Source organism: Homarus americanus, unplaced genomic scaffold (assembly GCF_018991925.1).
Source record: "Homarus americanus isolate GMGI-L3 unplaced genomic scaffold, GMGI_Hamer_2.0 scaffold54302, whole genome shotgun sequence".
Taxonomy (NCBI): Eukaryota; Metazoa; Arthropoda; class Malacostraca; order Decapoda; family Nephropidae; genus Homarus; species Homarus americanus.
In genome coordinates, this window is record NW_024751286.1 from 463,134 (window position 1) to 535,222 (window position 72,089).

The 72,089-nt window shown below is 42.0% G+C and overlaps 3 protein-coding genes across 9 annotated transcripts in view; all 3 read left to right on the forward strand.

Annotated features, from left to right (window-relative positions):
- Positions 1-4,393: 4,393 nt before the first annotated feature.
- On the forward strand, positions 4,394-38,204 carry LOC121854574 (UNC93-like protein). Of its 6 annotated transcripts, XM_042349254.1 has the most exons (10): positions 4,394-4,512; positions 27,906-27,988; positions 29,022-29,217; positions 29,985-30,228; positions 30,677-30,772; positions 30,812-30,839; positions 31,188-31,407; positions 31,784-31,946; positions 32,588-32,855; positions 36,164-38,204. In XM_042349254.1, the coding sequence occupies exons 2-10, from the start codon at positions 27,919-27,921 to the stop codon at positions 36,439-36,441; spliced, it is 1,563 nt and encodes a 520-aa protein (XP_042205188.1). In that variant the 5' UTR covers positions 4,394-4,512; positions 27,906-27,918; the 3' UTR covers positions 36,442-38,204. The 6 variants fall into 6 exon arrangements, with proteins under 6 accessions (XP_042205188.1, XP_042205185.1, XP_042205187.1 ...); XM_042349251.1 differs by having other exon boundaries at positions 30,677-30,839; XM_042349253.1 differs by lacking the exon at positions 30,812-30,839 and having other exon boundaries at positions 30,677-30,800.
- A 6,638-nt stretch (positions 38,205-44,842) lies between these two features.
- On the forward strand, positions 44,843-66,058 carry LOC121854577 (UNC93-like protein). Its single transcript, XM_042349260.1, has 9 exons — positions 44,843-45,047; positions 47,804-47,877; positions 55,387-55,576; positions 56,208-56,451; positions 58,719-58,842; positions 59,559-59,772; positions 61,031-61,193; positions 63,435-63,702; positions 63,957-66,058. The coding sequence occupies exons 2-9, from the start codon at positions 47,820-47,822 to the stop codon at positions 64,220-64,222; spliced, it is 1,527 nt and encodes a 508-aa protein (XP_042205194.1). The 5' UTR covers positions 44,843-45,047; positions 47,804-47,819; the 3' UTR covers positions 64,223-66,058.
- Positions 66,059-69,592: 3,534 nt separating this feature from the next.
- Positions 69,593-72,089, forward strand: part of LOC121854576 (UNC93-like protein) — a 10,577-nt gene continuing 8,080 nt past the window's right edge. Inside the window, exons 1-2 of one of the 2 annotated variants that reach the window (XM_042349258.1) lie at positions 69,593-69,981; positions 72,065-72,089. The exon at positions 72,065-72,089 is cut by the window's right edge and continues 60 nt beyond it. In XM_042349258.1, the coding sequence (XP_042205192.1) occupies positions 72,083-72,089 (7 nt within the window). In that variant the 5' untranslated portion in view covers positions 69,593-69,981; positions 72,065-72,082. The remainder of the gene's footprint in view (positions 69,982-72,064) is intronic. The other variant, XM_042349257.1, reaches the window with a different exon arrangement.

A 72,089-nucleotide genomic window follows, 5' to 3' on the forward strand; every position in this document is an offset into this window, starting at 1 on the left:
CAACAAGCGTTTAACTTCTGACACCAAAATAAACCACGAATACGACACCTGATCCTCTGAAGTGAATCTCTCGGATCTGATTTGAAGCAGCGAACACTGAGTTAATTTCACCCTTGGGTACAGGAATAAGTGTGAAATAGTCAGTAATAATACTAGCTGGATGGGATCTCAAGGCACAGTGACGTCATTTTATGTAGTCCAGAATTAGGATGGCGCTGCAGTCGTACTTTTGTCACGTCACGTTGTCGTCTGCATGTTTTCAAAATCTTAGACTACAGCCAAGAATAGCCATTTTTTTATTCAGTGTAGCTTCCACTCCTCAATCTGTTGTATATACTATGATAGGCTGTTCTTCATTATGTGTGATTCTTTTATTTACTATTTTTGGTTCTGTTCATCTTAGTTTTTATTGATTATTACAAAGAGGAAACAGTGTTGAAGGTTTCTCTTAATACGGAAAACTTTGAGGGACACTGAACTTTAGAGTAAAAGTTTCACTTCAAACATTTCCTAGTTAAGTTGCCGACTTGGGCTGGGCTTAATTCCTTCTCCTTATCTATTTAACTTAAACCTAATACAAACAGTCCAGCTACGCGTGTGGACAAAAATAGTCGGAAATTGTAGGATGAAATCAGTAAACAGATGTCACTCAAAATAATATATGCACAGTTGTGAACAAAAATACTTCGACAGGAAGGGACTGTAAGCTGTGCCTGCCTCAACTATTTCTTTTTCTGTTGTGTAAATAAAATCGCAGACTTCTAATCACCACTTATATGAAACAGTGCAAAGTCGCCACCTATACCCCCTACCCTCCCATACACCACCTCCCTCTCCCTCCCTGCCTGTCGAGTTCTTTTTATCCACGATTGTACATAATTATGTCACATTACACTGTTAACATAAAGACCAGTAAGTCATCCTCATACAAGACTTACTTACATAACAAGCCAAATTCTAACTGTCTCTTATTTTATAATTTATCTCAAGTTTTAGCTTTATTAAACTCGCCTCTCGACCTGACCCACACTCTGCGCCCAGGTGGGTTTGAAGTGGGCTTCGCAAACTCTTTTTTTTTTCCTATTTAATTCATGAGTATTTTTTTGTTCATCCTGGGTCTATATATAGCCATGTATAAATGTGCCTCGGGTGATGCTGGCCTTTTGAATTTATTATAAGAATGTAATGTACATACTGATGCTTTTTCAGTATGGCAAGAAATGTTACAAGTCTCCACCTTGGTATTCCGGGTCATGATTCTCAGTGTTATCTCGCAAGAATAACAGTTACGCTAACGGCTCTTGATCAGTGCAGTAATGATCGTAATTAGACGCCTCAGTAACAAGTAATGTTATAGGTCAAACATAAGATATCATAACCCTTCTAGCAAGACTTTACATTTTCATCAAGCTGTTCACTCAAGTTATATCAGCCTTTGTCTAAGCTTTTACTCATCACAGTGTGTTTCTCCTATAAGTGACCTCATGATAACGTGTTAATGTCTCAGTAATGCTTTACTTTACTGGTGTTAAGGTGTGAAGGAAACATAGTCTAATGCTTCCTTCACAATGTAATGACTTTGCTGCAGCAGTTGATCCAAGATATAGACTGTACTGGAGACAAGGGAGGCGTCAACTCACACCGGATGCTGCCTTGTAGTGGTGACCTTGATCTCTCGACTCTAACAACAGAACATTCTTGGTCTTGCTGAATACATTAAATATAGGCCTACCAGGTATGATTTCTTTTAGTGCATTCAGGTTTTTAACTCCTTCACTACAGGGATACTACTTTTGATATTGTATTTGGTTAAAGCCAGACGATTTTCCAGCTCAGGTGGGAGCCCGTACACAAGGGATTCAATCTTCCTTGGCCATACATATACTGTAGAGACATCGTCAGCTTGAATATTAAACTACTTTAGGTAAAAATATATATTCTAGTTCATCCTAGGAAAAGGTGGAATCGTCTCTTACATAAACCATCCCTCTCTCTGTCTGTCTGTTGGTCTCTCTCACCTGGTCACTGGGTCCCTACCAAGGTGCAGCAGAACACCCAGTAGACGCTCGTATATTCTCAGGTGGCACTGGGAGCCATTGTGTGGTGATGAGGCCCACTTGTTGTGACCGCGCCCCAGAATATCAGGTACATTGTTTACATGTGTAAATACATTCCACACTGTGTTTATACTGCACATTGCCTTACACAGTGCGCGTTTATTTTATCGTTGTAATGCACTATACAATGTTTTCATATTTTATATATGTTTATATATTATGCTATATGTAATGTTTATATATGGAAAATTTACGAGGTCAGAACTAGGCTGGGTACACTGGGGCAAGAGTGATGCCAAGAGTCTCAAGGTAGGTGACCTCCTGTGTGTAGTAAAGGACCTGTTGGTGATAGGAGCCCGTAATGGTGTCAAAGGTCAACTCGGGTGACCCCCAATCTCTCAGCATCGATTATGTTTACAAGGTCATACAGGAGATACCAGGTCATGTTAGCAGTAAAGGGTCATACTAGGGTGGTAAAGATCACTCTCCAGGTAAGAATACACTACAGGTAAGATCACACTACAAGAAAGATCACATTACAGTTAAGATCACACTGCTAGTAAAATCACACTACAAGATCTCACTACAAGATCACAGTACAGGTTAGATCACACTGCAGTTAAGATCACACTACAGTTAAGATCACACTACAGGTAAGATCACACCACAGGTAAGATCTAACTTCAGTTAAGATAACACTACGGGTAAGATCTCACTACAGTTAAGATAACACTAGAGGTAAGATCACACTACAGGTAAGATCACACTACAAGATCACACTACAGTTAAGATAACACTACAGGTAAGATCACACTACAGGTAAGATCACACTACAAGATCACACTGCAGTTAAGATCACACCACAGGTAAGATCACACTACTAGATCACACACACTACAGGTCAATCCTACCCCCACCCCCCTATCTGTCCAACCTTATTATCGCCTACATAGTTACACGAGTCATAACACAGGTCACCAGGTCACTGTAGGTCACCAGGTTACCGTAGGTCACCAGTTCACCATAGGTCACCAGGACTGACCTATATCAATAATTGTAGGTGTTTGATGTGTTGTGGTAAATATTTTCTTATCAGCTGATCTTGTGTTTTGATTGGGTGAAGGTTTCCTCTCCTACCTCCTACTCCTACCTCCTGCTTCCTTCCTCCTACTCCTACCTCCTCTTCTACTTCTTACTTTCTTACCAGTTCCCCCTCTTTCATCCTCCTCTCCTTCTCGCCTCCCTTGTATAACCCCATCGTTAACCGTCCCTCCTCTTCTGTTTTCCTATTCCTCTTTGTTCTCCCTCCTTCTCTTCCTCCCGTTCTTTATCGCTTCTCTTTTTCTATGTGTTCATACTCTTCCTTCCTACTCTTCCTTTCCTTCTCATTCCTTCTCTTATCCTCGCTATTCCGTCCAGTTTCCTCTCCCTTCCCCCATTTCCCACACCTGTCTTTCCACCCCTCTCCTCTCTCTTCCTTTTCACCCTCCTCCTCCTCTTCCTTCTTCCGTGTCATATAACCTTCAGAGCAAGACCACGTTGTTGTTGTTGTTGTTGTTGTTGTTGTTGACGTCCTATGAATGTTGTTAAAACTCTTCAGTCTCTTCCATCTTTTTCATTCGTCTTCCACAATAAATTTTTTGGCAACTCAACGAAACAGTAAAACAATTGTTCAGGTAAGAATATTAAGCTTGTTTTTTTATTTCTCTCTCTCTCATTTCTCCTACTTCTTCTCCTTCCTCTTGCATCTCTATCGCCTTATCCATTCTTCTATTCGTTACTTACAGAACATTTTGACAATTATCAAACGTAAATTTTCTTCTTTTTATTCCGTTTTTCATTTTCTTTCTTTTCTTCATACTCCTAAATAAAGCAAAGACGACCTGTGGTATAATGGTCAGCATGCTCTCCTCGCAAGCGAGTGGACCCGGGTTCGATCCCCGGACAGGGAGAAACTATGGGCAAGTTTCTTTACGCCATTTGCCTCTGTCTACTCAGCAGTAATTGGGGACCTGGATGTTAATCGATTTGCGGATAATATTCCGGGGTAATGGTTAGCCAGAGCAGTTGGCGAGTTGTCCGGTCTTCTCGGACTATTCCTTGACACTGGCGATAGCTTCTACACCTTAAACAAATTAACGCCTAGGTGGCCCTAAGGCCGGCCATCCTCGTCACACGAGGGGCAAGCATTATTATTAAAGATAGTAGTGAACATTCTACAAGACTACAGTATTATCGTGACTGATAGAGCGCGTGAGTGAGTGAGTGAGGGAGTGGGTGGGTGTCTCCCTGGCTGCAGGTGAGAAAGTGAAAGGTGGTCGAGCGGTAGTGGAGACACCTGGGCATCACTAGTGGTCTGACTCTCGTGCTCTGTGGACGGTCGCTCGTTACTTTCGTCCAAGCTCACCAACTACCCCGGGATTCTCTTCTCCTGCCGCGGTCACACACGCACATAGTAAGAACAAAATGAAGATTATGTTTGGTGTTTTACTAAGTGTATTATGAGTGAGGATCGTGTTTCAGAGTTAATATTGCCGTTTATCAAGCATTTAATATCGTCTTGAAGAGACATTTATGTATACGTACAAAGTAAGGACAAAAAAAGGTGGGTAATCTTTGTGTTTGTTCGTATTTTACAGCTATCAGGATACAATAGTATAAGGGAGTGTGTATGGTCAACCCAAGAAAGCCCCTCCCCGCCCCCTGCCCCTTAGAAGCTTATTTCCATTTTGGTCGTTATGTGGGCCGGTGATTGCAATACACACATCGCTTTGTTGTTACTAATGTGGTAACCAATACATTCACAGTGACTAAGAGTAACAGAGGCTAGTGGATTTTTTCCTTCACAGTACAGGTTACTTTCAAAGATAATTAGTAGAAAAAATTAACTCCCTTCACTTGCTGTATTTGTCATGTAAGTAATGTCTCGTTCGCATTTTGTTAATTTGTTGATAATATTGGAAGGATTTACTGTTTTGGGGTAATTTATTCCACTCTTGTAGCTGTGAGAAAAGACGTTATGTTTTGTTAAGTGTGTACTACAGTAAGTTAGGAAAATAATACTCACTGTCCCAAGGTCTTGTGAAATTTGAAGCAAGATTTTCTGAATTCAAATGGCTACCAATTTTCAAGACATGAATTAAATTAATCTGTCCACTCCATCTGCCAAACTTGACATTCTCAACGTTTACATGATTTTGTGGACAATTATTTTCTCACGTCCATATCAAACATGAACAAACAACAAAAATATACACTGAATATTAAGAAGTTATTTACATATTAGAGAAAAAGCCTACAAGTTATCGACCGGGTGACGTTTCTGTGTAAAGATGGGTTATAAACCAATCAGAAGTGACTGTATCGAGAGTCAGTAGTTCTTCACATGATTCACCGTGTCAGAGATGTTTTGTATATCCGACTTTATCATCCTCGTGTCTGTATATATGTTGTGTTCACGAGAGTATACTGTATATCATCAATACACTATTAAAAGAGTCATACTGTATACAGGAGTTCGTACAGTCTAGGATAGTTTATACACCCAGGTATGTGTGGGTATAGTGTACATACGAATGTTTGTGTCTGTATCTTGGTGTGTGTATGTGTGTATGTGTGTGTAGTATGCATTTTATTGTTTGTATGTACGTATGTGTATTTTATATTAATGTTGTTGTATATAAATGAGCTTTTATATAATGTATGCCTGTCGTCGTGTACGTGTGTGTGTACCTATTACAGCCCCCCACCACCACAACAGGTTACAGTAGCGGTGGTAGAGGTAATATCAGGTCAAATAAGTTCACTTTTACAACTTTCACAGCCGGTCAACCTCCACAGAGCCCAGTTTTTGTTCCAGCTGTTCATTCCTGGGGATCCCCGTGTCCACCCTCCAGGAGGCACCTTACCTCAACGTTAACAAAACAAGAGTTACGCAAGAAAGCAATTATATGCGTCAGGAGTGTTATAAGTGGCGACAATAGGTAATCAGGTGCCATGAAGTTATCAAAGTTTTCCTGAGTGCCTAGCGTGTCAAAGAGTGTCATATACCTGTCAAGAGTGGCACAGCTGTCAAGAGTACCACAGCTGTCAAGAGTACCACAGGTGCTAGAATACCACAGCTGTCAAGAGTACCACAAGTGTCAGGTGTGGGTAGAGATCACAGGTGTGGGTAGGAATCACAGGTGAACATCTAAATATTAACATACCCTGAAGATGTTGTTTTGATGTATTCTTGAAGCGTCAACATTCTCAATTCAACATTCACTAAATGTTTAATACTACATCAGGCGACATCATTCAACATAAATGTCATATATACATTATACCTGTGAATGTGGTGGCTCCTCGGGTGACAATAACAATAAGTTGCTGTTTGTTTTCACTGTTGTCATTGTTGCATTGTGCTTAGTCATCAAAATTGGCGTGTTGTTGTTGTTGTTGTTACTATATGTAGAGCACAAACTAAAGAAAACTGAAAAATGTAATGTCAAATAGCAAGACGAGTACACTCTCCAGAATAAAACAGTATGACACGCACACACACACACACACCTCTGACAATAACAAGTGTGTGTGTGTGTGTGTGTGTGTGTGTGTGTGTGTGTGTGTGTGTGTGTATCAGGAAGCAGGAGTAACAGATGGTTGTAGTCCTCCGAGGCGACCTTAACACCGAAGGATAAACCTGGAAGGCAACCTGTAATTATCAATACCATTTCTAACACATTACTGTTATCTCTCTCTGGGCTTTTTACCACTACGGGAATACCTTGACGTCCTCTGTGATTTAATATTAATAAACTTAGACGTTCTTTGATAGGGTGTGTTGCTCGCTACCAGTTCTGAAACACGTAAACAACATCTGCTAGTGTTTTGTCCACAAATTCATGCCCATGACTTAACTCGTACCCTTGGTCTCTTCACCACAACAACACCTGACTCTGGTAGTCCTTTATCATTATATATATTTACTATTACTATTAAAACTATTACTACTACTACTACTACTATCACTACTACTATAATCGATTTTGTAGTGAAGGAAGCGTTTTGACAGTCACATGAATCTCGTAATATTTAGCCTAATTACATAATATAAACAGTGTATGTATGGCACATGACCGCATCGTTAGTGTTATAAGTTGTATCTTGTAAGAAAGGAATATCATATGAGCAGTTCTTAATAAATGGCACTTGGAGCAAAATAAAAACACCAATATTGTGTTTAAACTATTAATATCACTCATCATTATCAAATATCTGTTAATCTTACTTTTACTATTTCTGTGAGACCTTCTTCCATTGCCCGAGGATAAGAACTGAATTGGGCCTGAAATAATGTACTGGTTTTATGATACTATGAATGGAGAATTTTATTTACAATGTTTACTTATGAAAATTAGTCACTTTACCCACACTCTTACTTCCCACCTTGAGGAGTGATCGTACGTGTGAGTGTGAAGTGTTTTGTAAGGGCCTTCTCTCTCAAGGCTAATAACACAAGTGTGAATTGTTGGCTGTAAATAATTAGCACGTAAGGTATTCTGTCTCTTGTTATAGGTTAGGTTAAATTAGGTTATTGTTATGGTAATTGTCCGCAGAAATAATAAAACAGTCATCTATGTTGACATGTTTTACACGAAACACCAACAGGACTAGAGGTGCAAGAGGTGCTAATTATGGCGTTCGTCCCTGGGATTCATGGACACATAGTTAGCATCCGTGAGGTGACTGTCATTAGCTGTTTATATTGTCCTCAACCACAATAATACCAGCTCAGTCTTGGGTTTATTGGAGGGATAATGAACTAAGAGGATCCTTATATAGTGTATTGGTGTTGCAAGATGTAAACATTGGGGGAAATAAAGGCATTACCATTCACGATAGACGGAGGCGTAAAGAGGATTAAAACGCGCGCGTGTGTGTGTGTGTGAGACCCTCCTACTGTCAGTTCGTAAACAGGTGGGACAAACTACAGGCTATGTCTCTATGTCTTAGGCGGAATCTCGGTAACATCCTGTGTATCAACCAATCAGAACAGAGATCGTTAATCAGTGTGTTGTTTTGATTGGGAGATGTGAACCAATAGCATGAACGGCTCCTCAAGGGTATATTTTTGTATTCATCCTCTACTACAACTACTGTACTGTAACACCGAACTGTATCGCTTTATTTCCTTGTATCTGTAACTGTACTCATACTTGTATCTACACTTGTCAATACCTGTTCCTTTTTATAAGCCTGTATTTGCATCTGTTAACAATGTATCTGTACTTATATTTTCACTTGTAGTTATATATATTCTTATAGTTATACCTGTACCTGTGTGGATGTTCTTGATAAACAAAATACACTCATAAACATACAAGTCCTTCCTAGAGTGTCAATTTCCTGTTACCTTACTTCCTGCTAACACCCACACGGCCCCCAGCAACACTTTATGATCCTGGTTTGTGGTTGAGGTGGTGTTCCCCAAGGCACTGAGCAGCTCCCGCCCGTAATTCTTTTAGCCTGTGAACACTCCCTCTTAATGTTCTGTGGTTAAAATTTTTTCATGACTCTGTGTGAGATTGTGACACAGATACTGCATTTTACTTAACCTCTGTGGTTAACGGTGGATGTTGTTATTGACGTTTGTGAAAGGATTATGGTCAGTGGAATATTATCACATGAAATTTGGTCCAGTAAGAATTTGTCTGTTGGGATTTTGTCCATTGGGAAATTCTTTAACGACATTTCGTTTTGTGGGATATTATCTAGAGGATTTTTTTCCTGGATGAAATTGTCCAGTAGAATCATGTCCAAAGCAATTTTGTCTCGTGAAGTATTGTCCAATGTGAATTTGTCCGCTAGGAATTATCCTTTGTGTTCATGTGTGTTGGTTTTGTCCAGTAGTATGCCAAGCCGCAGCTCCTCTGACACAATTATCTACTGTTAAGGTGTGTAGAATCCAGGTTGTGTTTCCCCACCCCTCCCTCCAGGATTACCCCATTCTTGTCACAGCATCGGGGATTCTTACTTGCCCCTCCCATTTGCCCTCCCACCCATGTTTCTCTCCATTGCTCGTTCCTTCCCTCCTCCCCTTCCATACACCCATTATGTTTGATCTTTACCGTATCCCCCATTCACCCTCACGATGTAGGGTACTCTTGATTGTGGTCCATTATATTACCACCCATTAGGACTGGGGTCTATCAGGACTGGAACTCATTGGGACGGGGCCCTAATCCTGGCGATTATATTAGGTTGGGCTGGGGTCTAATAGCACTGAGACTTACCTGAGCAGTTATCTCTCGCGTGTCTGTCTCTCATTCCTGACGGGGCATTGAAGTCTCTCCTCACTCTCACGCTCTATCAACCTCACCCCTCCTTCCTCCCTGACTCCTACCCTTATAGGATATAGTGATCGAATTTTGGGTTGTCTGTTTGTCTTGGGCGTTAGTTAGTTAGTAGTAGTAGTAATGAAGTCATTATTGGTAGTGCAACAGTAGTAATAGTAGTAGCATTATTAATAGTAGTTACAATAGTAGTAGTAGTAATAGTTATAATTTTCTTGTTAAGCCAGCGGGGTTAACGTCACCCAGACCTCCATAATACGTGGTAGAAGGAGGTCTAGAAAATCAACTCATCTTGCAACACAATCCTGCAACAAAAACAATCAATGTGGATAATATTATACAATGTAAGTTAACGTTACAAAGTCGGGCTGGGAGAAGCAATACAAGCCCACACACACACACACACTCACACACACACACACTCTCTCTCTCTCTCTCTCTCCGCATACGTGCCTGCCAATGTTCTGTAATTAGGCCACGAACTATTGCACTTATCTTACCTCCAGGTCAAAGCAACTTCAGTGCACGCACACACACACACACACACACACACACACACACACACACACACACGCACCAAAGTCATGTTCTTTCAATTTCTTTTCATTGTCATTATTATCTTTACTATCATCATCATCAATATGTTTCTTCTTCATCTTTTTCTCCTTTCTCCTTTATCTACTTCTATACATTCTCATTTTCCTTCCTCCTCTTACTCATCCTCCCCACCTTCCCTCACCCACCCCTCTCAGTTCCTTCTCTATCTCACTTTCTCAGCATTTCTTCTCCTTACAAGATTTCTCCGACTTTGAGATCAGTCACTGAGTTTCTCCTCGTCTCCACAGCGACTAGTCAGACGTGATGTGAAGTTTACTAGGTCTCAGATGACGAACAGAAAATAGGTATTTTAATTAATCTGTTGGAGTCAGAGAAATACACACACACACACACACACACACACACACCCTCAGCAACTTCCATTCTCGTCCACTCAGATCAAGAACCACTTCAGTTTTTACCTCCTACACACGTTAGTATAACTTAATCTAACCTAACCTGCTTCAAGAGTTTCTCGTCCTCAATAACAGCTGCAGCATTCACCCGGAAGCAACGTACCCCCAGCACCTACAACTCGAGGAAAGCTTTACAGGTGTGGGGGTGGATGATCCCTCTCTCTTCAGTTACCTTATGGGAATTTTTTGGTGTTAAATCTAAACGTTCCAGGAGGAAATATATCTAATTTTACTATTTCCACTTTGTAAATTCGGTGTTGGCAATATTTTTTTTTTTAAGTTATCTTGTTTCTCTTTTCCCGATTTTCTTTTTCGTTTTTCGTCTCTTGTTTCTTTATAATTCTTCTTCTGTCTTTTTTTTATACATTAATAATAACCTATTAAAGGAAATTTATTGAATATATTTGTTTATTTGTTATTTTCAATTGGTATATAAAATTTTTACGAGTTTATTCATCAATTAGAACTTTTAAAATCTTGGGTACAGGTAAGATGACACCTTTTGTGACGACATATAAAGAATGTGAAGTCAAGAAGTAGACACACACACACACACACACACACACACACCACATCAGGCCCCTCATAACACCACCTGTGAGGGAATTACTACACCACATCAAGCCCCTCATAACACCATCTGTGAGGGAGTTACTACACCACGTGATGCCCCTCATAACACCATCTGTGAGGGAGTTACTACACCACATCAGGCCCCTCATAACACCACCTGTGAGGGAACTACTACACCACGTCAGGCCCCTCATAACACCACCTGTGAGGGAACTACTCACGTCAGGCCCCTCATAACACCATCTGTGAGGGAGTTACTACACCACATCAGGAACTACCCACGTCAATAACACCACCTGTGAGGGAACTACTACACCATGCCCCTCATAACACCAGTGGAACTACTACACCACGTCAGGCCCCTCATAACACCACCTGTGAGGAACTACTACACCACGTGCCCCTCATAACACCATCTGTGAGGGAATTACTACACCACGTCAGGCCCCTCATAACACCATCTGTGAGGGAATTACTACACCACGTGAGGCCCCTCATAACACCATCTGTGAGGGAGTTACTACACCACGTGTCTGCTGTTCAACACCTCAGCACACATGATCTACGTGACCTCCACTGTAAACATTAATCTGTATGTTCACTGTATGTTCCTTCACCTTCCTCTAATGAAGGTTTTTGTTAAACCACTTATTACTAATAAGTCATTTATGTCTAACGTATATTTTCACCCTAGCGGCTGCAGAGTTTTTTCAATAAGCCGTTAATTATTATTATTATTATTATTATTATTATTACTATTATTATTATTATTATTATGTGGCAGCAACAGGAGGTAATGATTGTCTGAGAGCGAGAGTAGAAGAGAGTGTTGTGGGTGGTTGAGTGGAAATACCGATCGCCTCCTGTTCTTGGGGTAGCCCGGGGCACCCCAGGTCACCAAACTATCAATAGATACGTAACTTTGCAGCTTTGAAAGTGAAGGTGGTTGATTGCAGTGCTAGTATACTGCCTCGTTGTGTATCGAAAAAATAATATAATCTGCAGTGTACTTTGTCCGTACTGCCCCTGACAGGACTAACAGGCCTAGAGAACCCAATTTTAAAAGGAAGTGAGGAAGAGAATGAAGACGAGGGAGAGACAGAGATAATCAGGACTGGGAAAGAAAGGAGTGAAAGATGACAGAGGATTGAAGTAAAATTATATACACAGAAAAAAAAACAGTCCCATAGAGATAGAAAGAGGAAGAAGCAGAGAAAGAAAGTGATAGGACGGAGGAAAGAATGGATGGTGGTTATGATCCAGCACTAGAGGTAAAAGTTCTTCAACAGTTGTCGTTTATCTGGTTTTTGTAAACATCACCTGAACACGTGTTAAAATATATTCCCTTGTATTAACAACTCCCGGACGTTCCTCAATATATGTACCGTATAAGATTAAGTATAGGAGTTGAAGGTCGGTTGGGCATTGATCGTTTCTTTTCAGACTGATATATTTTTCGACTGACTGACTGACTGATTAGTTGTTTTTCGGAGAGTATACGGTACCGTTGCTCCCGCCCCTCCCCTGATACCCAGCATTGCAAAAGACGTATGATACTAACCAACTATCACCTTCACTCCCCATCAAAACTTCAATGGTCGGTGTATTATGGTATTACTTATGGGAACTATGAAGAGCCTTGTCTATCCTTGCCGAGTTTACAGGGGAAAGTGTTTTATCAAGTCTTATGTGAAGATGAATCACTTGTCTCTATCGCAGTGTGTGTGTGGGTGTGTTCCTCCTTTATTTTGCTAAGGTCAGGTCCTAAATAACAGGGTCGCTGCCGTTCAAAATTCCTCTGTCTGGACCCACCTAACCTTCCCCCCCGCCCCCCCCGTCTCCCCCTCCCCCACACTCACCCTATCCCCCCCCCACACCCACCCCATCCCCTCCTGTTCCCCCTCTCGCTTTCGTTCATCGGTACGGACAAATACCTCCCATGGGTGTCGTGTTAACTCTTAGCTCTATTTATATCAACACTTGGATCACGCGATGGTTTGACTCCCGAGCGGTAACCTAACCTAACCTAACCTAACCTAACCTAACACTCCCAGGTAGAGTTAGGGAGTTTAATCCTCTGGTGAAATAAACTGAGGTGCCTAATCGTAATGTAATCCTAATACTCAAATGACTTCCACCACTTGGGGGAAGATATCCCTCATGCAGCAAAAACAGCAATATTACCAGTTAGGTAAGGAAAGGCAGGTATTAGACGAGCACGAATCAGGTTATTAAGTGACAGAAAGTAAACAACAACAGATAATGGAAATTAGACAAGAGAAATTATAATAAAGGAGAAATGGTGAAGAGATGAAGATTTAATGATTAGTTAAGGAAAGAGATAAATACAGGAGATAAGAGAGAATATGGGGAAGTATAGAAAAAAAAGAGAAATGAAGAGAGAGAACAGCAGATAATAAGGGTCTGAGAAGAGAAAGAGGAGAAGGAGGGAGAGAGGAGGCGGCAAGAGAGACTAGGCAAGTCATCGTACCACCTGACCTACTCAGTAACACGTTCTGTGGCCGCCTTCCAGGTGTTGTTGATGAGGGTACACCTGTGGCGCTTTAATGTACACACACTCTTTGCTGTCACTCGGAATCGAATATGACGATCATCCAGCTATGATACAATGATATGAGTTATTAGGGATGTTACCTTCGTTGGTGAGTTTTGAGGTGACTAAAGAGCCCGATACGGGACCGGCAGAGTCGTTCACACATGCTGCATGTGTGGAGGGCTACATCTAGTACGGGAGGGGCGGCAGCAGCGTCTTTCCGGCGTTGGCACTTGTCTGCCTTGGTGTGCAGTCGGGCTAACTCAAACGACTGACATATTCTCGTGTGGTGCTCCTCCAAACGACACGGTGTGGAGCGATCGTCTCCCAGGTGAGGGGGTCGATTTGGCACTTTTTCAAGTTTGTCTTAAGACTATCCTTATACCTTTTCAGTTGCCCGCCAGTGTTACGTTTACTGTTCGTTAGGTGACTGTAAAGTAGCTGCTTTGGCAGTCTACTGTCGTCCATGCGGGTAACATGGCCAGTCCAACGTAGCTGTTCATGGATAATGGTAGCCTTGATGCTCCTACAGTTGGTGTTAGCGAGAATATTGGCATTTGTTCTCTTGTCTTCCCAGTGAACTCGGAAGATGGAACGTAGACTATGTTGGTGAAAGTTTTCAAGTGCCTTGAGGTGCCTCCTGTATGTGACCCATGTCTCGCTGCCATATAGCAGGGTGGGGAGGACCACTGCTCGATATACGTGTAACTTTGTAGATAATTTCAGCTCCCTTACAGCTGAAGACACGGGTACGGAGTCTGCCAAAGGCTTGAGATGCACATCTGATCCGATGCTGAATCTCTCCATCGATGTCTGCGGTGGTGGACAGGTGGAGCACAAGATACTGAAAGTGGGTAACATTAGAGAGGGTAGTACCGTTAAGCTGGATGGATGGTGGAGGTGTGGCTGAACCAAGGGCAGGCTGAAAGAGATTTTGAGTCTTACGTACATTCACCTCAAGGCCGAAGTAGGCATACGCATCTGTGTAGTAGTTCAGGATCTCCTGTAGGTCGCGTTCAGTGTGAGCGACAAGGGTGAGGTCGTCTGCATACTGAAGTTCAGTAATGGAAGCTGCCGACACCTTTGTTCTTGCTTGGAATCGTCTTATGTTGAAAAGACCCTTCATCCGGTACTGGATGTCCACCCCGCCGGCTAAATTAGCACTGGCACGAGTAAGGAAGGCAGCTAAGAATATGGAAAAGAGAGTTGGTGCCAGTACACACCTTTGTTCAACCCCTGATTGGATGGGGAAGAATTCAGACTAGGTGCCATTGTGTAGGACACTGCCGTTCATGCCATCGTGCACACACACACACACACACACACACACACACACACACACACACACATTTGTCAATAATTCACTATTAACATCATTAAAGTGAGTTTATTACATTATTTTATATTCTTTTCAGATTATACTTCACCTTAACTGTTATTACACATTATTCCTGTTTTATTATCGGTTCACACTCTTGGCTCATGACTCAACTCTGTTACATTTATAATCTTTTAATATTACAAGCAGTTGGTATCCAGTAAGTTTTGTCCAGTGGAATTTTGTTCGGAATAATTCGGTCCGGTATAATTCTCTCCAAGATAATTTTGTCCACTAGGATCGTTACGCTCCTGTTGCTAGCTCACCCCTCCTGTTGCTAGCTCACCCCTCCTGTTGCTAGCTCACCCCTCCTGTTGCTAGCTCACCCCCCCCCCTGTTGCTAGCACACCAAGTCATTGGACCTTCTCTTGGACTCACCCAAGCACACCAAGCACACTCACCTACTGTGTGTGTGTGTGGGGCAGAGAAAGGATGCTGCATCTAAGTGAGAAGAATCACACTTTCATCACAGTGAAAGCTCCTTGTAGTGACCACCTTGTACTGAGGAAACTTCACGTCTTTGTAGCTTTTGACATTCTATTGGTCACCTGACATAAAACACTCATGACTAAATATTAGACGAACGAGAGAGAGAGAGAGAGAATGTTCTATATATTACACACTCAGATTCTGATTGACGACGAGAGAGAATGTTGGTGGGCGTGGTAGAGGCTTACATACCTGACCGCCTCAATCACTGATGGGATAAGCTGCCAGGTGTAAACAAACCCATTGTTGTGACTATCAACACACAGGTGACTCTCGTGACTATCAACACACAGGTGACTCTCGTGACTATCAACACACAGGTGACTTTCGTGACTATTAACACACAGGTGACTCTCGTGACTATTAACACACAGGTGATTCTCGTGACTATCAACACACAGGTGACTCTCGTGACTATCAACACACAGGTGACTCTCGTGACTATTAACACACAGGTGACTCTCGTGACTATTAACACACAGGTGACTCTCGTGAATATTAACATAAAACTATTTCTAACTAAATGCGTCACACAGGAAGTTTGAGTCATAGGATATCCGCCTTAGTGATCCCGTTTAATACGTACTGATATTTTAAAAAAGAATTATACAAAGGGTCTCTATAATCTCTGATGTGAATTATAAAAGTGATATGATGGACTATTTGGCATTATAGCTCTCCGGGGTGTAAAGGTTGTGTGTGTAGGAAAGATATTACACCAGAAAGGAATTGAGGCATTTTGAGAATTCCCTGACAACAGCGGGTGTGGTAGTACACTAAGTACAGCAGGAAGGGGGGGCGGAAACTACACCCTCCACACATCGTGAGTTGCAGAAGGCCAGAACCATTTCCTCGCTAGGAGTTCGTCACGTGTGGAGTAATGGTGTGTGTTGCTGCCACCCGTAAAGGCTAGTCAACCTCCTGGGGGTCGATGGAACAAGAAAAAGCGAAAAAAAAATGCGATGGAGGGAGAAAGGCGAAAAAAGACATAGATGAAAGGAGAAAAAGAGAAAGTAAGACAGAGAACAAATACAAGAGAATAAGAGAGAATAAGAGAGAGATTATTTGTGTAGATTTTGTCATTATTTATGTTGGTCACACAGGAATTCAGTCAGTAAACAGAGCAAAGAAGAGAACAGATATGACAGTCATCTGACGTGGTGAAGGGCGGTGTCTTTGTCCCTCCCTCCTGGCGGTGACTCCAGCTGTAGTTCACTGGGAAAAGGTCATCTAAGAGATCTTTCAGGAGGGGACAAATTATTATTAGTATTATTATTATTATTATTATTTTCTTTTGCATGCCGAGGGACCGAGAGAGTAGAGCAATCAGTGCCGTTTTTGTCTATCTACCTACCTGTCTATGAATATCCACAGGTTAATTTAAGAACGGAGAGATGTACAGTCCCTTTCCCCTTCACTAGTGCGTTTACAGGAGCTCGTCAGGTTTTGTACAATGTGGCAGCCCTTCTGTCTGTTTATATTAGACAGAAAGAAACTCACAATAGTAAATACACTATGAAAGTAAAAGAATATTAAAGCTGTACATCTACCTGGTGAGTGAAACTTGTTTAGCACCATCACAACCCCAAAAGGTCAAAAGGTCAAAGGTTAAGGCCATCTGATGTAAGATTTACATCTCACTTGTGTATTATCTAATTATTACATTGTCATTATTTTTTGTGGGGGATAAAAATAGCCACATAGTCTGGGTGATTATGTTCCCTCATATGCAACTTTCATCGGTCCTTCCCTAATATCTGACCACAGTGTTTGTATCGGCAACATGCTCGTAATCTTCGTTCTTAGACAATTAGGTTCCCGTTACATGTGGTTTTCCTTCCCCCAATTCTGAACACAAGTTCTTTACGAATAGCCTCAGTCTTTTCCATGCATTTCCCTGACTTTTTTCCCCCCATCTACTCTATATTTCTATATTCTTGGGAGGTTCTATCACTCAAAAAACTATCTATACAAAATTGTGCTGAAAAAATATGACACAACAGACGAAGAATTTTGACAACCCTACCGAGACAACAGGAGTCACAGTGTTCATTGTGAAATTCATCGATCACCCCGAGTACAGTTAGTTTTTTGAGTGACCGTACTGTGGAAGTTAATATTCGCTTTACATACTGCGGAAGTGAACAAGTATGTGTGATTATGTCTTGTTATCCATAGTACTTTCTTGTCACTTTCTACACTCGTCTTGATCCACCCAGAACAAAAATAGAAATTGAGTTAAAGTAACAGTAAAATTAAACAAAAAATTCCTTAAAGTTTGCTAAAAAAAAAAATCATCCCATCTCTTAAGAAAAAAGAATAAGCAATTTTTTTTTCTTATTCAATTCTTAGTCCATTATACCATACCCTCAGTGATACCAGACGTCTAAAACTCAATCAACTTCCTTGAACCTTGTACGATGGCATTATCCTCAGGCAATTCATCTTTGTTAAACACGAGACAATTTCATTTTTCTCTGTAGGTAGTCAACTTCTATCAAATTTTCTTCTCGTTTCTCTGTATATAATCTTTATTTCCGCTTCCAGTTTCGTGTATAATGAATCAAGGAGTACAGAAACATAAGAGGGAAAGATCAATGCAAGACGAGTATTAGAAAGTAACAGTAAGGTACCGAGTCATCACGTGTTATCAATCTTACTTTTAAAGCCTCAGACAGCTCTCATACCTCTCGCTCAGCTCTATCCCTTCCTTAGAAAGCTGATTCGATGTAGAGATGGTTGTCTTGGTGGAGAATTCATGAAAGTAAAATCCATAACAGGGGTTCGAAGGTTGCAAGTGAGAACGCTTATCTAGGAAACGTAACAATACCTGAGCCGAAAGAGTGACCACAGGAGAGACAACAAAAGAGACGGAAAAATTAGGGAAAACGAAGAGAAAAAGATAGAGAAAAGAAGATAAATAGTGAGAGAAAAAGAGACACATTAAAATTATTACAACAAAAGAGGAAAAATAAGAAAATGAGGAGAAAATAATTAACCTACAATCATCCCAAGCAACAATCAACCTTGGAGAGAGACCTACTGTCACTACCACCAAGGGAGTGACGTATACTGTATAGCCATGAGATGTCCTTTAATTGGTACAGGTAACATTGTGAATTAGTACAGGTAACATTGTGAATTAGTACAGGTAACATTGTGAATTAGTACAGGTAACATTGTGAATTAGTACAGGTAACATTGTGAATTAGTACAGGTAACATTGTGAATTAGTACAGGTAACATTATGAATTAGTACAGGTAACATTGTGAATTAGTACAGGTAACATTGTGAATTAGTACAGGTAACATTGTGAATTAGTACAGGTAACATTGTGAATTAGTACAGGTCGCTCCCTCTCTTGTTTCCTCTCATCTCTCCATCATTCTTCCCTCTTTTATCATTTCTCTCTCCCTTATTTCCATCTTCCTATTCTTCCTCCTTCCCATTACTTCATCTCACTTATAGTCTTCTATCCTTCCCTCTCCGTCTCTCCCTCTCTCCTTCTCTCCCTCTCTCCCCCTCTCTCCCTCTCTCTCTCCCTCTTACCGCACACACACACGTCACAGAGAGAAATAAAGAGAAGGACAGGGGGGGGGAGGGAGGTAGAAGGTCAAACGGTGAAAGTTGTTTTAGATCGCCATGCTGTGTTGTGGTTCTGGGGGGGGTGGGGACAGAAGGTTATATATAGAATAGTGGTTGAATAGATAGATAGATAGATAGATAGATAGATAGATAGGAAATTACTAGACCGTCTATGATAACCTAACCTAACCTTTAGAAACATTCACTGTGGGTCGGCTAGGTGACGTTTACCGCTCGAGCATTAGGAAAACTTGTACGTTGTGTTCTGGGTTCCCCGTTTGACCCTGATGCCGTGGGAGGGAGGGAAGGGAGGTAAAGAAAGGGAGGGAAGGGAGATTACGAAGAGGAAGGGTGGAAAAGGGGGAAAGATTGAGAAGGAGGGAGGGTAGGAAGAGAGAAAAGGATAAAGGTGGAAGGTGATGGATTGAGGGAGGGAAATATGAGTTTGTGACAGACGAGTCTTACAGTGTCCACGTGTTCACTCTCTCTCTCTCTCTCTCTCTCTCTCTCTCTCTCTCTCTCTCTCTCTCTTCCATAAATCAATCACATCCCAGAGCCATTCTTGAAGCTCACTTTAATGTGTATTATCGTATTAACTTATATCGTGCGTCAGGTCTCATAGGTCGACGAATTTGCTCACTAATGCCGGAGTGTCCCAAGGCTGTGTTCCGGCACCTACACCCTATCTTTTCCAATATATCAGTGACTCTGTTTATAGCCAAGACACTCTCCCTGACCTCAAACAGGATAGAGCTTTACTAAATGTTGTTCCCTTTATCAACACACATACTTACTGCTCATGACATTTGGTCCCTTCAGAAATTGTGACTGCAAATTGGGTAAAAGCCAAAATAGGAACACAAATTTGAGTATAACTTTTGAAACATTTATCATCCAACACACACTTACCATCCCACACACACTTACCATCCCACACACACTTACCATCCCACACACACACTTACCATCCAACACACACTTACCATCACCACACACACTTACCATCCCACACACACACTTACCATCCCACACACACTTATCATCCCACACACACACTTACCATCACCACACACACTCACCATCCCACACACACTTACCATCCCACACACACTTACCATCTCACATATCACGTATTATGGGCCACTAGTGTAGGGTAGGCGTGTCTGCTCCCTCCTGGCTACCAACATTCTATGAGAGGTGAAAAGCTTCTTGTCTTAGATACTACATAACAGCTGATCCTGTGGTGAGAACTGTAGTAATATGGGAGGGGAAGCTGCAACTGTAGAGATGACTGATAAGACAGTACACGGTAAAACTCACACTTGTATCGTAATTTACTCTTAGAGGGGTCCCAGCCATTACACAGTAGAGTGGATAATGTTACCTGTGGGTCCCTTAATAGTAAAATGCGTGGCACAGGTGAGGTCTAGACAAATCAATAGTTAACACACACATGAATAATCATCTGTATAATGAAAATCACTTATGAATGATAACAATGAACATTCTTCATCATGTTGCAAGAAGCTGTGGCCTTCATCGTGCATCGGCTTACTGGAATACGAGTATCAGGTCCTGGTGTTGTAATGATCACTAGCTTAAGACGTCCAACCTGTATGTGTGTGTGGGGTGTTGTGTGTGTGGGGTGTTGTGTGTGTGGGGGTGTGTGTGTGTGTGTGTGTGTGTGTGTGTGTGTGGGTGTGTGTGTGTGTGTGTGTGGTGTGTGTGTGTGTGGGGTGTTGTGTGTGTGGGGTGTTGTGTGTGTGTGGGTGTGTGTGTGTGGGGTGTTGTGTGTGGTGTTGTGTGTGTGTGTGTGTGTGTGTGTGGGGTGTGTGTGTGTGTGTGTGTTGTGTGTGTGGGTGTGTGTGTGTGTGGGGTGTTGTGTGTGTGTGGGGTGTTGTGTGTGTGTGTGTGTGTGTGGGGTGTGTGTGTGTGTGGGGTGTTGTGTGTGTGTGGGGTGTTGTGTGTGTGTGGGGTGTTGTGTGTGTGGGTGTTCTGTGTGTGTGGGGTGTGTTGTGTGTGTGTGGGTGTTGTGTGTGTGGGGTGTTGTGTGTGTGTGGGGTGTTGTGTGTGTGGGGTGTTGCTATTTAACACAGATGACAAGGTTAGTTTCTACACTGAGTAAAAGTTAACACTGGCGCCAGGGGTTTACTGCTGCGTTATTCTTCTCACGCATAATGGATCGCTATCAAGGTCAGTATACAGTATCGAAAAACCAATCGACTTTTCCGCCATTATTATCAAGTTGTTCGTCGGTGGAGAGAGAGAGAGAGAGAGAGGATAAATATTGATAACGATAAAGCCACCACAACGGAGAGCAACATCACAAAGCCACTCATTACTACACGATGTTGGTGAGGGAAGTTTATACCGGATGTGAACTAAGGTGTTTGACGCTGCTGGTGGTGATGACATGAGAGGGAAAACCTACCTCAGTCTTTCGAAAAATAATAATAAACAACTTTTTACTCTTCTATTAATGTATTTCTTGTCAGTTTACATATAGAATTACAGGTTTATTCTAAAAATCACTAAATATTGCCCTACACGACCTATGTTTGAGGAGATCAAAGGGGTTAATCTCTCGTCCAAGGTTTTAACACAAAGCTGTACTAGTCATAACGCCTAACCTAGCCTAACCAAACCTAACCTAACCAAAATACAAGATAGTTTAGGTGGGGGTAACAGTAAAAGAAGAAATGTTTACGTGTTTTTCTCGATAATAACAAACATCCGGTGAAAGCATTATAAATTCTGGTATCTTGGGGAATGAGGCAGCAGATGGCCTTGCCAAGACTGGCTGCAACAAGGCCACACCTGACTACATTGTTCCTCGAACACTTTTACAGCTTAGGACCCAAATTCGCCTCAAACAGAGAGAAGCTCGGGAAGCAGCCATCCCCCTGGACTCCCCGCCCACCTAGTACGATGTCCTCCGTAAACTTCCTGACCTCTCGTACGTCTACGGGAAAGGGTCGCGGAAGGGGGACGTGATTGCTGCCCGTATCATCATTGGGTATGACTTTGCTTGGGAGATTGGTATCCCCTGAGCAACGCTCTTGTGCATTATGCAGACCCGACAGCAGCACCCTTATCCACTACCTCCTAAGATGTCCCCACACACAACGCTTCCGTGACGCCTGCTGGACCACCACTCCACGACCCCCTGACGGAGACACGATGATCCTCCCCATACTGGCCAGATATTATGTAAATATTATTGATTATGTGTTAAAGGAATATCCTTCCTTCCTTAGGCTTTAGTAAGCCGCTTTATAATATTTATACTGTATATACTTGTCACACTAGCCAGATGCTTCTGGTGTCATTGTACAGGGGTACCTAGTGACAGCACTAGGATCCCGCTTCCTCTATCAAGGAATAAACAATTGAAATTGAAATTGAATTGATATTTTGTTTTGTTCCATTTGTTATTGTCGATGTGTTGAGGTGTGTTGCAGGAGCCGTTCAAACCATCATTAGAGTATGTATAACTCTAGTAGGAACGAGCCTGCACTGAGAACGTCCATAGTTGAGTACACATTGCTCAGTGGTTCGTTCTCGGCACAACCAGACATACAACGTTGTTTTATTCTTGTACACAGGAGCAACAGAGCGACTTGCATCCCCCGTTTTCGCTACAGTCAACATGGCGGCTTTGTCTTGGTAACCTACTCAGAGAGGCAGAGAAAAATAAACAGAAAAAAGTAAAACTCCGAATATGGCATCATTATACCGGACGATTTTCACGAGAAATGACTCCCAATATGATTAGTTTTGAGTGGTCAGGTCAAAGTTGTCTGTCTGTTCTGGATTATATATCGAAGCTGGTGTTTAATAATTCCACCAGTAAAGTACCTTAAGACAACAAGAAGACTCAACTTATCGTAAATTACCCTAAAACTCACTGTACTTGGCTGAGTTAGTGCACGTACACCTAAATCTACGAGTATTATGTAGAGTATTTTTTCTTAAACCACAAGATGGTGTTGTTTTTCTTTGAGGGGGTCTGGGACATAGATGTTACAAGATGCTCCGTCCGGCATGACAATAACGGCCTAATAAGCAGTTGGCCTGAGGGTGTAGGTAAGCGTACGACTGACACACACACACACACACACACCTCCACCACAGGCAATGTAACCTTCACTTTCTAATTAATAGTAAACACTCACTCGTAAGACCTGTGTGGTTATCCCGGTGAGAGGGGCAGCCAGGAGAGTGTAATAAAGTAACTTATCGCTGGATAGAATTCTACATAATCATCATCATCATTTATTTCAATATATATTCCCTGAACAATTTTAGGTCACATTCATAAATAATCGTCAGTGTCATTCTGCTTAATACTACAAATAAATTACGTTCTGTTAAAATGTTTAGGTCACATCACCGGCACTCAGCTCTTGTCATTCCTTTAAATACATTTCTTTACAATATAAGAGTTTGCAGTTAGTGTACATTCATAATAAACTTAGTTAATTTTTTAGTGGGAATAAGGCAAACCGAACAGCAGGTAATGTTTACGAAGAAAAAAGTACTGTAAAGGCATTGACGTCAAGGTCCTCGCCGTCACAGAAAACGAGTTTGTGTTTAGAGAGAGAGAGGGAGGGGTGACCCAAATAGATGCAGGATACAAGGTCTCTCACTTTACTTTTATCCTCTTCACCACCGATCGGCTCGTTAGCCGCCTGGGCGATCGGTCACGTCTCTGTTACGCACTGTTGGCACGTACTGGGCATGCACCGGCTCCTGAATGTACCTGAACCTGCTCCAGTGTTGGTCAAGTCTGAACCTCAAAGAGCTCACACTCGGTGCCGTCACAACACTCTCTGGTAGATTGTTCCAAGAGTTTACAACCCTCACTCCGAAAAACTTACCCCTCACAGTTTTCTGGACTTGCGGCTTCTTCAATCTTGAGCTGTGACCCCTTGTGGGGCGAGCGTCCGCCAGCTCCAAGTAAGGACACTCGACTGAGTAGTGCCCCTTGAGATGCTTATACACCTCAACTAGGTCACCCCTTGCCCGTCTGTAGTATAAGCTAGGCAAGTTTAGGCGCTCCAATCTCTCAGGTTTGCTGAGGTGCCGAAGTGCAGGCACAAGTCTGGTGGCCCGCCTTTGAACATTTTCAACCAACTGACAGTCCCTAGCATATCTCGGGGACCAGACGGGGTGACAGTACTCCAGATGGGGAAGCACTTCACTCTTGAAGATCGTTACGAGGGACGGACCGTCTAGATATCTGAACGACCTTCTTATAAGACCCAATAAATTATTTGCCTGATTTACCTTCTTCTCGCAATGACCCGAGAACTTCAGCTCATTGTCAACATACACACCTAGGTCCTTCTCACATTCAGTCTCAAATAGTGCTGTTTCTTCATCCCGTTGGGACATATGATACGCCTCCTTACCGTTGGCACGCCCCAGGTGCACCCTCTTACACTTTGTGACATTGAATCTCAGCAGACATTTCTTCGACCATTCCTGGAGCTCACAGAGGTCCTTCTGCGGCTCTTCACAGTCCGCTTGGTTCTTGATTTCCCGAAATAACTTGGCGTCATCGGCAAACATTTGTATGGAGGAGTGTACAACGTCAGGCATATCATTTATGAAACAAACAGTAAGCGTGTCTGAGTCTTAGTGCAGCGATGATGATAAGATTACCAACTTTGCGTCGTAGTTTAATTTTAGGTGAGCTGCTGCTAGCAACAACAACAACAGCAACAACAACAACAACAACAAAAACAACAATAATAATAATAATAATAATAATAATAAACAGAAATATTAATTGCAGATATTTAGTGTGTATTAGTCACTAGAGAGAGAGAGAGAGAGAGAGAGAGAGAGAGACAGTAAAGGTGTGGCTAGTTTGGTATTTCCTCTCTCCCACATATGATGAGATCAGAGTTTAAGAAATTCAACATAAAACCAATACAACAGGGACTCACATTTCTCCAGGGTGACCTCAAGTTTGTTACTGTCGAGATAAGTATAACTGGAGGGAGAGTTTCAATATGGTCAACTGGGTAACTGAACTGGAGGGAGAGTTTCAATATGGTCAACTGGGTAACTGAACTGGAGGGAGAGTTTCAATATGGTCAACTGGGTAACTGAACTGGAGGGAGAGTTTCAATATGGTCAACTGGGTAACTGAGTATCAAAGTCGATGAAATAAACACTGAGGTTGATATTTCACAAGGAGGTATTGACCATCATCTGTGAACCCATACGATGTTAATTTCTCCAACACCGGTGTAAGGATCTGAAAAGTAAACAGCATTTGTTCAGTCACTAGCTGTCCCTGTGGCTTCATCAATTTGCTTAATTAATATAACTTTAGGATAAATCACTATTCTCTCGGATTTATTTTACAGTTTCAGTTCGATATAAAGTTTGAAGTAAATGTAGAAGTGGGAAGAAATTCGTCATGTCAATTTTCAAGTGGAAAATATGCTTTAACACTCAAGTAATAATAATAATAATAATAATAAGCGGTTTATTAATAGAGTTGCAGCCGGTGGCTGAAAATATACAGACTTACATTTGATTTAGACATAATGATATAATATGCGTTGAATACATTTACAGGGCTGTACAGTACATAAATCAGGAGTTGTTTATTATTTTAACAATAGATGGGATGGTGCTGTTCTTATATCTATCGGTGCGGGCTCTTATGGGCTGAATTTTGTTGTAGTGGCGGACTGCGTGAGGTGGGCGGGGGACTGCCGGTGGCAGGAGGCGGCGATAACGAGGGTGGTGCATTAGTTGGCTGCCAAACCTTTCCAGTGCTTGGTGGTGGAGGTCACTGAGGGATGGCATTTCCAGGGTGGAGAGAGCGTTGTTGTAGCCGGAGTAGTCTGCGCCGAGCATGATTCTGCAGGCCCTTTTCTGTACCTTCTCTAGCCGACGTTGTTGGGTGGAGTTGAGAGAAGACGACCAGGCTGGTGACGCATACGTTAATTTGGGGAGAATAAAGGCGTTGTAGATGGTCCTCAGCTCTGGCGTGGGTGTCCCAAGTGACTTAAGTCGTCGTAACATGTAGACACGGTATGAGGCTGCCTTGACTGTGTTATTTACCTGGGCTCTTCCAGTCCAGTTTGTTGTCTATAGTTACACCCAGGAGTTTGGCAGACTGCACCAGTTGGAGAGGATGGGCACCCACTGTGACTGCTGGGGCTTGCATTGGAGTGGTGGCGGTATTGATGTGCATGACTAGGGTTTTGGTGTGGTTGATGGTGACCTTGTTCTCCGTAGTCCATGCCTGTAGCCTGTCCAGGGTGTCTTGTAGCGATGAGTAGTCTGGTGCAGTGTTGTACAGTGTGTGTGTGTGTGTGTGTGTGTATATGGATATGTATGTGTATATGTATGTGTATGTGTGTATATGTGTATGAGAGAGAGAGTTAGTGCTGAATATACCAAGAACCTTAAAACAAAGCTGATTAGATAAGATTATGGTATTCCTAAAAGAGCGGCTTATCACTATCTTACCCCCTGAGCTCCATTAAACCTCAGCGATAACTGATACCAAAAACAGAGATTATTATTGGCATTTTCCTGAAATTGATTATTTCACAGATAGATAGATAGATAGATAGATAGATAGATAGATAGATAGATAGATAGATAGATAGATAGATAGATGTAAACAGAGAAACCAGATACCAGATGCTCAACGATGTTATAGACTGGGTGAGAAATCCGACTGTGAGAAAGATTTAGGAGTAATGATAAGTAAGAATCTTAAGCCAAGTAAACAATGTGTATTTGCTCATAACAAGGCTAATAAAGTACTTGGGTTCATACAAAGGAGTGTTAGTTACAAGACTAGCGAGGTCATCCTAAAACTATATCTTGAGCTTGTGAGACCTCACTTGGATTACGCAGTTTAATTCTGGTCACCGTACTACAGAATGGATATAGAATCCCTAGAAAGAATTCAGAGGAGAATGACAAGACTAACATCATCATTAACTCGAATACGCTGGATAGCTTCAAACATAGGTTGGGTGGATATATGAGCAATAGGCGTTGGGTGTAAATGGGACTGCCCAGTATGGGACAATAGGCCCGCTGAAGTTTCTGTTCTTATAAGAACATAAGAACATAAGAAAATAAGGAGTCTGCAATAGGCCGGTTGGCCTGTGCATGGCAGCTCCTGTCGAGAGTTACTACCACTCTCTATCATCCATGAATCTATCCAGCCTCCTTTTAAAACTTTCCAGCGTTCCAGCACTTACTACAAAGCTGCTAAGCTTGTTCCACTCGTCCACCACCCTATTTGTGAACCAGTTTCTTCCTATCTCCCTCCTAAACCTAAACTTATCCAACTTGAATCCGTTGCTACGAATCCTATCCTGCTCGGATATTATAAGAACTTTATCTATATCCCCGTTATTGATTCCTTTCACCCACTTAAATACTTCTATCATATCTCCCCGCACTCTTCGTCTTTCTAGGGAATGCAAGTTTAGTTTCTTTAACCTATCTTGATATGGAAGGTTCCTAAGTCCCGGAATCATTTTCGTCATTCTTCGCTGCACCGACTCTAGTGAATTGATATCCATTCTATAATAAGGACACCAGAACTGAACCGCATAATCGAGGTGCGGCCTGACTAGCGCAAGATATAGTTGCAATAAGACCTCTGCACTCTTATTACTTACACTTCTAGATATAAAACCCAATACCCTGTTTGCCTTATTTCGAACATTAACCCACTGTTTTCTAGGCCGTAGGTCCGGGCTTACAAGTACCCCTAGGTCTCTTTCACAAGTCGACTTCTTATGTTCTTATGGATGGATGGATGGATATAACTAGATAGATAGATAGATAGATAGATAGATAGATAGATAGATAGATAGATAGATAGAATATTTCTCCTCTGACACGTTTGTTTATTTCTGTTGCAGGTTGAGTCACAAGATGGCGGACGTTGATAAGACTCCAGGAGAGACCAACCCGGCATTCTTGAACGATGACAACAACACTACAGGTACGTCTTTCACCAGGTAGAGTGGGAGTGGGCAGGTGTGGGGAGGTGTGGAGAGGGTGAGGGGGAGTGGGAAGGAGTGGAGAGGGAGGAGGGGGGGAGGGAGGAGAAGAGTGGGGTACTGTGAAGATGAAGAGGAGGGAAAGAAGATGGGAGGAAAAGGTTGAAAGGATTAGTTAACGTTTATAACTGAACACTGCCTCTTAAACCAGCCAGGGAGAAGGACAGAAGGAAGGGCCCTGTGTGTGTGTGTGTGTCTACCTTACCTGGTTAAGTGTAGTTAGGTTTTAAGAGACATTTCTAGTCAATATTTTGGTTAAGACAGTACCTTTTATAAGAGTTCACCCTCATGGGAAATACCTTATACCTGTAATAACACTAACACACCTGAACTAATTACCCCTTCCCCTAAAAAAGATCAAATATTTCAAAAAACTGATTCTATAATATATTTTCTAAAGTTCAATCCCAGAGAAACTTTCTTAATTTGAACAAGAATAAAGTTTGTGAGGCTCTGTGGAGGTGTGGTGATGAGGAGGTGAGCGAGGCCACCTGTACCTCTCTCTGGCCCACTCGTACACCTGTTGCGGCCATTTACCTCACCTGGGGAGAGAGAGAGAGAGAGGGAGAGAGAGAGAGAGACAGGGTAAGAGAGAGAGATAAACAGAGGTAAGAAGTAAAGCGAATGAAAGAGAGAGAGAGAGAAAGAGACAGGGAAAATACTATCTCTTCCTCTCATTTCTCTCTGGTATTGACCTTCTTCAACACCTGTACACCCTTACCTTACCTTGACCTAACACCTTGACCCTATTTGATTAACCGTGACCAACTTAACCCTAAAATCGTCTGCGTAACCAAACACACATGGCTTGGTGACCTCGACAATTCCCTGATCCTAATTTGACCTAATCTATCCTTCTTCCTTCATCTGTTGTTAATTCCAGAGCGTTACCTATCCTTTCACCCTAATTCACCCCGTATATTATCCTCACCCACTGCATGACCTATTTTTTTTCATCTATTATTCTTCTTTCAGCAATCGCCAAGGCCACGGAGGCAGGGGACAGTTCCTCAGCCTCCCCCACGACGGCGGTGCAGAAGAAGGAGCTGACAGAGGAGGAAAAAATAGAGAAATTCCGTATCTTGAAGAATGTGGTGATCATCTCCATAGCTTTCATGTTCCTCTTCACTAGTTTCAACTCTATGGCTAACCTTCAGTCCTCCATCAACAAGTGAGTTGTGAAGTGCACAGGACCACTCCTCCTTCCTCCTGTTCTGCCACAGTACCACTCCTCTTTCCTCCTGTTCCACCATTGTACCACTCCTCTTTCCTCCTGTTCCACCATTGTACCACTCCTCTTTCCTCCTGTTCCACCATTGTACCACTCCTCTTTCCTCCTGTTCTACCATTGTACCACTCCTCTTTCCTCCTGTTCCACCATTGTACCACTCCTCTTTCCTCCTGTTCCACCATTGTACCACTCCTCTTTCCTCCTGTTCCACCATTGTACCACTCCTCTTTCCTCCTGTTCCACCATTGTACCACTCCTCTTTCCTCCTGTTCCACCATTGTACCACTCCTCTTTCCTCCTGTTCCACCATTGTACCACTCCTCTTTCCTCCTGTTCCACCATTGTACCATTATCCCTCCTTCACATCACCATTGCATCACATTACCACCCTCCTCCTCCCCCCATCTCTCTCTCTCTCCTTCCCTCTTCCCCATTTCTCTCACTCCCTCTCTTACTTCCTTCTCTACCTCATTTCAGTTTATAAATGATTCCCTCTCCCTTCCCTCCTTCACCCCTCCTTCCCCCTCCTTCACCGTGATAAATGTTACACCTAAGTCATTGTAACCAATAATGCTTTATCCTCCCATCCCACTCCACCATATTGTTTCATCATTATAACATTGAACCACTATATATCATTGTAACATTGTTCCCCTTACACTCTCACCCTTAACCCCTCCTTACTCCCCCCCTTAATTCCCCTTCAGAGTAGAGGGCACTGCGGCGTTATCAACACTATACGCGGCTCTGGTGGTGTCCTGTGCCTTCCTGCCTACTTGGATGATTAAAAAGTTCAAAGCCAAGTGGACACTCTGCTTCTCCATGTTGTGTTACTCTACCTACATCGCCGCTCAGTTCTACCCTACTGTGTGGACGCTTGTACCCACCTCCATCATCCTGGGTCTTGGAGCAGCGCCTATGTGGTCCGCTAAATGTACCTATTTAACTCAGGTGAGCTTCTCTGTCTGTCTGTCTGTCTGTCTCTCTCTCTCTGTCTCTCTCTCTGTCTCTCTCTCTCTGTCTCTCAGTCTCTCTCTCTGTCTCACTCTTTATTATCTTGATTAGGAAATTACACCTGTGTCCTAATTAAAGATTTATTAAACAAAGAACAAAGCAGGGAAATGTGTGTGTGTGTGTGTGTTTGCGTGTGCGTGTGTGTGTGTGCGTGTGTGTGTGTGTGTGCGCATCACTCTATTGGTTTTATTTACCCTTTGACCTTTGACCTTTGACCTTTAAGAAAGGGGTCAATAAAATAGTTTTGTATCGTAGATATTGAACCGATAATTAATCATGATAGTGGATGATGCCTTTTACCTGAAGTATATGTAGGTGAGTGACAGGTAATAACAACAGGTGGTGTGTGACAGGTAATAACAACAGGTGGTGTGTGTGTTAACAGGTGGGCGGAAAATATGCAGAGATCGTGGGAGAGAACGCTGAGGTAGTCATTGTTCGCTTCTTCGGCATATTCTTCCTGTTCTTCCAGTCAACACAGGTGTGGGGCAACCTTATCTCCTCCTCAGGTGAGTCACAGGTGTGGGGCAACCTTATCTCCTCCTCAGGTGAGTCACAGGTGAATAAGACAACCCCATCTCTGTTAAAGGTGGTAATTATTTTCTCGACTCCGACAAATGAACTAATATGAATCATCACAATAATCAAATACAAAAGTTTATTTATTTTTGTCTATCTTCTTTTTGTTGGGGTTGAATATTGTTTTACCTATTAGTTCTTTAATACACTCGAAAGTTGGTTTATTTGGCTTATTCAAAAACGTTGATATCCACCTGAACTTTCCTGAACGTGTTACCATCAGTTGGAAAAATATCAAAGTTGGTAAATATCACAAGTTTTCCTGATCCGATGATTGAAAGTTGCATATATTGATCTAATTTCCTTCTTGTCCACAGTGTTGTCTCAGGGTGTTGCGAATGAAGAGGAGATAGATGAGTTAGCACTACTCTCATGCGGGGTCAACTTCTGTCCTCACATCGCCAGCTCTGAGACCACCAACATCACTAACCTGGCCAAGCCTCCAATCTCTAAGATCTATACCATGGCTTCCATCTACCTGGTCTGTGCCATCATCTCCTCCGTGATCATAGCTGCCCTCGTCGATCCTCTCACCAGGCAAGTACAGACAGACAGTGATGGGGAGATGTGGGTGTCGTCTTTATCTCGATCATCACAGCCAGTCTTACCAGGAATAGGGGGGGGGGTGAGGTAATGCGGAAGAGAGAGGAAGGGGGTAAGGATAGATGGAGGAGAGAAGACTAGAAGGAAGGATAGAGAGAATGAGGGAGGAATAGGGGAAACGAGGAGGAGGAGGAGGAATAGAGGGAAGAAGAATTATGCGTCACAATGTACTAAGGTCAGAACCTACTCAGCTGTAAATGACCTGAAATGACCCTTGATGACCCACAATGATCCTTGGTGACCTGAAATGACCTTTGATGACCCTACAATGATCCTTGGTGACCCGAAATGACCTGTGCGTCTCCTACAGGTTCGGGGAGAACGAGAGGATGGGTTCGTCAACAGGTAAGAGTGGCTGGGAGCTGCTAGTGGCTACCTTCAACCACATGCGTCACCCCTATCAGCTGCTGATCATCCCCCTCACGATGTGGTCTGGCGTGGAACAAGCCTTTCTGGGTGCTGACTACACTGCTGTGAGTACACTAACACACACACAGAGCGCATATACATACATACATACATACATACATACATACATACATACATAAATGTCTAATATTTCCCAGAGTAATGTAATAGTGTAAGATACAGAGAAGAAAGCCATGACACCCTCACCCTAAATGACATGACCTAAAACAATGCCAATACTATTTACCAGCAGAAACTATCATCTCTCTTGGAGTCTGATTATTTGAACTTATCTTACGTGGCGCTAAGCATTATGTACAGCCACGTCAAAAAAATATCTATACCAAATTGTGCTGAAAAAATATAACACAAAGGACGAAGTATTTTGACAACACTACTGAGACAACATGAGTCACAGTGTTCATTCTGAAATTCATCGATCACCCCGAGTACAGTTAGTTTTTTGAGTGACTGTACTTTATATATGTCTTCTCTGTTGTAGGAGTATGTCTGTCTGTACTCCATTATCTCTTCAGGAATACAAAGTTAATCCATGAAGCAATAGGTCTTACTTCCTAACCTAACCCCAGGACGCGTTAGAGTGTTTAATCATCAGGTGAATCACAATCAAGGGCGTGTTAGGGCAAGACACCTTCCACTGCTAGGTAAATGAATCATTTTTCTGATGTGGTCTTGGTTCTCACAGGCTTACGTGTCGTGTGGGCTGGGTGTACACATGGTCGGGTACGTTATGATATGTTACGGTGTGTGTGACGCCATCTGCTCCATCACCTTCAGTCCGCTGGTGAAGATGGTGGGTCGTGTGCCCATCTTCACCATGGGGGCCATCATTAACCTGGGCATCGCCATCGCTCTCCGTAGCTGGACGCCTCACCCTGATGACGTTGTGCTTTTCTTCGTCATGGCAGGCCTGTGGGGAGTATCGGACGCTGTATGGCAAACTCAGATCAACGGTAAGTTAAGGTTGTAGTGACATACCATTCTTGTGTTCAGTTAAAAGTTCTTCAGCAGTACTTCAGGCTGGGTAGATCCTCACTACTGGCGTGGGGATAAAGAACTTATCTACACACACACACACACACACACACACACACACACACACACACACACACACACACACACACACACACACTCTTGTAAACGTTAAGGAATCTGAGCAGAATTTTAGTATGGACGAATAAGGAAAAAGAAGCCTTGTTTGTTGGATTCATATTTAGAAATGAGGTAATTTCCAAAGATGTTATTGTTTTAATAAGACCAAGAATATTGATAATGATGACTCGTGTAATGGGAGATGGCTGGTATAATGAGACATGGCTGGTATAATGAGACATGGCTGGTATAATGAGACATGGCTGGTATAATGAGGATGTTACTGAATGGAAGTGGGAGCTGGAAAAAGTGATATTTAAGAAAAAGCGAGAGTTTGTGTGTGTGTTGGTGTCATCATAACTAGTGGAGGTCTCTGCCTGATAAGGACTTTAAAAGCTTCGAGGTATCGCTGGATCTTGTGCACAGAAAAAAAAAAACATATTCTTTCACTGTGTTTACTTAGATATACAATTATTAACCGTACTTCACAGATAGAGACAACAATTATAAATGATACGTCTTATGCTCACCTCCCTATACATACCAACATTGTGCTTCTCCCTTCCAATACATATGACCAATGGGTATCTCTGGTGGTGGGTGCTACTGCTGTCTTGTTGGGCGACACCACAGCTCTGTACGGCTGCATATTTATGAACAACGCAGAGGCGGCTTTCAGCAACTACCGCTTGTGGGAGAGCATGGGTTTCATTATGGCCTACGTAGTCTCCACCTCCTTTTGCCTCGAGTCCAAACTTTACTTCAATCTGGGGTTCCTGCTGGTGGGCATAACAGGGTACTACATCATCGAGTTCTTGGAGAGGAAGAAAAGGCAAGCCGTCGGCAAGTTGTAACTCGACCTGTCGCCAGAGGTTCTTCTTGGTTAAGGTTTGCCATCCACGCACCCGGTCTTGCATTATCCTTCTGGTTGGTAAAGATTCGTACATCATTTTCTACATTCCCTTACTTTCCTTAGTTACATTTATTACAGTGGGTTATGTCCTTTAATGCTTTAACTGGCCAACAAATTACACCACTATATCTTTACTATAGCTTGAGGTATATTCTACTCAGGCCAGCTAAAGGAAACAAGACTTGATTGCTAGTTCATTCATAACGCCGCGAGCAAAAGAAATCCCTCATGAGTCGTCGTGTCTAAATGCAGTTAAAGATGATGTACGGATCTTTAGAACTTAGTGTCGTTAGGGAAATAAACTGCATGGCTTTTGCTGTAGTCTATATGAATGTTAACGTTAAATAAACTCCCGTTCAAATGGGCAACTTAACTCTAAAAATGAAGGTCTAATTTTAATGGAGTTTGGTTTAATTGAACATGAAAACTAAGAGACCAGAACCTTATCAGTATGAACGAATCTTAATCTATTTTGTGTATGTAATATAAAACCGCATTATACACGTGTTGTAAAAATCATTATATCATTGTCTGTATGAATATTTATCTCTCTGCATGGATCTCTCTCTTATTGTCTGTATAAATCAATATCTCTCTCTTATTGTCTATAAAAATCAATATCTCTCTTATTGTCTATAAAAATCAATATCTCTCTTGTTGTCTATATAAATCAATATCTCTCTACTTGTCTATAAAAATCAATAACATCTTTTCATTGGTTATTTTTTATCACTGTGTATGCATCAATAAATCTTTGCTTGCATACTGACTAGTGAGGTATTCTGTTTGTGAAGTATATTTTTCGGGACATATCTTAGCTCCCTTAACTGTTAATACCAAACTTGGATAAGAATTACGTGTGGATCATCTCCTTAACCCCAGTGTGTGTTGGTTGGTTATCTGTCAGCATGTTAAGATCAGTTTTAATTTGTTATGTATCTACGTCACGAGGCTGTTATGTAAATACTAAACACTTTTATTGCATGTTAATAGTAGTAGTAGTAGTAGTAGTAGTAGTAGAAGTAACAGTAGTAGTAGTAATAGTGATTCTCATAACTCTTCAGTATGTGTCATGTCTAATCTTTAATTATCAGATAAGAAAAATTACATAATAATCCATTGCTAGAAAACTTCCCTTGACGTCAATTGATTTATCCTATAAAACAATGCATTACTTATGTCAGTGAGCTGAGATAACAATTGGAACAAGTATGTCAAAATTGTACTACTCTCTCTCTCTCTCTCTCTCTCTCTCTCTCTCTCTCAACCATTACCTCGGTATTGACAGCTCAGTTTCATGAAGTCTGGTGAAGGTAAATAAATACGTCACTAGGTAAGCCCTCCACCACTACCTGACAATTACTGTAAATGATGTTATTATTATTATTATTATTATTATTAGTTTAAGGAGGAGGTTAGAGGCCATAGAAAGTAGTAGTAGTAGTAGTAGTAGTAGTAGTAGTAGCAGTAGTAGTAGTAGTAGTAGCAGTAGTAGTAGTAGAAGTGTAAGACTATTTACTGTATCGTTAGGGGTCATCTGCCAAAACCATTATTACAGTCCCAGGTTACCTTCACGAACGCTTACCTGAACGTCACCTGTTAACTGTACAAGTGACTGAACCTTTATCAGCGGCTCATGTACCACAACTATTATCCTGATAGCTGAGAGAGACTTTTCTAACTGACCCATTGGTAAGTTCCTTCACTCCCTAGCAACCACGACAGCTCAGACAAGTGGATCAGGTGCTAGGGTAATAGTCAACACGATACTTTGTTTAGGACCTCAGATTTAACCTAACCAAAATCTGATGAATACTAGACCATATAAATTAATACCCAAAGCTCCATATACCTACAGTACAGCTTCTTAACCATCCATGACCCTTCACTATAGTACACTACAAGTTGTCATTACTATTGTCTGTGTACTGTCTGTGACCCAACCATCTTCAGTGTTATGCATCTGAGGTAACTTCACGTTTATACACTGTGATACAATGTACTTTACTAGTGTGTCTTTTGATAACAGGTCATAAAAAACATTAATAGACACAAAAATCTGTATTCAATAAAGTCATAAAAATTTAGCTTTGGATTATATATTATAAAAACTTAACTACAGTAAGAGATCGTAGATGACTGTTAACAACCATTGAGAATCATCTACACATACACGAACTCCCACTCAGGAATCTCCACAACCTACCCTGTGGCATATAATCTCACCCCGTCATCCCCTTCTTCCGTCTTCCACAGCCTTCTACGGAGTGATCTTCCCTGGGGAGTCTGAGGCGGCCTTCAGCAACTACCGCCTGTGGGAGTCACTGGGGTATATCTTCTCCTACGTCGGGAGCGCCACCTACTGCATGGATGTGAAGATCACCAACGTGGTCGTCTCCCTCGTGTTCGGGATCATCGGCTACTACGCCATCGAAGTACTGGAGCGTCGTGGAGGCCTCAAGAAAGATGATAAAAACAACGTGCTTACCATTGACAGGCTCATTAAAGACAAGTTCTTCGGCGGTAAGAACTAATGTTGATATCTCTTAAAGGGAAATTAATTTACGTACAGAGAGACCTCTGTGGCCAAGAATAAACTATTTACGTACAAAAGAAACTATGGCCGTGGTTAGTCACACTATGTTACAAAATTAAGTGAATTAATCTACGGGCGAAACCTCTGAATATTTTCATCACGGACGAATTCATCAGAGGAAAAAACTTACAGTGGCTGACGATATCTATATGGTCACGGACAGTCAAACTTTCATTTAAAAAAGTTGTAAATTTAAGTATAGAAGCCTGATGAACACACTCCTCAGAATGAAGTCTTCGGTGGACATAAATACTGACGAGGTAAGATACGAGCAGACTAAGGTGTGGCGGCTGAAAGGTTACAACACAAGCCTCCTATTCGCAGGTCACTTGTTCGCGTCTGGAGCCCCCCCAACTGTGATCAAAATATGGTTCTCTGGGGTCTTATGCCGAGTAAAGGTACAGGTATTAATGTGATCAACTTTTTTCGTTATGTTTCATGAATATATAAACAGGGAACAGATGGCCACCGTCTTCTACGTTATGTTATCAATGTGTTATATCCATGTTAGGTAAATCTCTTCTTATCCATTATTTCACTTTCAGCCATAACGAATTATAGATCTTGTATATTTTCAATGATGATCTACTCTTGTGCAGGTGTGAGAGACAAGTTATATATATGTACACACAGGGATACCTCGTCACTTGTGCAGGTGTGTGTCAAGTGCGAATGGTAAGGCGTTGTTTCAGAGATTCAATTATGACACCTTAGATATCTTATAAACCTCTGCAGTACACACACACACACACATACACACATACACACTATTGACGTCTCCTGTACGCACATACACACACTATCAACGTCTACTGTACACACATATCCAAACATTATAACACTTCCTTTACACACACACACACACACACACACACCATTAACGTCCCCTATACACAAAGGATACCAGGACTAGTGTCAAGGTAGCCGTGACACCTAAAGTAATACCTTAGTTATATATTTCCGTTTTATTGTAATGGTCACTGACGTCAAAACACGTCACAGTGAAGCTCGTCGACTCCTTCTAACTTAAGAAGCTGCGTACAAGAATCATGGCAGATAATGTGTATTTATTACCGAGATTAATTTATATTAATCATTGTTAGGGTTTGCTATATGTCAGAGTTTAGTTAATATATATATATGTGTATATTTTGGGTTTGTTTAATTGGTTTTAGTGTGTGTGTTAGTCGTGTAGTTGACGGTAGATTTGTTAATATGAGAACTGTTTTTTCTTTTTGCCTAAACGTGTCTTCTGTTGTATTTCTGCCTAAATGTGTCTTGAGGTTATTATTATTATTATCATCTTTAATAGTATTTTTATTTATATAAATCAATAAATATCTCTTTACTCGTGGCTGACGCTAATTGAATTTAACATCAACAGAGTAAAATGGCGAAGAATAAAAAAAAATGTCTAGCAAATATCTTTTAAAAATAAAAATGAAAAGATGAAAAAACTCTATAGAACATTACTGGGTAGAAGATACTTAGTCAATGTATCTTAGTTATTCAATCAGTGAATTAGTCATCCAGGATCAGCATTCATTAAGCTCCCTGACGTATTTCTTATCGTTACAAGGAATAATAGACCTCAAGACACTGTTAAGACAAGGCTTGCTTCACATTGTATATACATATAATTATGAGTTTATGTATATTTATGAATACGAAATCTAATAAAAAACACTATATTATACTTTATATAATGTATTAATAAACCTTTCGGGAATTACCTTTGTGAATAAAACAATAATTATTATTTAAAGGTAAGTTATACTACTATTACGACAAGCTAGTGATGAGTTATACTGCTAGTACAAGCTAGTGATGAATTATATTACTATTACGACAAGCTAGTATATGTCAGTCCAATTGGAAAATTTTAAGGCGAAGAGCTATAAATATGGAAGCTATAGAAGGGCATATTAAAGTGAGAGAACTGTTTTGGAAAAGCTCTCAGGGAAAAGCTATGACGTGAGTGAAGAAAGAACTGGAAAGCTAAAATGATAAAGGTATGAAATGAGAGAAACAGAAAGAGGGAAGCTAAAATGGATAGCTGTTATGTGAAAATTGGAATGGATAAGCTAAAAGCTATATGAAGTTCTTGTGATTTATTCAAGATATAATTAATGTAGCTGAAGTAATGATATTTAGCTGAGTTGTGAATGATAGACCTGATGCGAGAGAGAACATAATTATAATGATGGTAATAACAATAAATACAATTATAATAATATTAACCATAACAACGATAACAAATAAATAAAAAATTACAAAAACAACAACATTACGTAATAATAACAATACTAATGTTGTTGTTGTTGTTATTATTATTATTATTATTATTATTATTATTATTATTATTATTATTATTATTATTATTATTATTATTATTATTATTGACTATCTATCAACACACAGTTATCCAGCTTAATATCAGCACTGGAATTCCCTGAACTATAACAAACACGTAAATCTCAGCCATTACCTCAGGGTATTTGGTTAAGCATAGTTATTTTTAGCACTGGTTCCTATCGCCTTGACACATAAACTTAGTTCCCGGGTGACGTTAGTGCTTATGGAGGTACAGTACTGATGATGATGATGGAGATAAAATGGCAAAGGGAGAGCTCAAGGGTACAAGGGGGGAGGAGGCTAAGCTAGCTAGCAAGGGGGTGTGTGTTGTGTTAGTTGGAGAGGTCTATAGGTCTTTGTGTAACTAGTAGAAATCTCTCATCTTTTATCTTATTGGTTAGGTTAGGTTATGTGTCAAAGAACGTGTGTCTAGAACGTGTGTCTAAGAACTTGTGTCTAAGAACGTGTGTCAAAGAACGTGTGTCAAAGAACGAGTGTCTAGAACGTGTGTTTAAGAACGTGTGTCAAGAACGAGTGTCTAGAACGTATGTCCAAGAGCGTGTATCTAAGAACGAGTGTCTAGAACGTATGTCTAAGAACGCGTTTCTGAGAACGTGTGTAAGAACGTGTGTCTAAGAACACGTGTCTATGTACATGGGACCCAAGATGGGACCACTGTGCTCCTCATCCTGATCAACGACGCTCTATCGGACACTCCTCACAGGTGGAAGTACGTGGATGACTGCACTGTGGGAGTTACAGTGGACAACATCTCACCAGACTACTCATCGCTACAAGGCACCCTGGACAGGCTACAGGCATGGACTTCAGAGAACAAGGTCACCATCAACCACACCAAAACCGTAGTCATGCACATCAACTACCGCCACCACTCCAGTGCAAGCCCCAGCAGTCACAGTGGGTGCCCATCCTTTCCAGCTGGTGCAGTCTGCCAAACTCCTAGGTGTAACTATAGACAACAAACTTGACTGGAAGGCCCATGTAACTAACACAGTCAAGGCAGCCTCATACCGTCTCTAAATGCTACGACGACTCAGGTCACTTGGGACACCCACGCCAGAGCTGAGGACCATCTACAACGCCTTTATTCTCCCCAAATTAACGTATGCGTCACCAGCCTGGCCGTCTACCCTCAACTCCACCCAACAACGTCAGCTAGAGAAGGCACAGAAAAGGGCCTGCAGAATCATGCTCGGCGCAGACTACTCAGGCTACATCAACGCTCTCTCCACCCTGGAGATGCCGTCCCTCAGTGACCTCCACCACCAAGCACTAGCAAGGTTTGGCAGTGGACTACTGCACCATCCTCGTCATCGCCACCTCCTGCCACCGGCAGTCCCCCACCCACCTCAGGCAGTCCGCCATTACAACAAAATTCAGCCCATAAGAGCCCGCACTGATAGATATAAGAACAGCACCATCCCATTTATTGTTAAAATAATATACAACTCCTGATTTATGTACTGTACAGCCCTGTAAATGTATTCAACGCATATCATTATGTCTAAATCAAATGTAAGTTTGTATATTTTCAGCCACCGGCTGCAACTCTATTAATAAACCGTTTATTATTATTATTATTATTATGTGTCTAAGAACGAGTGTCTAGATACAGTTAAGGTGTCCTTAGAGGTGTACGGAAGTAATGTTGGCGCAGTGTATTCATGCTGGTGTAGCTCTTGGGTAACATTCCCAGGTGAGTGTACTTGTTTTGGTATCCACTGTTTATATCCTAGACCGTGTTCCTGGTTGATACATTTATCTTACACAGGGAGTTAGAAAGGAATTGGTATATCTGCACTGCGTTCCTAATTCTGTATGTGTAATAAAATTGATAAGAAACTGTCTGAATCTGATTGATATTTCACAAGAAAGAAACTAGGTTGAGTTGATACGTAGGAACCCATCAGGACATCCGGCTTACGACATTGTGGGGTTACTAGATATCCAAAGGAAGTGACGTTCACAACATCCGCTCCAGGATAACTAGCCGCGTCATCATAACACACCCAGCCAATAATGGGTAAATTGTATGACTCAGACACACAACTCCCGATTGAGGGGAAGGCGTGTGAGTCGTCTTCGTTCACTAACCCTTAGGCGTTAAGTTATAGCTCAAGACACCACCAGGCACTTCAAGTAGGTGAAGGAGTGGAGCAATAGCGTCTATATGATGGTGAAACAATACTTGGGTAGACTAGTAACTTGCCTGGGGGTGAAATGGTAGTTACCTTCTTAAATTTAATAACTCATAAAAGCATTATCACGAACTAGGAAAACTTATAGTGGCGAGCTAGTAGTATGGTAGTAACATGGTAAGGGTGCGGTAGTGTTACCATCATGTTCTGCCTGACAAAACCATTCAGTGTAGTGACCATCCATGTTGTTTCGGACGCCTTGTAGTGCTGCTTTAAGATAGTTAACTTCACTCTGGCCTCATCTATGTCTTTAGCCTCTGCCTGAAGGCTAGTGGTCACACCTTTCAAGTACCCTAGTGCATTGTTGGTGATCACCAGGGAAGTCTGTGCTGGTGATGGCGAGCAGCAGGGTCTGGGCATCAGTCAGTGAGTCTGTGGACCAGATTGCAGGACCACCCTCCACAATCTTCTCCAAGCAGGCCACCACTGTGGGATGTAACTCCACAAAGGTTGCTAGGTGTCGCCAGGTCAGGTATGGGTTGGCCTCACCATGCAGTACCTGGAGGGGGGGTCTCCAGGCAACCAGGAAACCCCCCCTGGGTACGCCACTGACAATGATGCCAGCTGAGAGGAGGCGGGAGAGGTTTTCCTAGTGTGAATTTTTTTTTTATACACTGCCTGGAGGCGAGCCTGTCTACGCCACTCAGAGACAGGCAGCCGACCAACACCAATACTTGTTTCGTCGTCTTCTGTAAACACGAAAATTATCGTTATCTTATTCTTTCTGTTTTCATCACATGTTTCCTCCAGTTCTACGATTAATCGATTCATTGAGACAACAGTTTATGTGTTGCTGGCAGGCGTATAAGTATTACTTTAATGGTATTTCTAGCTCACAAAATCCAGTCATTATTATAAAGAAAATAAAAAATTTCAAATTATTGCTTTCTTTTATCTGATGCAACATTTTAATTGATGATGGTTACATATCACTTACTTAACAGTACGATATCTGCAAGCTGTAATCTTCATATTAAAAATAGTATGGCTTAGAACTGTGTTGGTGAATCCAGTAAACCAACAAATAAAAATAGAATGTACAAAATCTATCCTAACGGCCTCGAAATTCCGAACCGGGAGCTTGGCTGGGTGCATCCCTCCCCCACCCTACCTCCAGACCAGGTAAATAACAGCCCAACCAAACCTAACAATAGCCTAATAATAAACTATCACACCCAAATTACTAATTACAATCTTGTGTACAAAATGATCTTCGTACGAGGTAACTAGTTTGCCTGATGAAGAACCCTGGCTAGTGTTTGGTGATCGTCTTTATCTGGTGGTTTCAGCTGTAGTAGGTCGTTTGTGAATGTGACCCCTCCCTCCCCACACAGTTATCCTCCACCTATCGTCTCTTCATCCTTCTTCGTCTCGGACTTACTGTGTCTGAACTCAAGAACGTTAACACAACCTTCATACTTCTTAAACTCACCTATGTCTCCCCTCCCAGGTCTTCCTCCTTAACTGCTACACAACAAGGACTCCTAGAACGAATGCAGAAGACGATGTGCAAGATTATTCGATACCCCTTTTACACCACATATCAAGAGGCACTCAGTACACTAGCCCTCAACTCCTCGACACAGCCACCTGCTGCCACTCGAAGTTCCTCTTCCACGAATTTCTGTTCGACACCAGAATCGCATCAAGCCCATAAGACTTCACAGTGAGACCTCCAACAACAGCATCATTCCAATCGTTGTAAAAAAGCCTCAAATATTTGTAAATAACTTACTTGCCCACATTATGTTTCATCTCATTTTTTTCAGTGTATATACATTGAAAGCTTTGCGGTAGACGACCCTCTCCCCTATGTCACTCTATAATTACTGTATATATTCGTGATCTCCGGCAACAGTTTTGAAAATAATGAACTGAAGTTTGGGATGGGGATGTTAATGAGCCATAGACGTATCCCGACGGTGAAATTTCGTCTAAACTGAGAGATGAATGACGGCCTCACCGGTGCCAGCCCTCTCATACTGATAACAGTGTAGCTGATGTAGTGTAGATGACAGTGTAGCTGATGTAGTGTAGATGACAGTGTAGCTGATGTAGTGTAGATGGTAGTGTAGCTGATGTACTGTAGATGGTAGTGTAGCTGATGTACTGTAGATGGTAGTGTAGCTGATGTAGTGTAGATGGTAGTGTAGCTGATGTACTGTAGATGGTAGTGTAGCTGATGTACTGTAGATGGTAGTGTAGCTGATGTAGTGTAGATGGTAGTGTAGCTGATGTACTGTAGATGGTAGTGTAGTGTCCGTGTTTGACAGATACATTAACATAACAATACCCAGAGGTGTTGTGTTGTTGATGGCCTGAAGATCAAGGGTCAAGGACACAGATTTGGAAGAAAACAATACCGCCTGTATGAGATGGCACCTTCCTCGAGTGCAATGTAGCTTTGTTTGTTTTGTCACGCTCTTAGCTGTGAGGAGCACGGGGCCTCATCCCACCCAGACGTAACAATGCCTATAGTATCTTCAGGGAGCTCTATCTTACATGGACCTCAATTTTAATGGGATCCAACTTTGTCTAAACGGACCTATTAATTAGGATTGGCGTCCCTTAAAACTAGGACCGATTATTACTGGGCCGTCATCCTCTTGGTAGTAGGTAGTAGGCAGCTATTAAACAGGGAGGTACTACCGCCTGGGAAGATATTGGAAGCATAATGTGTTGTCTAATGGTAGACTCTGTGACCAAGTCCCAGGTTGCTGATCTGACTTTCTGCCTCATTTACACGCAATTGCAGGGTCTCAATTGTTTCTCTTACCATTGACAACACAACATTCACACATCCTTTTTCACTATTGATCTTTTTTATATTTAGTTATGATTATTATTATTATTATTATATTTTCGCCTCCGGGCCCTGTTCCCGAGTGGGATAATGCCCGTAAAAGAAAAAAGTTAGGCTGGGGACTATTAGATCCGGGACTTAATTGATCGGCCATCGTCTCCATGACACAGTTTTAGAATATGTTACAGGTAAGCGACAGGAAGACGACTTACTGTTAGTATCACCATAGCCTGCAGAACTGTCCAAGGTTACAGAGAAGTGTCAGGAGTGTCGAAGGTTCATGCTTGACTCTCTTTAAGCTACGGTTCTAAGATAAAGAAAGCCTCGTACGGTAAATATCCCTTTAGAAACAAACGTTACAAATTATCTAACAGACGATACTTAAATCAATTATATAAATTTAAGTTGGGATTATCCTTTGAAAAATAACTAAAAACTTTATCATTATTTTCATGTATAAGTAAAGTTAACTTATACCGCATTACTCAACACTAAACCATACGTTAATAAGAGATAAACTTCACTGTGTCAGTTATCAGAAAAAAGTCAACTATCTCAGTAATTTTCCTCATGCTCAACCTGTTCTGGGAAATGCTCGCCTTGTATCGCCATTGACGTCAACACTAACTCCCGTACTCTAAAGTGTGATAACTTCATTGAGAGTCACACTACCACATACTTATAATTTCTATACAACTACACAGAAATAAAAAGCGGTAGGGATGTCTTTTTTATCCATAATTCACTGTATTTCAATGTAAGGTTAGGTTAGGTTTGATTTGATACGATAAATTAGTGAGTTCCAGGGACGTTCACATTTTGAGTAAGGATTTAGTTGGAGTAAGCTGTTGTCCACACCTGTTACCTAGATAAGCCTCGAGTCGTAGAACGCTCTTAATTGTGGTGTCCAGCGAGCACTGACAACTGATCCTCCAGGTGATCTACAAATACAGGCTCGGGGACGGGCTGTCCTATCAGTGTGGCATCGTAGTCTCTTTAGTGTTGTGTGACCATTTGAGCTTAACTTCTCATACCCAGCCACTGGGCTTGTGAAACTGGAGAAGAGTGTAATTATCTAGTTAACAAGTGCTAGTAACGGTCTATAATACTGTACGTGTGATATATTACTGGCACATTGGTTGCCAGAACTATAAGAAGAGCTTGAAGGTTAGTACATACAGGTGTACAGGTATTACCAGATGTGAACATTCGCGGTGTATATTAATATAACCTTTTCCTTTTCTATTTTTAATTTCTTTCCATTCTTATTTTTTCGCCCCCCCACCCCCGTAAAAAAATAAAAAATAAATTAATTAACATACGTCGCACCAGGTAAGCCTTAACCCTTTCACCGCCTGTCACGCACTTCCCGTCAGACGATTATATTCAGCTTAGGGTAACCTCCCACTGTGAATGGCTTAAGAAAAAACTGACGGTTTTTCCAAAGTGGAGCATTTTTTTTTATTGATATAACTTAATGGAAATTAATTCGTGTATGGTAGCATTTCCTGTTTTTATAAAGCGTTAATTGTTATCATCATAAGAAAACCAAATTACACCTACAGTGGATTATGTTAGGTTAGGTAAATTAACGGCAGGTTTCCTCTGGTGAGGTTGAGAATTAGTAAAACTACAACCTCAGTTATTGGTGTATTATATAGCAGCTGTAGAGGACCTGGAGGAATGTGTTGACAGACTGTGTTGAGGGCGAGGATGGAGGCCACTGGGAGGTAATAACGGTATAGGAGGCCAGGCATAGGAAGTCAGTAAATACCACTGGGCGCTAAAAGAAGTCAGGTGGAGCCCAATGGACGATAAGAAGAACGAAAACACCAGTGACAGGTAGAAAAAATTAGATAGGAGGTGGATAATGGATCATAAAGACGACGAGGTAGAGGCCAAGAAGCATTAGAAAAGACCAGGGAGAGGCCACTGGGAGGTATGATGCAGCGAGGTAGGTGTGGTGGAGGAGTACCGTAATATTAATCTCAGAGTCCTTGGCTATGAAGGAGACTAGCGGGACTTTCTGCCTGTACCGTGTAATCGTCCACTCCCAGGGTAAGAACCGTGTAATCGTCCACTCCCAGGGTAAGAACCGTGTAATCGTCCACTCCCAGGGTAAGAACCGTGTAATCGTCCACTACCAGGGTAAGAACCGTGTAATCGTCCACTCCCAGGGTAAGAACCGTGTGATCGTCCACTCCCAGGGTAAGAACCGTGTAATCGTCCACTCCCAGGGTAAGAATCGTGTAATTGTCCACCCCAGGGTAAGAACCGTGTAATCGTCCACCCCAGGTGTAATCGTCCACTCCCAGGTAAGAACCGTGTAATCGTCCACTCCCAGGGTAAGAACCGTAATCGTCCACTCCCAGGGTAAGAACCGTAATCGTCCACTCCCCAGGGTAAGAACCGTGTAATCGTCCACTCCCCCATCGGGTAAGAACCGTGTAATCGTCCACCCCAGGGTAAGAACCGTAATCGTCCACTCCCAGGTAAGAACCGTGTAATCGTCCACCCCAGGGTAAGAATCGTGTAATTGTCCACCCCAGGGTAAGAACCGTGTAATCGTCCACCCCAGGGTAAGAATCGTGTAATTGTCCACCCCAGGGTAAGAACCGTAATCGTCCAAGGGTAAGAACCGTCCACTCCCCAGGGTAAGAACCGTGTAATCGTCCACTCCCAGGGTAAGAACCGTGTAATCGTCCACTCCCAGGGTAAGAACCGTGTAATCGTCCACTCCCAGGGTAAGAACCGTGTAATCGTCCACTCCCAGGGTAAGAACCGTGTAATCGTCCACTCCCAGGGTAAGAAACAGATCAAAACACTTTCCTTGTGTGTGTGTGTGTGTGTGTGTGTGTGTGTGTGTTCCTCCTCTATCCAGGTCTGAGGTTTGGCGACTACGGCCCACCACTTTGTATATGTTTGGGTTAACGACTTTTACTTTCCTTTATCTACCCTGTCTCTGCCTCCTCCTAGCCCTCCTATCCTCACCACTATCCCTCCTTCTCTTCACACATACACACAATATTATTTGACTACATCATAACACATCTACATTAAAATTCTTAACGGAGAAAAACTGATCCATGTCACTAACCTAACCTAACCTAACCTAACCTAACCTAACCTAACCTAAGGTATATGCATGTATGTAACGTGTATGTTGTGATAAATAAACTAGGCAGAGAAAAAGTCACACGAACAAGAAACAAATCTATTGGCAATGACTCTTTGTGTAAATATAATCACTGTACTGTTGTGTACCTCTCACTGTACCACTGTACCGTTGTATACCTCTCACTGTAGCACTGTATATCTCTCACTGTATCACTATACCGTTGTATACCTCTCACTGTACCGTTCAACCACCGAACAGTTACAGTTGGCTTCACACGTTAAACAAGCAGCTCTGTCTCTCTACCACAGGCGCCGTCGTTAGTTAAACTAGAGAGCGTGTCGTTAGACCTTGAGTGACCCTCTTAAACAGGTGCGGTTATTATGGTTGTTAAGCGTCCCAAAAATCAGAGGTCCTTAATTTGTGTGTCAGTCGTCATTAAATTATCGTAAGTCACTATTAATAATATAGTAATAGTAGTAGTAGTAGTAGTAGTAGTAGTAGTAGTAGCAGTAGGAACGAGAGCTTCTGCCCCAACTCCGACAACAGTTGCAGATATTGACTATGAGGCAACAGTCACTGATGCCGCATAGATCTGCGGCTCAACTAACTCAACACAGATAGGATAGTTGCTTATGTATTAGGATATTTAATATTAAGGTAATTAAATGGTGGCGAAGGTGTGGCTATTGGGGGAGGCTGGAGGCCACGTTAAAAAAAAGTAGTAGTTGTGGTAGTAGTAGTAGTAGTAGTTGATGCAGTTATTATTATTATTATTATTATTATTATTATTATTATCCATCACCAGGCTCGTCACCTCCGCCATGGCTGACAACGACAATGGAATCGCCAACCGAGGTTACCAACCAGATAATGACGAAGGTTAGTATTGATACATCTCTCTCTCTCTCTCTCTCTCTCTCTCTCTCTCTCTCTCTCTCTCTGTGTTTATCATTACATAAGCATTTTAACACCTGGGATGAAATTTATACAGATGTCAGGTGGCACCAGTTGATTTTTGATGATATTATGGGTTGTATCCGGGACTGAAGAACGACGGAGAGAGAGAGAGAGAGAGAGAGAGAGAGAGAGAGAGAGAGAGTCTACAAGTAGGTAATGATGATAAGAGGCTTCAACATGAGTCTCGAATTTTCCTAGGTTAACATCCCCCGTAACGAGAGAGTTAGTACATCAGCTTAAGGTCGAGAATAACACTAACACTGATATTCTAACCTTCTTAACACCAATTAGGAGACGCAATTAACTTATCACTAACAACCAAAATGACGTCACAAGTATACTGCATGAGCTCAACATCAGTTAGGGAACAGATGTGTGAGCCAGGACCAATACTGACTGACATCTTCCCGGGTAGAATTTTCCTAGAGACTTCAATGGCTCTGAGTGTTTCATGTTTACCAGGAATTGTGTGATACGTTTCGCTAGCGACATATTTCCAAGTCTTGAAACGTTATGAGAATTCTTCGACAGGAAATTGTGGGACGTGTGAGGTCGGTAGTCGGGGTGGATCGGAGTCGGGGGAGTCGGGGAATGGTCTCAGGGGGCATCCCGTGAGTGAGTGTCATGAGGTAGAGATCTGAAGGTCGCGCGTGGGCCGCCAGGTGACTCGTGTTGTTTATATTTGAAATTATTATTCCCTGACTAACAAGGTTGACTATGTTTACAAATATACGTTTGAGAGGATGATTTTTTACTGTAACCACCGGAACGTCAATCTTTATTTTTTTAGGTATTCTTAATATAAAGGGTAACTTAGACATGTGTAAATTCTATCTTTGAGGTGACGGGTGGTTTAGTAGTAAGGATACTCGTCTCGTAAGCAGGAGATTTAAGTTCGATCCTCGTGCAAGGCGAAACTTTAAGCAAGTTCCTTTGGGAATATTGCTTCTCTCTTCCTAGAAATAAATAGTTCGTGTTTCAGTGTAATGGTTATGTAACTCTGGATGTACCTGTTGTGTTAGTGTGTGTCCGTCCACCGTCACGTAGTCACCCGTTTCTGTTCACACTGAAACATGGGATTTTGTCCAGTGGCTAACAATAGAGCATTTGATTTAAAGTGTTAGTAATGCAAATAGAATCAGACTGAGAACTCGCATGACAGGAGTGATGCTTAGTGGGGGAGGGGCGGAGTTTGAGAGGGAGTTAGGGGAGACGACGGAGGGAGAGGTGGGGTTGAGGGGTGTGGTGGAAGTGACACAGGCCGCTCTAACTACCAAACAGGCGTTGGGAGGAGAAACTAACGGTGATGGTAAAGAGAAAAGGAAGGATTACATCGGGGAAAGAGGAAAGAAGGAGCAATGGGACAGGATTTATCATAGAAAGTTTAAAACAAGTCACATTTACTTTAATTGGATCGCTTATGCTCCGTCAGTACTGTAATTAATTTAGTTCAAAATGAAAATATGTTTCAAATTTCAATACCTATATAATAACAACCTTAACCTAACCTAATTTAACCTTAACCTAACCTTAACCTAACCTTAACCTAACCTTAACCTAACCTTAACCTAACCTTAACCTAACTTAACACATAAACACCAAAGTTATGTATATACAAAGGCAGATAACGTAGCTTTCTCAAGTGTCAATATCCTCTAGGGTCAAAAGTGTAGGTGCGAGTTGACACTACCTTAAAAGACGCTCATACTAGACTTACCCCTCAAAAGAATATGACTCCCAATATTATCCTCTGATGTCGATACTACCCAGCCTGGTGTAGAGAGAGGAAAAGAAAAATGAGAAACAGAGAAAGAGAAAGGAGGAGATAGAGAAAGAGATAGAGAGATACAGGGGTAATGAGAGAGAAACAGAAAGTGATGGACGGAGAGGAGAATAGAGGAAATAGAGAAATATAAAAAGAGTGACGAAGACAAGAAAAAGAGGGAATGAAAAATTGAGAGAGAAAAAGGCAGAGAGATTGAGAGGGAGAGTTTAGTTTAACAAATTTATTGGCAGAGCTTGTAGTACAGCTCGCCTATTGTGAGTAATTCAGTCAGGTCTTGACACTGAGGGTGGTATCACTTCTCACTGCCACACAGGACAGAGGTTCATACACAAAGAAATACGTCACATTCACCAGCAGCATATATGGGTCAGTGGATCACATACATTGGAGTCATATTCTAATTGAAGACTAATCAGTGTGGGCTAGCAGCAAATTTGGGATAAACAGCAAGAATGTCCTCAAGCACACCTGATTCAATGAAGTAATTACATAGTTCAAGATACAATAAGTCAGGTGGCCTGAAGTCTTTGACAGTGTCACATTCAATAATATAGTGTTCAAGTGTATGCTTTAAAGGTTTATCACAAAGTTTACAAGCTGAGTGTTCCGGTAGAGAGAGAGAGAGAGAGAGAGAGAGAGAGAGAGAGAGAGAGAGAGAGACGGGGCTGGGCTAAGCTGAGAAGCATACAGTACACACCTATATATTGTACTGGATTAACACCTGATGATATAAACAAAGAAATGAAATATATTCCCTGTGTGTTGACTGTACCTTAAAAGCGGTATAGAGTAACCAACGTATAAATACTCTATATCAAGCTAAGCCTTTTATAGATATAGTAATCTCCATGCAGTTAAACGTGGCCACAAAACCGATGCTAGTCTCTCTCTCTCTCTCTCTCTCTCTCTCTCTCTCTCTCTCTCTCCATTGTATAGTACTTGACCTATGCATAACTTACAAGCAGAGGAGAAGTGGCCTAAACAAACCTCGGCAGAAAGGTGTAAATCACATAAAATCATTCCAGGGCCACAGGTGTCGGTCATAACTCACACAGGACAACAGGCTCTTTATTTACTCCCTTGATGATCTCATGGTATAATTAACAGCACCCGGATATATCTTATAATTAACAGCACCCGGATATAACTCCCTTGAATGTAATTTAGACTAAAGATCAAAACACACAAGTGACGCAACTGGCCAGGATTTTTATACACTTGAAAAATCTGATTTCATAATCGGTCAAGATTACCAGATCCGCTGTAATACCTGAGACTTGGGCTGCATATAGATAAGAGGGCCGAGTTTATTACCTCTTGTGATAGTGACAAGACTCTGGGAACTGTCGAATACTTACTGTAAGGTTACTCGAACAACTATCAATACAATACTATCTTGAAAAAATATGACATAAGGGGCCAATGATTCTGACAACCCTACCGAGACAACAGGAGTCACAGTGTTCATTCTGAAATTCATAGATCACCCCGAGTACAGTTTGCTGTTTGGAGTGACTGTATAATTCCTTTTAAGTGAAGCTTTTCATATCATAAGCTGTTCCTCTCATTATTATTATTATTATTATTATTATTATTATTATTATTATTATTATTTTTATTATTATTATTATTATTGTTGTTGTTGTTGTTGTTACGGTTTTTTCTTGCACATAAATCTTTAAACATGTTCAGTTCTCATTCTTGTTCACAACACATCTTATCAGTGACAGGGAAACTGCTATCAGTGTAACATAAGGAGGAGTGTTGACACTGCCTGGGTCACCTGGTGGTAATTCCAAGAACCACATCTTCAACACAGCTCCCGGACCCAATGCCCAGCTTAACTTAACCTAACCTAATTGACCTTAAATTTGACTAATGTACCATAAATTAGCTCTATCACTAATGCAATCTAATATATTCCTAACCAAATCTAACTTAACCTAACCAAACCTGACTAACCCCTAAGCTCACACAGCTAAACCAAACCTAACCTAACCAGCATCCAACAGAACCTGCTTTAAGTTCAACCTAAAATAGCTAACCCTTCAACTAACTTAATCATTCCTTAATCTGACATAACCTAACCTAACTTAATCAACCCTTCGCCTAACTTAACTATAACCCAATCTTACCCAGGGATTTAGTATGAAAGTTTGAGCACGGTTAGGAGTGCAGGTCGTCCTCGGGGGGAATAAAGAGGTCAAGTTTATGGCATATGGAGAACCAGATGTTGGTCTCAGGCGGTTTTTGAGATTTGTAACTCACGTCTCGGGTATAACTGTGTAGCCGAGTCCACAGTCATAAGGTTTCTATTGATAATTCTGTACCCAAACTGGTGTGAAATGGACGGGATTCTTGAAAAATTGACTCTTGGGTAAGTTTTGTCTTCTAACTAGTACCAAGCGAACGTGTGTAGTTAAGGCAACGTGTCAGTGTAATTTCCATGAATGATTTTTGACTAACTTTAAGCCAACCAGTTAAGTATATTTTCTTTAGCTACGAGGAACGTTCAACTTGCGATAGTTTGAAAATCTGTGCCAAGGGCTTCTAACTAGAGACGGAGAGAGAGAGAGAGAGAGAGAGAGAGAGAGAGAGAGAGAGAGAGAGAGAGAGATAGACTTGCTGTGCACTGTCAGAAAGCTCATCTCTAAACAACAACAGCTCTGGGAATATATCATTTACCATGTAATATATACGTACATATTGCTTACGGATAACAACCAGACTTAATCACAAGCCTTTAGTCACGCCACCTAACCGGGGCGTAGTCTCAGCACAGGCCACACGTCTCGTACTTAAAAGCGAAGGATTGACGGTGTGGAAACTCGAACAGCTGGTGGTAATAAACAAAGACCTCCTGCTTGTAACTCTCTAGAACCAATTACCAGAGGTCTTATTTTTTACACCAAGTATTTGACTGCTCCTGCACACACACCCAAAGAGCATAGAGAATAAAGAAGCTATAGACAAGATGAGAGAACAACATCAATAGAATCTACCAGACAGTTTACATCTCTATACAGTCAACAACCAGTCATATAACTACATCACCAATGGTCCCAAATAGGAGTTCGTATCTACAAATATCATTAGTCTTGTTCAGTGGGAAATTCGACCCTAAAGTGCTGACAACTACTCCCCAGTATCATTCACTAAACAAACACTGTTTACAAGTCTCAACATAATAAGAATATAATTGCAAAGTTCCGCCAATTAAGAAACGTCATCCAAGGTCTATTCTATTCCCATAAGAACAAAAGACCATAAGAAAATAAGGAGTCTGCAATAGACCGGTTGGCCTGTACATGGCAGCTCCTGTCGAGAGTTACTACCACTCTCTATCATCCATGTATCTATCTAGCCTCCTTTTGAAACTTTCCAGAGTTCCCGCACTTACTACAAAGTTGCTAAGCTTGTTCCACTCGTCCACCACCCTATTTGTGAACCAGTTTCTTCCTATCTCCCTCCTAAACCTAAACTTATCCAACTTAAATCCGTTGCTCCGAGTCCTATCCTGCTCGGATATTATAAGAACTTTATCTATATCCCCTTTATTGATTCCTTTCACCCGCTTAAATACTTCTATCATATCTCGGTAATGATCACTTTGTTTCGACTCAACAAAAAACAGCTGAACATACCATGGTGCACTGTTGTCATACTGTTTCGTCGTTTATGATAAGGATATAGTTTTTCCCTTCATTATCAGTGTGAGTCATGGGAGGCTAAATGATCGTATATTGGCTTACATAATGAAGAAATTAGATCTAAAAATCTTGTGGTAGCCATGGTTGAAGTTGAGGTGCCAATTCAGTAATGTAATTTCTTCATTACTTAGCCAATATACAAACATTCCATGACCATAAATATACCTTCTACCTTTGTTTGATTTTTTATTTATCCTGACAATGATACAGTCTGAAATAGATCCACTCTCTACCACATACAGCCTTACTTTACCAGGTGTTGCCAGGTAAACTTATGAGTACAAGAGCCAGGGTGAGGGTCGATTCATCTTTAGCTGACTGACTGTACATACCTCACGCAGATTAGGTAATGACAGGTATAATCTCTACTTGAAATTATGTTGCGGCTACACCTACCATCACTACAGTACACCCATCATCACCACACCCGTACCATCACTACAGTACACCCATCATCACCACACCCGTACCATCACTACACCATCATCACCACACCCATACCATCACTACACCCATCACCACACCCATACCATCACTACACCCATTTTCTCAACATCACTCACTTCACCCTTCGCTACATACATAATAATGAAGGTCGATCTTAGAGTGAATGACAGGCCACCCTCAGCAGCCCGGCCCCGACACCCAGCGATGGAGCCTTTGGTCAACACACTCCTGCCTGCGTCATAACTCTTGTTTGTTGACTGTTCATTATACTGGCAGCTTTACATCCACTCACCTCTTGTTTCCATATCACCATGATTATAAAGGATCCGGAATCAATCTCTCTCTCTCTCTCTCTCTCTCTCTCTCTCTCTCTCTCTCTCTTTCTCTCTCTCTCTCTCTCTCTCTCTTTCTCTCTCTCTCTTTCTCTCTTTCTCTCTCTCTTTCTGCATATTTGTCTGTACGTTTCCGCTGTGAGAAAAAGTCACAATTAACAATGAGTGGAAAGATTTTTGTTGTTTGTTGTTTTTAGGATTGAGGTCATTTAAAGTAATGATCTAGTGGAGGTTTAATAAGGTAGTAACAATACTCTGTGATGGTGAGATATAAAGTATTGTACAGTGTGAAGACCTGAGAGTATTGTTATGTAAGAGAATTAATCATATTCTGGATTTTTTGGTTGCTTATAAATGCTAACATTACGAAAATCACTGAGCAAATACTCACGTTTTATAACTTTTTTTTACGATATAGTGAACGCAGTAAGGATTAGGTTGTCTCTTTGTAACTGTTAATTTATCGAACATTACATATTATTAAGTGAATCACAACCTCGTCAAAAACGTCCTGTGTTGTACTATCCCATGACTCCTGTTTGATACTGTTCTAGTCATATATTGTGGTTTGTGTCACTACCATAAAGTGTGGACAACTTCCAGAACTTATCACCCCAAGAGAAGAAGTGTGAGTGGACTAAAGCATATCACTGTACACGACCATCCAGCAGGAACCTGGTACTAGGATTCATGGACAATTGTTTTTTTCTCCCAAATGGCGTAGTTAGCCTTCAAGAAAGAGAAAATGGGCAGGACTCCAGAAGGGTTTAAAACAGGCCAACTAGTGACTCCCAATCTGGCCACCAGGGTCATATGGTTGTACGAATGTCTTGGTACAATTAGGTCGTAGGCAGCTACCAAACAGGGAGGTACTACCACCTGGGAAGATATTGGAAGCATAATGTGTTGTCTAATGGTAATCCCAGGTTGCTGATCTGACTTTATGCCTCTTTTACACACATTTGCAGGGTCTCAATTGTTTCTTTCCACTGTCAACACAACATACATATATTGTTTCTCACTCTTGATCTTTTTTTTCTTTTTGTATTTTTTAATAATAATAGCATTATTATTATTATTATTATTATTATTATTATTATTATTACTATTATTATTATTATTATTACTATTTTTATATTTTCGCTATCATCCTCAGAGCCAGTCAAAATTAAGAATGGAAGTCCTGTTGGTAAAGTCAAGCCTAGTGAGGGCTTTCGACAGCTCACGGAGGAGGAGAGGAAGGAAAAGTTCGCCATCATGAAGAACATCATCATTATCTCCGTGGCCTTCACCTTCCTCTTCACCAGCTACAACTCCATGGCCAACCTTCAGTCCTCCATCAACGAGTGAGTACACACTGTTATATTCTTGAAAGAAAAATAGCCCACAGTGTAAACCATCGATCTATTGACTACGCTACCCTCAGCTACCGTCCCAATTAAGATGATTGTCAGTTATCAAGTATTATGGTGGAACAACTCAGTTAGCAATCAGTTAACTAAGGCTGTCAAAAGTGAACTGATTTTAATCTTTACTTAAATTCTTTGATGAAACCAAATTTCCAACTTAAATCTGTGAGTTATCTTGTACACAGTAGTGCTTATATAAACTAACTGATGACTCGAGTTCTTTATTACTCAAAGTGGCTTGCTGTTATGAAGTGTTGTTATTTAATGTTGCTGTTGGGACACTTTGTATGTTATTATGAACATGTATGTGTGACTAGTCCTTCATAATGTAACTCTCAAATATTACTATGCACAATTTTCATCATTATTTCCTTCCTCTGAGAATTTTGGAACATTTGATTCACCTTAAAAGAAAGTGGCAAAGGTGATGTAAGAGAAGAAGAAAGAAAGAAAATGCGAAAGAGAATAAGTGACATGAAAACAGAGAAAGACAGAATAGGAGAGAAACTGAGAACAATAAAGAGATAAAATCAAAAAGAGAAATAAACAGAATATCAATTTATTCCAGAACTACGGGGACTACGGCCTTGTCCACACTGTATGGGGCTCTGGTAGTGTCGTGTTGTTTCCTGCCCTCCTGGTTCATCAAGACTCTCCGGACTAAATACACGATGGCTGTGTGTATGTTGGGTTACTCCACCTACATCGCCGCTCAGTTCTACCCGAAGATGTACACCCTTGTGCCCACAGCCATCATCCTGGGTCTGGGAGCAGCGCCCATGTGGTCCGCCAAGTGTACTTACCTCACCAAGGTAAGATTTACTTCTCAACAATTAATAGTTTTTTCTGTTTTCCTCGACACCTTCTCCCACGTTCTTGTAGGGTAACAAATGCCATGTTTACTCCAAAGCCTTAAAATGACTCACTGACTACCTTCAAAGTAAAGCCAAAGAACTAAAATGGTTAAACATAATGTTCTTGACCCTACTAACCCTGCAGGATATAAGAACATTAGAACATAAGAAAATAAGGAGTCTGCAATAGGCCGGTTGGCCTGTGCATGGCAGCTCCTGTCGAGAGTTACTACCACTCTCTATCATCCATGAATCTATCTAGCCACCTTTTAAAACTTTCCAGCGTTCCAGCACTTACTACAAAGTTGGTAAGCTTGTTCCACTCGTCCACCACCCTATTTGTGAACCAGTTTCTTCCTATCTCCCTCCTAAACCTAAACTTATCCAACTTAAATCCTTTCACCCACTTAAATACTTCTATCATATCTCCCCGCACTCTTCGTCTTTCTAGGGAATGCAAGTTTAGTTTCTTTAATCTATCTTAATATGGAAGGTTTCTAAGTCCCGGAAGCATTTTCGTTATTCTTCGCTGCACCGACTCTATAATAGGGGCACCAGAACTAAACAGCATAATCGAGGTGCGGCCTGATAAGCGCAAGATATAATTGCAATATGACCTCGGCACGCTTATTACTTACGCTTTTTGATATAAAACCTAATACTCTGTTTGTCTTAATTCGAACATTAACGCACTGTTTTCTAGGCCGAAGGTCCGGGCTTACAAGTAGGCCTAAGTCTCTTTCACAAGTCGACTTCTCTAGGTTGTTCTTCCAATATTAAGTACGCTGCACTTGCTGGTGTTGAATATTATTTGCCATTTTCCTGACCACTCCTGCAGTTTATTTAAATCCTCCTGTAGTGCATTTGCATCCTGCCCTGAATTAATCTGCCGCCCTATTTTGGTGTCATCCACAAACTTGCTGTCACTGCTGATCCCAGTATCTAGATCGTTTATGTAGATTATGAACAAGAGTGGGCCGAGTACTGACCCCTGGGGAACCCCACAGGTTACACAGCCCCACTCAGATTTAACACCATCTACGCTTGTAATTGCCCCCTGTCTCAACAGAACATATTATATAAATGGGTTCATACATCTGATATTATATTCAGATTCACCACCCTGCAACATTCCACTGTCTATGTGTGAGACATGAGTTGAACACGTGAACGGTAGCTTTCCCAAGAGGGAGAAGCCCATATGTCACTGTCAGCATCTATGTATGCATCTATTAACCGACGGATTCTCGCTGACCCTCTGCGTTCTATCGGTGAGCCATGATTTTATCCAATTTATAACTTTCCCCTCGATACCATGAGCCTTAACTTTTCTCAGAAGCCTCTGATGCGGTACTCTGTCAAATGCTTTGCTAACGTCTAAGTAAATAACATAGTAATTTTCGTCATTATCTACTACCTCGAAGACTTTCCTAAAAAACGTTAGCAGATTTGTTAGACAAGATTTTCCTTTTGTAAACCCATGTTGAGAGTCGTAGATCAATTTTCTTTTCTCTAGATGCGATCGGATGCTATCTGCTATAATTGATTCAAGAAATTTCCCCACTACTGACATCAAACTAATGTGCCGGTAATTTGACGCTGATGCTCTGTCTCCCTTTTCGAATATGGGTACTACATTTGCCTGTTTCCACAAGTCTGGCACAACTTGGAAACCCAAAACGTTATCACGTAAGCTATGGAGCCCCTGATATGACTGAACTCCATCATTCATACATTGTGTGGTGGTCAACTATGAAGGACACTGCCTCTTCATCCCTTACAAAAGATGTACTACCTAACCCTGTGTATTAATACGTCTGGTCCTTAGCCATCCTTGTCCCCGCCGTCCAGGGAAGAGGATTTAAAAATACATGTTATCCGTCCGCCTGCCAGCCCATTCAAGAGTTATGAAGACGATAACAAAAACAACGAACAATGACCTCTAGCTAAACAGGACATAGAATTGATAACAGTATAGCGAGTCATTGGTGTTATGGTCCCGTTGAACTAGTGGTGGTGTGAAGGGGAATAATCGGTCACTTACATCACATATTAGTAATGGCCTCTTGAACTTTATTATGGTGTAGGGAAGAATTTATTTACCTTCACTGGCAACATTTACTTTTAATTTTCCTATTATAAAGACAATCGTTTATGAGAGGGTAGAGGAAGAGGAACTAAAAGGTGAAGTTCAGCTCTTAATGCCTCACTCCTTCCTCCCCCAGGTGGGTGCCAGGTACGCCGAGATTATAGGAGACAACACTGAGGTGGTCATAACTCGCTTCTTCGGCATCTTCTTCCTGTTCTTCCAGTCAACACAGGTGTGGGGCAACCTTATCTCCTCCTCAGGTGAGTCACAGGTGTGGGGCAACCTTATCTCCTCCTCAGGTGAGTCACAGACAACCTTATCTCCTCCTCAGGTGAGTCACAGACAACCTTATCTCCTCCTCAGGTGAGTCACAGACAACCTTATCTCCTCCTCAGGTGAGTCACAGACAACCTCATGATTGGAGATACTATCCTCCTTAAGGTACACAAAGAAGCTTCCCTTATGTTTATTTAATGCTCCTCGGCTGACCTTGGTATTAGTTACATCTGGGTGACTCCTGACCACAGTATATGTCACATAGTGAGCTCCTACCTGTATGACTGCTGACACATAACCTTCTATACCCCTAAGTTTCTACCTGTATATGACCACAGACCTTACAATACCTCCTGTGTGACTCAAATTACCCATATAGTCATTCTTGCCTAGAGAGACCTACCCGTACCACCCCTTGACCTATTCCCACAGTATTGGACGACCTGGTGCAGTGTAAGTTACAATTTGTGCTCAACCCTTATGTTACCTTGACCCTTCGAGTGTATATCATGACTCCTGACTGTCAAAAGTATACATAGTAATATCACCTCATGAGCCTCTTCCCATAAGACTGTTTGTAAGGACGGACAAACCTCATACAACCTCTACCCCTGGGACCACCTCAACCCCATAATATCCACCTGTAACTCTCTAATTCTCACCTGTATGACCCCTTCCCCCCATGTTCCTCTTCCCACAGTGTTATCAGTGGGCGTGGATACCGAGGATAAAACCCCGGAGGAGCTAGAACGTTGTGGGTATAACTTCTGCCCGTGGGATTCTCCGTCTAACTCCACCAATGACACTACTGATGGTATCCCTGAGTGGCAGACGTACACCATGGCATCGATCTACCTCGTGTTCGCCCTTCTCTCCTCTGTTATCATCGTCCTTTTCGTCGACCCACTCAGCAAGTAAGAACTCAGTAAGCAGGTAGATTCAGCGGATAGGATCACTCAGTAGACAGAACCATTTACTATACGGAGCTTCACAATAGACAGTCGTAAGGTCCGTTTATTAGACAGAACTTTCAATTGTTACCCGTTAGTCACATTAGATGGATCACTCGAAACCTGCGCCATTCAGTAGACAGGACCATTCAGTAGACAGGACCATTCAGTAGACAGGAGCAACTAACAGGTAAGATCAGTCAGCAGTAACACAATTCAGCAAGTATGAAGTTACAGGTTGCTAAATGTCACGTCTCTAGGTTTCTGGTCTCTAGGTTTCAGGTAATCGCCTTGGAGCTTTGACACTGACTGACATACTGATAAACTGGCTATCTTTATTACTACTCAAAATGAATCACGTATCTTAGATCATACACTTTACGGTTCAGGTGAAGAGATGTACTCAATCAAAGGTAAGGTTGTGTAAGAGGGATGCGATTAGCTACACTATATCTGTTGGGTGATGTGAATTAATTCGTTCATCTAAGATAATCTCTCTCTCTCTCTCTCTCTCTCTGTCTCTCTCTCTCTCTCTCTCTCTCTTACAGAAATCCTAAATATCTTCCGCTACATACAACCTTCAGCACAAGAACCCATTAATACTAAATAAACTAAAACGTAACATTCATTAGGCTTAGAAACCATGTCATATATCACCCAACTATCTTCAGAGACCCCAAAACACGTCAGTGACAATAGAGACCCGTTTCTCACCTTATTTAGAAACCCCAAAGAATCCTTATAAAAGTATCTTTCAACGTCTATAGAAAACCTGAAGAAATTTGTTTATCAACTGGCCTCTTCAATGAAAACTATAAACACAAAAATTCACAAGTTTCTCCCGTCCTGTAATAACACACAAAAATACTCTACCCACTTTTGAAACGAAGATATAGTTTAACTGATTAGAGACCCAGAAACCCTTATGTATACTTCATTCATCTTAGAAACCCTATTTACTTCATTCATCTTAGAAACCCTATTTACTTCATAGACATTAAAAACTCTCTCATCACCTTCCTTAGAAACAATATTCAACCTCAGAAAACAATTCTTAACATTGATAAACTTCCAGCACACGTTTTTTAAGTTTTACGAGTGAGTTAGGTTGAGTTATTTGACAGATATGTTAAATACACAAGTCCCGAAAGTAATTAACCTGACTTAGAGACCCTTAGACACTTTAGAAACCTTTCCCTCACACTAAAAAATTTCGGAACAGGTTCGTGGGTGATGATAAGTATGACGCGACGGAGGGCAAGACAGGTTTGCAGCTACTAGTGGCTTCCTTCAACCACATGCGTCACCCTTACCAGCTGCTGATCATCCCCCTCACCATCTGGTCTGGCGTGGAACAAGCCTTTCTGGGCGCTGACTACACTGCTGTGAGTATACTGAGAGACACAGAAAGATAAAGTGAATCAGAGGAGACGAAAAGAGGTAGAGAGATATATGGTACTAATTCTTGTTCTTCACATTGCCATCTTTGTGGGTGGTGACTATAACACCTTGAGTGTACCTAAGTGCGCACACACACACACACACACACACACACACACACACACACACACACACACACACACACACACACGTCTCAACTCGCATTAAATCAAGACGTCTCTTTGGCGCCTCCTGTGGGCCGCCCTGACTAGCCTGTTGGCCCCTCTTCTCCTCCTCCCCTTCCCTCATCTGCCTCCCTGCACCGAGATTTATCAGCTAAACAATTTTAAGTGACAAGTGCAAAGACTGGTTATCAAATTGTGATCCAACCACGATTCACAACTACAATCACCAGTGAGCAGTGTACTACTAACTCATGGAAAATTTGTCATTGATCCACAAAGTGCGATCGAGACAAAGGACGCCCCAGACAGCCACTACCTTACCACTAGACAAATATTGACAGATGGCCACCAGGGAAGTACTCCAGGCGAACCTTGTTCAGTTTACAGCGAAGGACTGAATATCCTAACAGTAGTGTTATCGTGCTCTTAAAATCACTGAACATATTTCATGCTCGCAATCGTAGACAAGGATGTCATATACAGAAGCCACCAGGACCATCACCTTCAGGAGGAAGCCAAAGAAACCTTCTCCTGAAGACTGTACCCAAATTCTGAAGCTCCCCGAATATGATACCGCCCCCCTTACTGCTCTCGAGCGTCACCTCCCTCGCCAACAAATTTTATGAACTAGTCAATATTGCCAACGTCGTTGCTATTTATGGAGCGTGACAAATTGTTCCTAAAATTTGCCACGTTGAAGGAAATCAACACTTTTACCACCTTCATACAAATGGATGTGGTAGGAGCGTTGACCTCTTCTATCAGGATGACCTACATCCGTCACGCCTGGATGTTATAGTCCCAGCTGATGTGAATGTATTATGGGTACATGTACCACGCGCTCACCCACATCGTACTGCCTCTATAATATACTGTGCTGTACTATATACCATCTGCCTTGCTCACCCACCAGAGACACTCTATCAATTACATCCCCACCACCTCAAACTACCTCGGAATCTGATACCCGTGTGCCAAGTTATTGCTCTGGGGGATATCAACGAAATTGACACCACTGATTTCGAGGACCAGTTGCTACTATTACAAGCTGTGAACTTCCTACTCAAGGTTAAAACACCCTTGACCTTATTATAAATGACTTAGCGGACCAGTACCAACCACCTCAACCAATGCCCCCTGTCTGGTGTAGCACACACACCTATCAATGTTTAGATCTCCTGCTCCCACTACCAGCCACGTGCACAGACCGTACGTCAAGACCTACAGGCCGGTTACTGACTCCGCAACACGTCTCATTGGCCAGAGGATGGTTCAGTATCCCTGGACTGAAATATTAAGTGTGTATGACGTAGGCATCAAACTGACACATTACATTACACCAACACCACGGAAGTTCACCACCACTTGTTCCCTGAGAAGTCCGTCAGATTACACCCAGCTGACTTGCCCTGGGTCACACCTCGGATCAAAATACTTGTGCAGGAGATAAACACGGCCTTTGATCTCAACGACAACAACTGCTGATGATCACCATGACCTCATCTGCAAGTTTATGGAGAAGCTTCTGCACCATCCTCGACACCGTCTCCTGCTTCCACCCGAGTTCCCTCGTCTGCGAATTGCTGTTGGATACTACAACCGCATCCAGCCCATACGAGCACGAACTGATACCAAAAGAACAGCCCAGTCCCAACCGTTATCAACAACTCAAAGTTAACCAGTGTGTTCAGTCCTTGTCAATTTGACTTTTGTCTTGTTACTATGTTGAAATCCTTTGTTAAATGACGCTCTCCTTCCCCTTCTGGCATTATATGTAAATTTCATCATCACTACTAATATTATTATTATTATTATTATTATTATTATTATTATTACTCACACACATAAATAAATACATATGCAGTAATATATGCAAACACATACACACAAACATACACACATACAACGACACAAAACACATGCGACACAAAACACATGCACACAAACACACACACAAACATACACACATACAACGACACAAAACACATGCACACAAACACATGCACATAAAAAATAGCATTCTAAATTTTGTGACTTGTTTCTCCCGGTTCCCTCTCACAGGCTTACGTGTCGTGTGGGCTGGGTGTACACATGGTCGGGTACGTTATGATCTGTTACGGTGTGTGTGACGCCATCTGCTCCGTCACCTTCAGCCCACTGGTGAGGATCGTGGGTCGTGTGCCCATCTTCACCATGGGTTTCCTCATCAACTTGAGTATTATCATCACTCTCATCTACTGGATGCCCAAGCCTGATGATATCGTCGTCTTCTTTATCCTCTCGGGTCTGTGGGGAGTGTCGGACGCTGTGTGGCAGACGCAGATCAACGGTAATACTTTTATTACTACTATTATAACTCCGACTACTGACAAACATAATCACTGTACATATATAGATTTTAAACACATATTAGACCACAATGCAGTGTAAACCTAGAAGCCCTCCCACCCCCTCCCACACCTCCCACCCCCTCCCACCCCCTCCTACACCCTCCCACACATCCCATACCAAAGAAAAGAGGTTTCCGAGACCAAAATAGTGTACACTAGAGACTAACAGCAATATTTCCCTATATATTTTCAGCTCTGTACGGTGTGATCTTCCCCGGGGAGTCTGAAGCAGCGTTCAGCAACTACCGCCTGTGGGAGTCGCTCGGGTTCATCATCGCCTACGCCTGCAGCACCGTCTTCTGTATCCACTCTAAGATCACCATCCTCCTCGTCTTCCTCGTGCTGGGCATCGTCGGCTACTACGTTATTGAGGTCATCGAGAAGCTAGGAGGCCTCAAGAGGGACAAGGAAGGTGAAGTCATCACCCTTGATAAACTCGTCACGGGAAAGTACCAGTGACGAGTAGGAGGGAAATTTGTCGGGTTTTTAGATTTTTTTTACTGGAATCAACATAGATTTTCAACGACTAACTTCCTCCTATTTTCTGGTTTACTTTTCAACCGCCACAATTCATAAACGTTGATTGGTTGCTGGTTGTAAAGTTTTAACAAGTTTTGAAAATGTTTAGCATCTTTTGCAGTCGCTACAAGTTCTGGAATCTAACTGGTTGTGGTCCACTCTGTCATGTCATTTGTGTAGTAACAGAGCCTGCTGGGGCCAATTAGGATTTAGCCCAAATGAACAGTTACTAATGAGGTACAGCAACCCCTTTCTTGATTTCATAAATATTTTATCGCCATCGTCTGAACAGAACTTCCAAGTGTACTAAGGTTATCTAGTCAATGATCCCTTTTGATATTTTAGTGACCAATAATGAGTGAGATTAAACCAATAACAGTATATGTGTAGTTTCTTCATTAGCTTCCATTATTACACTGTAGCTACATTTCCGCACACACCCAGTCAAGAGATGTAGACACTCCTCCTGATCAATTCCTCCCTTGGAAGATCAGTCCGACTAGGTGATCAGTCCTACCCTACTGATGGTCTGCATAATCTTATTCTTGATCACAACATTTCCCAGCTGATTGTAAAGTAATCCATCTGGTTTTCTGCTGTGTGAGTCTTCAATATTTTCGCTACGGTTGAGTTCCTTCCATTGGCATAGTCACTCTTGCTTTGGGTATCAACTTCTCCTTCCCGTGAGCTGTGGAAGACCTGAGACGAGATTCTGAAGGCTAAAGATTCCTCTCCAGATTCTAGTGGAATATTTCCTCCGTCTCCTGCAACCTTCTGCTTTTCCGTCATGTCGAAGATATTATAGTCAGGTGTGTGGTGTGTGTGTGTGTGTGTGTGTGTGTGTGTGTGTGTGTGTGTGTGTGTGTGTGTGAGACGCCTGTTCTTGTCAACTTCAGATCAGGTAGTTCACTATCATAACAAAAATCCAGCGCCGTAAAGCTCAAGATTCATACACCAAGTACTGTATCTTCCTAAGTGATAACTACAGTACACATCTTGTTACGAGTCTTGGGGTCATTACGACGTCATATTTGTGTCATATCTTAGGCAGTTAGACAATATAATGTAAGAATAACACCCCTTAACTCTTTACACCCCAGACGGTCATTCTCATATCTCTGTGTTCATCTGTGGTACGTGTTTCTGTTACTACTGTATAATTTATCAGTAACAGAAAACTATTGTGAGTTGAATGTGCAAGTGTTTATCAGTGTAATTATAATGTACAACAGTATAATATGTAATATATAGATTGAACATAAGTTGTTTCTCTAATACAGAGGTTCCCAAACTGGGGAGCGTGAGGCTGGTACAGGGAAGGCGTGAAGCCATCAACCAAAATTTGCTATATTTTGCTAAAAAATAATATAATGAAGAAACTCTTTCAGGAGTAACTCTCCCTCCGTTTGAATCTACCACACATCCATGCAAAACCAAAGTATAGCAGTCACCCCTATCCGTTTTCTATCATTTCATCTCACACACTCTCCTTACGCGTCTTGTACATATCACTATACAGGGAGTTATCTGATCCTAAACAATACTAAAATATAATTATAATAAAAAATAAAATCTATGTAGATTTTACATACAAAAATATAAGGGGGGGGGGTGGGTGAGGTCCTCGCTAAAGCAAAGGAAGGCGTCATGTTAAAACGTTTGGGAGCCACTGTTCTAATGTGATCTATTGTGATTATATAGTTATTTTATTTTTTTGTGGATTAAGTAAGAAAGATGATTTTTGTACCGGATGGAGTGAATAAAGACACAATCTATGGACTTGTTTCAATATTCGAACTCTAAACACAATGCTCTCACCATTATCATTATCACCATTACCATCATTATCACTATCACCACCATCACCATTATCATCATCACTATAAACGCCTTGGTTAAGGACGTTCAGGTGACGGGCAAGTCGAAGGGAATGATTGAAACTCACCTTTTGACGCATCAATATTTATTGATGTGGTCAAAACCTGCAGAGAACAGTGCGTTCATTAGTATAGTGACATGACACTATAGTTACACTTCATTCCGCATTGTCTTATTGCTCCAGGTAAGGCAGAAACGAGTAGGCATAATTAGTCCACAATATTTCAGTACTGAGGGGTATGTCATCACTTTGGCTGTACTTACAAGTGCGGGTCAATGCAAACCAGTACGGTGTTCCAAGGGACAATACTGTGTAAATTGTTCCAGCACAAATTCTCGGCCAGGATTGGGAGTCGGTGTTCACCACAGAGGGCTGGTCCTCACAGCATCACTCGAGAGGGCGATCTGCATCATGGAGGGCAGGCGGCCACGCCACCCTCTAAACCATGCACTCAGCAGAATCAGGGCATCTTGTTTGGGCAGGTCTCGTGGGGGCGGCGGCGCACGTGGTCGCAGGCTGATAGATTTAATGTTTAATCGGGTAAGGCAACGCCAGCACTGTAGTTGAAGCCAGCGGCGATAACAATCGCCATCGCCACCATCACCATCATCAACGGTATAAAATCCACATGTTCACTAGGCTGACACCATCTTTGTTACACCTTCAGCACGCCACTGTCACTGTCGTCAGGAGGAGTCACTTTCCTTCGTCAGTACCAAAGGGATGTCATGTTCGTCAGTCAGTAAGTCAAATAGGGGTCATGTTCATCATAAGTCCAGTAGTGTTCATGTTCATCATAAGTCCAGTAGTGTTCATGTTCATCATAAGTCCAGTAGTGTTCATGTTCATCATAAGTCCAGTAGTGTTCATGTTCATCATAAGTCCAGTTGTTCTAGCCCCTATCAATCAGTATTATATAAATATGGGCTAAGGACATATATTCATTATATACATTCCATCACCCAGACTATTGAGCATAAAGCTACATAAGCATTTGTTCTGTCACACCTCCTAGGGTGGACAGCACACATAAACATTTGTAGTTTCACACAGATTCAGGTTACAACCCAGAAATATATGTCCCCAGGCCTCCGTGAGAGTAGGCCTGTGGAGTGTAGCCTCTTATCTGTGTTGACGTATAAATTACATACCCCCTTACAAGCAGACAGAGAGAGGTTCACCTAGTTCACAGTTTCACACAATTCACGGTTCACAGCCAGACACCGTACCAAAGAGACGTGTGTGAGCATAGCTCCCAAGGCTGTATCTCTCTCTAATTTTATCAGCTAATTACAAGCTAATAGCTAATGCTCAGTAGTCTGTCAACAAACAATTCTGTAACTACCAGAGCATCCAATATAACTAGAAAATCACCACGTGTGTTTACATTAAACCAAGGAACCACAAATGAAGATAACCGAACCTGTGTACACTTGTGTATACTTACAAGCTAAGATAATTACAAGTGTAACCCAGGTGGGCTTGGACGACTCAACGACTCAAAACTACGACTGTATCAAAGGTGACACGCCGTGAGACCACCTGTTATCTCACCCAGCTTCATCAAAGGCACCAGCGACTACTCTACACTCATTCAGGCAAGTGTTAACAAGTGAGATCGTTTGATATCAAACCCCGGCCAGCAGTGTTCATGTTCATCATAAGTCCAGCAGTGTTCATGTTCATCATAAGTCCAGCAGTGTTCATGTTCATCATAAGTCCAGCAGTGTTCATGTTCATCATAAGTCCAGCAGTGTTCATGTACATCTTCGAATGTGTTGCAGTCGATTTGTATGTAATTTCTGTCATTGCGTGAGTAGCCACCTCTGGCAACTCACGGGTATATAAACCCATGCGAGGCCGGAGACAGCCACTTTACTTCATTATCATCATCATCATCAGACTGCCTCAGCAGCACTCTCTAACCCTCTCTCACCATGAACGGTTACGAGTTTGATAACGTGGCGCGGATACGTCCGGATACACCGACCTGCCCCAAGAAATTAAACTTCCTAGTTCTCAAGAAGTTCTTTGAAACTAATGAGATCGTGGGGGTCACCAAGGTGGAATGACTGAAGCTCCATGATGACATCAAGATCACCTTCGCCGAGAAGGGTATGCCCGTACAGCCCACGTGGACCAAGCAGAGCTGAGTGAGCTCCTCAAGGGGCAACTCCAAGTTGTGAAGAAGCTGTCCGACACCACTGCCCTCATCGGACACCATACAACCTTACCCAAGGAGGCTCAACTGGCGTGGGTAACTGTGCCAGTCAAGCCTTACTGCAGACCGAAACGCTGTTACAAATGCCAGCACTACGGACACACTGTCAACAAGTGTGAGGCGCAGGAGGACACCTGCTCCCTGTGCGGCAGCCCCGGACACCGCCACACCGTCTGCCCCAACACAGTAAAAAAATGCGCTGCCTGTGGCGGCCCACATTCCTCCGCCGATCGGACCTGCCCCAAATGGAAGGAGGAATGCAGGATAGCCAAGGCTCGACTCGACAAGAAACTGAGCTACAAAGAGGCCCTCCTTGCTGTACACTCCCAAGACAAGAAAAAACCAGTAGAAAAGAATAACCAAGAAAAGAAAACTCAAGAAAAGACACCCGCCACACAGAACCAAGAACACCACGAGGCCCGTGGAGCTGAAGCCCACGTGGTCAACCTCACCGTCTCCGACGGGGAAGCACTTCAATCTTGAAGATCTGAACGACCTTAAAGACCTAACAATTTAGTTACCAGATTTACCTTCTTCTCGCAATGGCCAGAGAGCTTCAGCTCATTGCCAACATACACACCTAGGTCCTTCTCACATTCAGTCTCATACAGTGCAGTTATTCGTCCCGTTGGGACATATGATACGCCTCCTTACCGTTGGCACGCCCCAGGTGCATCCTCTTACACTTCGTGACAATGAATCTCAGCAGCCATATATTCGACCATTCTTGGAGCTCACAGAGATCCTTCTGCAGCTCTTCACAGTCCGCTTGGTTCTTGATTTCCCAAAATAACTTGGCGTCATCCGCAAACATTTTCATGGAGGAGTGTACAACGTCAGGATTATTATTTATGAAGCAAACAAACAACAGCGGGCCCAATCCGCTTCCCTGTGGTACCCCGCTTGTAACGAGTACACATGATGATTTCGTGCAATTAATCACCACAAACTGCTTGCGGTCATGTAGAAAGTCTTCTATCCACACTTGGACATTTCCCCGAATCCCGTACCATCCCAGTTTAAATTTTAGCCTTTCATGGGGTACAATGTCAAAAGCCTTGGCAAAATCTAGGTATATATTGAGTTTATGGATCCTGGTTGAGTGTCGCTATGGCGGGTGAAGTCCCCAAAGTCATTACATTGGATCATATAAATGATTCCTCCCCCAGCGAACACGGGCAACGAGTTTTTCCGGAAACCTCCTTTACTTTCACTCAGACTGATGCAGTCGTGTGGTGAGCAGCAGGACGGGAGGTGATGCAGGGCTGATGTTCCTCACTTTTACCTTAGTGACTCGTGTATGAGTTTGTGTTTGTGGTTAGAGTTGTTCAGAATATGAAATAGTTTCCTTATTTCGTTGGGTTAAAAGAGAAAACAAATGTTAACATTTTCTTGGAAGCAAACACTGACATTTCGTATTAACATCTTGTGTGTGTGTGTGATACAGTGGTGCTCAGGTAACACGTCACCTGTAACCTGGAGTAGTGTCGCACCTCCTTCGAACTTTCAATTCAGATCCATCTACATATAGAGCCAAACACCTGTCTGGACCCTTCAGTTCAAGATCATTAGCCAAGATTCACCTGAAAGAGCACACAGGTGAGGGCACAAGTGTCATAGTACACATTATTTACTAACACTGTCTGAACCTTATGAGTGTCTAGACCAGTGTTTCAGCGACTGATACTTGAACAGTGATTAATAAATGAGGCTACAATAACCATATTTTTCGTGATTTACATGTTTTATGAGGTTATAGCTCTTATAAAGAATATGTTATCAGTGGAATTGAAACTTACATAATATAAACAATACCTTGTAATGATAGAGAAGTGGGAGAGACATTTGAGAGCTGGATTACTCTTGAAAATGTAAACAGCATGAAGTATAAACTGCTTCATTTCAAATACACGGCAGAGAAGGAATACAATACTGACAGCTAGAACATATTTATTTGCATAAAAAAGGTGAAATTACCTGACTGTCAACATCAGAGCGTAAGAAGCAGTTTGTGTCACAACCATGATATCGTTGTCACCAGTAAAGGAATTATTTTCCAGAATAACTCATAACCCAGGAGGTATACGCGTAACCTGATATATAATAAAATAAATACAGATGAAGACACATGAATTAAATCATTACTGGTTTCGCTATTTCTCTTGGACAAATCGAATGAGTTATGTGGCAGCGTCGGACACGTACACACACTGTGGACAAAATTTTAAGCATTTGTCGGTGGTTTTAAGAGAAACAAATATGAAGAAACAACAGAGGCGCTGAAAAAAATGGAGAACGTTAATATAATTATGACAAATATTACCCGGACTGCACCACAAACACTGAACATCACAGACAAATTTGGAACAAAAAATATTTAATACATCATACACAGGGAACATCAACTTGGATTACAATTAAAAACGAAAACATAGAAACTCGCCAGTCAATATACACCAAGAACATAGATGATGTCCTAAATATAGACACGGTAACGCGCATAACTCTCACCATTATGTCAAGGGTTCGAGCCTCGGCCCCGACACACGTGAGAAGGGTGTTATCCAGTGTGACCCTCACTACCAAAGACCACAGGCTTCCCGGTCCACGGTTTCCTCCTGTACTAACACTGGATAAACCGCCCAAACGGCTAGTAAGCTGATAAGTGGCGAATATGACACAAAAAAGAGGTTTTAAGGACACCAACGTGAAGACAACAAAAGGTGTGTGAGGTGGTGGCGGTAGGTGGGTGCAGGTTCCAGTGTAGTTTTTTTTTTTTTATTGGGCACCCCCCTACATCTTGTGTAAGGTGAAGCGTAGAAGCGTTACAGCGCCCAACAGGGAAGCATGCTAAGTTCATGCTTGCCTTTATGTCTCATGAGTTAAGGGCGTAGGAGCCTGAAGGGAAGCCTGAAGGGCCAATCCTTTTTGTCATCAAGTTATTGGAAGCTCCAACAACTTGTCCCTGAATACGAATTAGCAACTTTCGATTTACAACAGGTACCTACTTTACTGCTCGTTGAACAGGGACCAATTGGGACTAGGAAGTACGTCCAAACAACTTTTCCACCGGCCCGGGAATCGAACCAGTGACATCTCGCTTGCAAGGCAAGGGCGGTACCGCTTCTACCACCGGCGCCCCGTTCCAGTGTAGTGTGTGATGCAGCGTGACGCAAGGAGTCGGGCACTATATCAGTTGCAAGGGCCCATTACTAAAACCAAAATAAAAAACAAGACATGATTCAATAAATGACTGTGACAGGGCAAGTGTCCTGGGTTAAACCTTGGGTAGCGAGGAGCTTCACTTGGCACACGTCCACCACACACACGGCATTGCATGACAATGTTCGTCTAGCTTGTTAATAATACTATCTACCGATTGTCACCTCACCTCTGCTTTGATCAATAATCTCCTTTGATATAAATTATTTCCCCATTTAGGTTGCTGTATGGCCACGTCAATACAGTGATGGTGGGATGGTATCATGGAAGTAGGTCCTTGCCTCTCACCTTATCTTGCTCGGTTGTTTGCGTGCGTGCGTGTACAGCGATGTGTCCTGGGTGGGGCGCAACTTGAATTCTCCTGATCCATGATATCATCTTCCATTTCCTCTGTATTGTAAGTCCTTCCTTTATCTTACTGTACCTGTACTAAGAGTCATTAACGTGTTGTGGTGTACAGGTGTGTGGTGGTGGCGGTATGGTTC

Excerpts from the sequence above, each read along its gene's own strand:
- LOC121854577 (XM_042349260.1), top strand. The coding sequence starts at position 47,820 with ATGGCTGACAACGACAATGGAATCGCCAACCGAGGTTACCAACCAGAT. Across the intron at positions 58,843-59,558 it reads CAACCTTATCTCCTCCTCAG|TGTTATCAGTGGGCGTGGAT; the intron begins GTGAGTCACAGG and ends CTCTTCCCACAG. Across the intron at positions 63,703-63,956 it reads GTGGCAGACGCAGATCAACG|CTCTGTACGGTGTGATCTTC; the intron begins GTAATACTTTTA and ends ATATATTTTCAG.
- LOC121854574 (XM_042349251.1), top strand. The coding sequence starts at position 27,919 with ATGGCGGACGTTGATAAGACTCCAGGAGAGACCAACCCGGCATTCTTG. Across the intron at positions 29,218-29,984 it reads CTTCAGTCCTCCATCAACAA|AGTAGAGGGCACTGCGGCGT; the intron begins GTGAGTTGTGAA and ends ATTCCCCTTCAG. Across the intron at positions 32,856-36,163 it reads ATGGCAAACTCAGATCAACG|CCTTCTACGGAGTGATCTTC; the intron begins GTAAGTTAAGGT and ends CGTCTTCCACAG.